Here is a 72,089-nt window from a genome sequence, read left to right on the forward strand (position 1 = left end):
TTATAAGATGATTAAAGACTTTAAGTTCTAGAGAATTTTTCTTCATCCTGTTCATTATTCAGATAGATTATCTATCTAAATATAAAATATTAGTAGGTAAGACAATCTGGTCTTGGCTGTCCCTGGTCTTTAAAAATAATTTGTATCAGTCAACTCTTCTTCGGAGTATTTTATCCTACAGAATCATTGAAAATTTATGCAAAGCAAGTTGTCTGGAATTTATCAGCTTCAGATGACTGACTGCTAGAATGTGTATCTCGACTGAAAGTTAATGGTTAATAGCCACAGTATATTATTTTTCCTGATGCATTACAGCTAGAGTCTCTACTTTTGCAACCTGGAAATAAGATGTCCGAAGTTATTTTAGCACTATTTCTACCTTTTGACAAAACAAAGGCAAGTTTCTGGATAGAACAAGAAACAAAATTGTGAACTTAACAGATGGAGTGTAACGAGTCAGTGTTACTAAAATACAGGGAAGAAGATAGTGTTGCTACAGCCAATCATTGTTGGTTTATTCCCTGGTTTATTTAGAAAGATTGGCATGGAGGTTTGAACTAGCACATTGTGTGTGCCAGAGTCATCATGCTGTTTTGCTAGACAAGTGGTAGAGATCACATTTCTCTAATCAGCAGACTTTTTATTCTTACACTTAAGTTGCCTTTGCTTATCTTTCTCACGGCTTCTAATTTTCGCCTAATGAAATCGTAAGCTTTGGAGTCAAACAAACCGGAGGTTGAAGCCAAACTTTGAGAGTTATTGCTTATTTGGCCAAGTTAACCTCTCTCAGCCTTAGTTTATTCAGCTGTGAAATGGTGAAGTTATATGGGCCAATGGTGAAATGAGATACTGTGTGTGTGTTTGTGTGTGTGTAATTTAACAGAATGCCCGTCATAAAATATTCAATAAACTTAAGCTAGAATGTTTCTTATCTCATTATTAACTTTCTAGGACATCTTAATTTTATTTTAATAAGGTGGGGTTATACTTAAGTAAATAAATTAAAATACATGTATTTATTCAATTACTATTTCATAAGTACCTAATCTGCTGAACACGTTTTTTTGGCAAACAAGGATACAATAAAATAAGACCCTAGATTTCAAAGAACACATGGAGTCTATCCAGGGTGATACCTATGTGGATAGCTGACAAGAAGACAACCTAACAAGTGTGATAGTACAAAGATGACTAAAGGAGCAAGGAAACACAGAAGAGGGAATATTTTATCTTTTCCTTGGAGGATACTCAAGGGAGATTCTATAGAAGAGATAACTCCAAGTGTGACCTTGAAAAATGAGTAGGAATCTGCCATTTCAAGAAGGTGAAGGGAATTCCCAGCCAAAGAAATGAACAATGCTTCAGAGGTGTTCACATATGTCTGATGCCAGGGACTGTGATTCAGACCTGGCTAGACCACCTGATGACTTTAGCTTTACTAAGGAAATAATCTTTCCTGAAAATATCTCTATTGTTACCATTACCATTAATACTATTAAAATACACAATTCAGTTAGTTTTGATGTTTCTATTCACCAGCACTATGACCACCATTGCCAAATATTGCTCCCTTTGTTTCCAATAACGGATTTTGGAATACTTTACCACTATCCATTTCCCCTACCAATACATTAGCTAAGATGTATGGGTGGGGAAACAATTTTATTTACTGTCTTCTAATTATTCTATTCTCCTTGCAAAAAACATCAACAAGCTTAAAGGAGCTCATGATCCTATTGCTCTGCTAAGTATCAAAACAATCCAAATACTTCAGCATTTGATTTTGAGATTTGCTACCAACCTTCATAGACTTATTGTACTTCTCTTCTTTCTCATTATTCCAAACAGCTCCTCATTGACTCAGAATATTGATTTTACTAGGTTAGCACAAAAGTTTTTGCCAATAATGGCAAAACCCGCAATTACTTTTGCACCAACCTAATATTCAAACACAGCTTCAATGGGATGATTGATATAGTACATTCTGAAGCCTAATTTCTAGGGTTTCTAGCCTAAATTCCCCATTTGATAGCTATGTGGCTGCAGACGAGTGCCTTATCTTTAGTGTCCTTGCCTGTACAATGGTAATAGTTCCAGTACTTCCCTCGTAAGATTAAATGAGTCAGGAATAGGTGAGTTAATACTTGTAAAGTATCTAAACAGTGCCTAGCGCATGATCAGCACTCAGCAAGTTTTTAGCTAACATTACTATTTCCTGTTCAAAATATAAATACCCTATATTATCATTTCAAATTATTTTCAAAAGACCCATGATGATATTTTAAATAATATATGAATATATATTTGTTTTAAAAGAGGCAATCAATAGCTAACTAAGTACAGGAAGTACCACCAAAGCTCCCCCCTTAATTCCCACCACTCCTATTCCAAACCTCAGAGGTAACCTCTGGTTGCAGTGTAAAGGCTATCATCTGGTTCTTTATCTCTATGTTTAGTTCTTTGAATATGAATTGGAACTTGCCCATGAATTTGAATATGAATTATTCTAAAAATTACTTTTTTTACTTAATATGTCTCAGATGCCTTTTTATCACAATGCATTTTCATTTATTCACCAAACATTTCCTAAGCAGCTATAATGTGCCAGAACCTTTTTCTATTTTCTGGAGACAGATACATTAGCGAACAAAAATGCATGCCCATTTGAAGCTTGCACTCTCTTTGATGTATAGCTTATTATTTACTAATAACTAATATATACAGAGTATGAATATAACCTAACCTCTTTTACCAAACCCCTATTAAAATAAATTTAGGTGATTTTTAGTTTTTTGTGCTGCTATTAATACAATAATACTGATAGCCTTTGCACTCATGTTCCTATGGGGTTTAATTCTTAAGAGGAATTCCAAGAGGTGGACTTATTGATTTAGAGGTTTTTATGGACATCGCACCAATTTGCCCTCCAAAAAGTATTTGCCAATTCACCCTCTCACCTAGCGTTTTTGAAAATGGATATTCTGCCAACATCATTCAAATTGAAGTCAGCAAAACTATGTCTTCAAAAATGTTTACAGAAGCTTTACAAAGAAGATATTTTGCTCAGTTAAATTTGAGAAAACACTGGAGTTTTCTTTACTAAAGTTTGCATGTTTCCGTGCATTATAAATTTTTGATATGGGTGCATAATATGCAATGCTTTTACCATAGTTATATTAACAAATTAAAGAGCAATGTTCTATTTGTTTATGTGACAAATGATGTATGAATTGTTTAGAATTATGCCAGTGCTTTTTAGGCTCATACTATCAAGGAAATACATAGATATCAGAATGTAGAATGTGATGTAAGGTTTTTTTGTTATTTTTACCCATTGCATTTCTTTAGGTGAGAATATTCCTCAAAAGAGATAGTCCCGAAAAGATATAATGGGTCAGATATAATAGGCAGAGTAGATTTAGCATAATTCTTAAGGACTCTCGGGTTTGGGGGACCCTTTTAAGTTGAGCATTGGCTTCAACTTATAGTCACCAGCTTCATTAGCCCCTAACAAGCGAGTCAGCCTGTCTCTGGAGCTTTGAAGCTAGGCACTGACATCCTCTCTAGCTAGGAAAGTCCTAGATGGCATCTTCTTTCAAAAGAAGGCTGTTTCATCTACATGAAAAATGTGTTGTTTAGTGTAGCCATCCCATTAATTATCTTCGATCTTCTGGATAACTTGCTGCAGCTTCTCCACCAGCACTTGCTGCTTCACCTTGCACTTTTATGTTATGAAGACAGCTTCTTTCTTTAAACCTCATGAACAAATCTCTGCAAGTTTCCAACTTTTCTTCTGTAGCTTCCTCTCCTCTCTCAGTTTTCATAGAATTCAAGAAAGTTAGGGCCTTGAACTGGATTAGGCTTTGGATTAAGGGAATGTTGTGGCTGCTTTGATCTTCTAACCAGACCACTAAACCTTTCTTCATATCAGATATAGGACTGTTTCAGTTTCTTATCATTCATGTGTCCACTAGAGTAGCATTTTTCATTTCTTCAAGAACTTTTCACACCTTGGCTAACTGTCAAGCTTTTGGCCTAGCTTGGCTTTTGACATGCTTTCCTCACTAAGCTTAGTCATTTCTAGCTTTTGCTTTAAAGCGAGAGATGTGTGACATTTCCTTTCACTTGAACATATAGAGGCCATTTTAGGGATATTAATATGTCTAATTTCAATATTGTGTCTCAAAAAACAGAGAGGCCCAAGAAGAAAGAGAGAGAGACCAAGGAACAACCAGTGAGTAGAGTAGTCAGAACACATAGTATTTATGAATTAAGTTAGTGATCTTATATGGGCACCATTTTTGCTGCCTAAAACAATTACAATAGTAAGATAAATTATTATTAATCACAGATAACTATAACAGACATAATAATAATCAAGTTTGTAATATTTCTAGAACTACCCAATTTTGACACAGAGATATGAAATGAGCCCAAGCTATTGGAAAAAATGGTGCCAATAGACTTGCTTGATGTGAGCTTGCCATGAATCTTTATAATTTGCTGAAAATGCAGTATCTGGGCCGGGCGTGGTCACTCACACCTGTAATCCCAGCACTTTGGGAGGCCGAGGTGGGTGGATCACCAGAGATCAGGAGTTCAAGATGAGCCTGACCAACATGGTGAAACCCTACCTCTACTAAACATACAAAAATTAGCTGGGTGTGGTAGTGGGTGCCTGTAATCCTAGCTACTTGGGAGGCTGAGGCAGGAGAATCTCTTGAACCTATGAGGCAAAGGTTTCAGTGAGCCGAGATCGTGCCATTGCACTCCAGCCTGGGAGACAGAGTAAGACTCCATCAAAAAGAAAGAAAAGAAGGAAGGAAGGAAGGAAGGAAGGAAGGAAGGAAGGAAGGAAGGAAGGAAGGAAGGAAGGAAGGAAGGAGGGAGGGAGGGAGGGAGGGAGGGAGGGAGGGAGGGAGGGAGGGAAGAAGGAAGGAAGGAAGGAAGGAAGGAAGGAAGGAAGGAAGGAAGGAAGGAAGGAAGGAAGGAAGGAAGGAAATGAAATATCTGCAAAGTGTAATAAAGCAAAGTGCAGTAAAATGAGGTATGCCTGTACATGCCTGTACATGTAGATATTTCTGGATATCTGGTGTCTCTTCAACACATGGTGATTTAGGGATTCAGGCTTCTTACCTCATGTAGGAGACTTCACTGCCCCCTTAGGTCTCATTGTCATCAGCATGGAGTAGGCAAACCTTAGAATCCTCATTTTACGTTGAAACCATCATTTATTTACATTCCTTTGGCAAGAACTACACATATGGCCATATCTAACTATAAGACGATCTGAGAAATGAAACTTAACTCTGTATTCAGGAAAAAAAGCAAACAGTTATTGGCTAAAAGGCACCAGATTCTGACACATCGAACAGGTCCACAATAATATGGCTAACAACTCAAGCACTCATTATATGACAGGCTCAGTTCTAGACACTTTATTTGAATTAACTCACATAATATTCAAAACAGTCATATAAGGTTGGTGCTTCCATGTCATAAGTTAATAAGGTGAATCAAGATCACATAGCTTGTAGGTGGTAGAACCAGGAGAGAAATCCAAGCTGAGGGCCCGGCCTTCTTGCTGTGCCATGCTGCTGCTTCACCATTCAGTGTGCCCCATGGACAGGCCTGCTGGAGTCATTGTTCCCTCTAGTCTCATACACAGTTCTCCTTTGCCTTAGTTCCATCTGACTTTTTCAACAACTTTACCCTCACTCCCCACAAGGTCCTGCATCCATTTTGGAGAATAAATATTTAGTTCTTCATATCCTATAATTTCCTAAAAGGCACTAGCTCACCCAGATAATTCATAGTGATACAGCAAAAAGACAAACTTTCTTTTGCTAATGTTGGTTATGTCCTAGAATATAATTGTAATACTTGGTTATGGAAAAAAAAAAACTCTGTGTCCTTTTTTCCATTTTACTATTTGACCGTCTTCTATGAAGAATCAAAATCCCAGTTTTCCTTCTCTCTGGTTATTGTCTTTTCCTGCCTTTAATAGTTTCTCCTACTCTACCTAAATTTAGATATGAGTGCTGCTTGAAATTTACTTCATACGTCTTTCATTTCTCACTCTTTGGTAATAATCATATCTGCTCCCATGGCTTCAATTAAAATCTGTATCTGTTTTCCAACCCAGGGACTAGTAGGCCAGTGGTCAGGAAAGAAATAGGGGTTACATAACACCTAACAGAGGTCTGATGGTATATCAAATCATTGAGGGTGTCATTTCAAACTGGTTTTTTTTTGCCCTGCACCAAAATCCCTAATATACTCACTATATCAGTTGGCTACTGCTACAGGCTATTACTGAGCAACATACCACCCTAAAGCTCAGTGACTTGAGACAGTTATTCTCACACTGCAGTCTAAGAGTTGGCAGGATGGCTTTCCTTTAGGCTACAGGTACTTCTGGCTACTGGGAGAGGTTTATTCTATGTGCATCTCGATTTCCTGAAGCCAGCAGGATTTGTTCTTCTAGTAATGATGGCAGAGAGTAAAAGGGCAAACCCAGCCGTGACAACACATTTCATACCTCTGCTTGCAACACATCAGATAAAATCTCTTTGGTCAAAGCAAGTCACATGCTGAGCCCTAAGTCAAGAAGTAGAGAAGTACACTCTGTCTCCAGTGGGGAAAATGCAGTCACAAGTCACAGGGAATGGATACAAGGAGAAGAGAAGAATTGAGAAAGGTAACTGAATATGCTGCATTCCTATCTTGAAATTTACAGGTATGGATAAAAATGAAACATCCAATTGTAGATATGAATGACCTAATTAGATGGATAAGTCTGGAAGAGGACCAAGTTCATGGGAAAGATCAAAAATTCAGTTTTGAAGATGTTGATGAGAAGATGAGACAAAGCCGTATATAGATGTGGATGACCACATGTGAGTCTGGAGCTGAAAGGAAATGCCTTGACAAGAGAAGTAAATTTGAGGATCATCAGTACACAGAAGTACTTGAATCCATATGTTTAAATGGAATCACCCTAGGAAGAAATTTAGAGTGAGAACAGGACTGCATGAAAAGACATTAAAGAAGTTAAAGAAGAACTAACAAAGGCAGGAGAGAAGAAGCGAACGGAGAGGTAAGAGGGAAGCCAGTTATGTGCGATGGTACAGAAATTAAGGTACGATTATTTCAGGAACAAGATATTAATGATATTGAATACGACTGAAAGGCCAATCATGACGAGAATAGAAAAACTGCTGATTTCACTATTTGGCAGTGGGTTCACTGACTTCGTCATCTGCAATGACTTCTCTTGATCTCACCTCCACCATCTACTCTAAGGGCCACCTTAGATCTTATGATCTAATTCACTCCTGTGCCCAAATCACTTTTCTAAAACAATTTGTATTTTCAGATTGCATGTTCAACTCTTTTTAATGCAGCCATTGTAACATATAATTGTGATTGTCTGTTACATGTCCCTTTATTAGTATCTTCTGATTTTGTCCTGTTTTCTTCTAATTCCATGTATAACACTCCACCAGTATCCCACTCACCTCCGCTTTTGTTAAGCCCATATGACAAAATTTCACTCTACATTAGGTCAGGTATGCATTCTTTCTGTACTGTTCTGACTCAGCTGAGTACTACTGAAGGCTTAAGTCACAAAGCAGGGGAGACTGTACAAAACATTCTTGACCACCAACTTCATCTGAGACCTCAACAATGCCTGTCATTTTTACCATGCTTCTCTGGATAGTTCATTTTCCTACTTTATATAAAAGCGCACAGTAGGGGCACAATGAAATTCTTTTCATTAGCCAAATATCACATGTTCTCACTTATAAGTGAGAGCTAATTGATGAGAACACAAGGACACATAGAGAGGAACAACACACAATGAAGCCTAGAGGAGGGTAGAGAGCGGGAGGAGGGAGAAGATGAGGAAAATAACTAAAGGGTACTAGGCTTAATACCTGGGTGATGAAATAATCTGTACAATTAAAAAAAAACACCCATGACACAATATACCTGTATAACAAACCTGCACATGTACCCCTGAACTTAAAAAGAGGAAAACAAAATTTTTTTCATTAATGAAAGCTTTGCAACATTTCTTTGTTCTCCTAAAAATTACTACTGGCCAATGACTCTTTCTTTCTTAAAACACAATTCTGCCTCCTACTTCATTTCCATCAGATAACAATCAGTCCACTGCTTGCCAACAAACCTAGAAACCTTCCTCCATTGCACTCATCTTTCCTCTTTCCCTCTGGTTTCAACAGAGTAGGTGCCCTTCTGCAATCCAAGGCCAATGCTGCTGCATTGGCTTTTGATCTCATGTATTTTGTCCTTCATAAAACTCCATTGTATAATTTTTCTTTTGCTCTTTGTAATTTCAATTTTGGCCATTTTTATCAATAATTAAAATGATAAAACATCCACTATCTTAAAAAAAAAAAAGAAGAAGAAGAAGAAGAGGAAGAAGAAGCAGTCCCTTCTTTTCTGGTGGATGATATGACCAGTCACTGAGGTTGTTGTTTTCTGAACATAGGCATTTATTCTGCTAGTTAGTAGCTAGGAGTACTTACTGCTGATGGCTTACAGCTGAGTACCTCCCCAGGCATTGTTATAAGTAGCATATAAAAAGAATCTCCTCTCCTGCACATAGAGGAATAAAACTGCTAAGGATTTGGCCCAGAGCTTAGTTATAAGGGTAGTTAAACTTTAGGAAAGGTTGAATTTCAATTCTAGCAATTCTATTATGACAAGATCAGGGCCCTGATTGAGGAGTGGAACCTAACCTTTTGAGATGGAAACATCTGGATCTATTCATGCAGAATTTTAATCTCTAGGTTCTGCTGAACTACCCAGGCCTCCAGAAATGGCCTATTTTTTTCCTGCTAAGGGGTAGCACTAATCATCATTTGAAGACACGTCAAAGACTTCTGTCTTGCAAGACAATGCACCCCTCCTGGTCACCAGACCAATAAATAAGGTGAAGGTACAATATAACTTAGCTGAGGGTATGCTGCAGCTATAGAGGAAACAAAGAACCTATACCCCAAGGAAACTACAGAACTTAGCCAACATATATCCATAGAAGCCAGAGAAGTATGTATGGTGTCCAGAGAGTAGGTAGTAGACCATAAAGTTGAATAAGAGAGAGTTTATCAAGCCAGGCACAATGGTTCACACCTGTAATCTCAACACTTTGGGAGGCTGAGGTGAGCAGATCATCTGAGGTCAGGAGTTCAAGACTAGCCTGGCAAACATCATGAAACCCCATCTCTACTAAAAAATACAAAAGTTAGCCAAACATGGTGGTGGGCACCTGTAATCCCAGCTACTTGGGAGGCTGAGACAGGAGAATTGATTGAACCCAGGAGTCGGAGGTTGCAGTGAGCTGAGATCACATCATTACACTCCAACCTTGGCAACAGAGAAATACTCCATCTCAAAACAAAAACAAAAACAAAAACAAAACAAAACAAAAAACCAAAAAATAGAAATGCAGGAATTAGCATGAAAGGTGGTGGAAGAAGTGGCCAAAAGGTCAGAAGAATGCATATGGTAGGAGTTATACTCTTAAGGATGGAAATACTACTTGCCAATTATATTCCACAGAGAGTCTCCAAAGACACTCCATTTATCAAAACCGTAAGGAATATTCCAGGAATCTCAGTGATAGCTGTCTAGACCAGAACTGACCATAGAATATGTTATACTGAATAGGGCTTCATGATAATAATGGAGATTACAGGACTAAAATAATAATGATAATAGAGGTAGATGGAAATGTTTAACTATCAGAGCAATGCGTACAGTTATCTTAATGAGCAGCAAATTGAAGTGACAGTAGGTAGGAGGCAGCGCTGACTTACAGAAAACTATGGAGATGATTACAAAACATAGTATATGCAAGGGCAATGAAGATGAGCAACTAACAAGGGTGTTCTCAATCTAAATAATTAAAAGAAGTCAAGATTGCATGCTTATAAGGCTGAGGGAAGCTGCTATAATAAAAAGTCATGATCTTTTGCCTAGTTTCTGGATTTACCAGTATTCAAATCCAGCACCCATTAAGAGGACAGGCTGGTTTCCCAGGTGGAAGTACCCTGCAACATTATGAAAATGGTGAAAGTTCACCAGAACTTCTCCAGAGCTACTGGGATGACTTCCTTAAGTAACCATATACTGTGAAAATGGAGATATACAGGTATTTAGAGACTGTTAGACGCAAGGTTCTAGTTGACAATGATCCTCGGTGATCCAGATTATTCCCTTTGTTAGGATGCAGGCATATGGATATGGGAGCCTGGTAATAAATAGATACTTAGCCCAGGACCACTTGACAGTAGGTCCACATTTTCCACAGACAAACCTAGTGGTCAGTTTCCAAACATTCAAGTTAGAAGTGGAATAGAAACATTTTGCAGTAGGCAGAATACTTACATGGATTCTTAGGACTGTGAATTAATTATACCATAGTAGAGAGGACCCAGGGAAGCCTCTAAAACTGCCTCCATCCCCTCCTAAGCCAAAATAGAAGTTAAAAACAAGATAGCATTCTGGAGAAAATATCAGAGTTTAGTGTGATCCTTAGAACCTACAGGTTTCAGAGATGGTAGTCCCAATCATATCCCATTTAATTCATCACAATAACCACACAAAACCCAGATGAATCCTAGAGAATGACAATATATTAACACAAATTCAATCAAGTAATAGCCCCACTTGCAGCTGCTGTGTTAGTATCTTTGCTAGACTAGATTAGAATAGCCTTAGTTTTTATAGTATGTGACCAGTTTGCATTCATGTAGCCCCCAATACTGCAACAATATACATTTATGGTCTAACCCTGGACTTGTTACTTTCCCTTGTTCTGTCATAATATAGTTTTGGTATTTTTTTTTAGGGGGGCTAGCTGTTTGTTTTTTTCTTTTGAGACAGAGTCTCACTCTGTTACCCAGGGTGAAGTTCAGTGGCACCATCTCGGCTCACTGCAACCTCCACCCCAGGTTCATGCAATTATCCTGCCTCAGCCTCCCGAGTAGCTGGGACTACACACCCATGCCACCAAACCTGGATAATTTTTGTATTTTCAGCAGAGATGGGGTTTTGTCATGTTCACCAGCCTGTTTCTCTGGCCAAATTAACTGGGAAAAAAAGACTGCTCTGGCCTGAAAAATGTAGAGGAAATCCCTATTCCTCCATCCTCTTTGTTTTCTCAAAGTACTTTGCCTCAGTGGTAGATACATTTCTATGGAATCTTTCTTTCTTTCTCTCTCTTTCTTTCTTTCTTTTTTCTTTCTTTCTTTCTTTCTTTCTTTCTTTCTTTCTTTCTTTCTTTCTTTTCTTTCTTTTCTTTCTTTCTTTCTCTTTCTTTTTCTCTCTGTCTCTTACTCGTTCTCTTTCTTTCTTTCTCTCTCTCTTTCTCTCTTTCTTTCTTTTCTTTCTTTTTCTTCTTTTTTCAGGATCTCACTCTGTCATCCAGGCTGAGTACAGTGGTGCAACTTCAGCTCACTGCAACCTCTGCCTCCTGGGCTCAACTGATCCTCCCACCTCTGCATCCTAAGTAGCAGGGATTACAGGCGGGGCTACCATGCCTGGCTAATTTTTGTATTTTTAGTAGAGACATGGTTTTGCCATGTTTGCTAGGCTGATCTCTAACTCCTGACCTCAAGTGATCCACCTGCCTTGGCCTCCCAAAGTTCTTGGATTACAGGCATGAGCCACCACACCCAACCTCTGTCATAATATAGTTTGAAGGGATCTGACTATCTCTACTTTTCACAGAATGCCACAGTGGTTCACTTTACCATTGACATCAATTAAGTAGTTAAGCTAAGCAAGAATTAGTAAGTATACTGGAGGTCTTAATAGGACTCATAGTATATAGATCCTGAGAAATAAACTCTATTTAATAAGGAGCCCAGTGAAAATTATAAAGATTCAGTGGTCTGCAGTAGTTTGGGATATGTGGCCCTTCCTATCACTAAAAGCAAAATGAAATATCCAGGCAGATATCTTTTGGTTTCAGAGGCAGCATCTTCCATACTTGGGATCAATGGTGTGAACTGAGTGACATGGTAGGCCACCTTCTACCCTCTCTGTCTTTGCAAGTTATATGCCAGGCCACTCTGTAGTGCTGTTATCTGAATGCTTAATCCTTTCTCAACTCCATGCCTCTGTGATGGCTCATCTTTCTGCTTGGATCTCTTTCCCTTTACTCAGCTAACTTTCAACTCTTATCCTTCTGATCTCAACTTGGATGACATTCCCTCACGAAGTTTTATCTGATGCCCCTCTACAAACACGTACAGAGACAAGTCTGGGATGGGTGGCCCCTTTGGGTTTCCTGTACTTATCTTTATACTGTCATTTATCTGCAATGTCACAACCACGTATTAACTTACCTATATCCCTTCCTAAATGAAGAACTGCTTGAGTGGAAGACTATAATTTTTTCAGTGTTATATTTCCAGTTGCTTGGGTTCACATGATTTGTGACAGTTACCTAACAATATTTATGGAATGCGTTAGTGAATAATCAGAGAATATCACAACTATAGGGCATGTGATACATGGATTCAAAACCTAGGGGTACATTTAAATTCTTATCAGAGTACTCTGGGCCAGGTTTTAATTTTCATTTACATATTATATGTGAAATAAGGGAGCCAGGATATAGAATAATTAAGACCTCAAAGACAGACATATCTACAATTGAATCCTTTCTCTGCCACTTACTCTCTGTTTGACTTTAGGCAAATTATGAAATTTTTCTCCTTCTATTTTCTCTTTTGTATGATAGGAGAAATAACAGTGTCTTCCTCAAGGGGATCTTATGTGGATTAAATAAAATAATACATGAGGCCTTTGATAAATGCTCAAAAATTATATATACTTTTTTATTAGAAATAGCAGTATTAAGAGAATATTTTATTTATACAGGACAAATATAAACTTAATATTTGCCACTAATCAATCAGGAATAGTCTCTTTTTAGAAATATAAGTTCTCTCTCACTGACACATGGTGCAATGAAATTTAGTGACCAACTCACCAGTTGTTTCATCTCTTCCTTGGGTTCTTCTGCACAACTCATCTTTTATCTAATCTCTTTCAACTTTTGAACTGTGCTGCTTGATCTTTCAATTCTTGATCTGAAAAGAAGAATATATTTTTAATAATTCACCCTAAGAATCAGATCATGCCTATCACTCAGCCTCTTTCTCATGCCACCAACATAAAGCTTCTGGATTCGTTTCATCATAAATATTTCAATAAATCCATAGGTAGCTTTGGAGATTTATTTTTGAAAAAAAAAAAAAAGAACATCCTTAGATGTTTAAAAAAAGCCCCTTTAATACTTTTAAGGTTTAATAATTGGACCAAAGCTGATTCTTTATTTTATAAATCATGGATATTTGCATCTTAGTCAAGTATGTATTTTTTCATATTTTACTTAATTATATAATTATTTTTAAAAGCAGGCCAATAAGTTTTGAAAGACACATTTTCAAAGGTGCAAGGCAAATTCAAAAGAAGTAAAAAAGATAATCTTGTATAACTTGTCTTTTGCAGCTTTTGAGAGTAATTCTATGTGGAAAGAGAAGAAATGGAAGCCAAACATAGTCTTGTGCCAGAGGCGGAAACTGAAATAATGCAGTTTTTAATTTAAATAAAGGCTAATAAGGCTAAAACTTGCAAATTTAACTAACTTTATATTACTCCTCATGCTGTGCAGCTAATTTGCTGCTATCATCTGAAGAATGGTGGCTCTAGTTTAGTTACAGCATCAGTAAGTCATTTCACTTTAGACATACTTACTGAGTTCAAAATACATGTACAAAAGAGGCCCTCTACTAGACACCATCAGGCTACAAGTATTAATAAACTTGATTCCTTCACCTAAGAGGTTAGAATCTAATGGGAAAGATGTACAGCACACCATGGGTGCTGGTAAAAGGCAAACTACGGTAACATATTGCCATTCATTAGAGTTGGAAAGATTTGGTGGGAACAGTGGCATTTGGTCTGGCTCCTGACAGGAACACCCTTCCTCTAACAGATAGAAATGATGGTAAAGGAAAAGATAAGAAAAAGAAAAGCATGCAACCTCAGAGGCATAGGGCATGAAATGTAGTGCTGAGCAATCCAGTGAGGTGCAGTGTTAGAAGTAGTCATATGGCAGAATGAAAACTAAACCTACATTGCCTGGAGTCCCATTCTTTGAGTGCTTCCATATGATACTCAGGAGTTTAAATTTTAGTTTGAAAACAAGGAAAGACATCAAAGGTTGTTTATGAGTTTTGTTTGCTGGCCAGAGGAGTGATATAGTAATGTTTTATACTCGTGTTTGGAGAAAATTATTATCAAAGAACCTAAGTTCTACTGGCAGCCTTCTTTTTAGAGCAAGTTGATAGAAACTGAATCTGATTACTAACTTGCATTCTTTTTTTCACATCCTCCTTCCAATGTATTTAGCAGAGCCCCTTGGTTGTTGAAAGTCCTTGGTTTCAAGAAACCTACATTTAAAAACATGACTCTGCTATGCTAATGGACGAGATTGCTCCTTAGTGGTGTTTTAAACAAAGAACCAATACAATGCCAAGACGAAGACCTGATTCTGACTAGGAGCACAAGGTGGCAGAACTGTGAATAAGACTTTATGGAAGAGGATGTATTTATGCTGGATCTCAATTCATCGATAAAGAATTAAAGCAAACCAATATCCATGAAACTAAAACTTCTAGGAGAGAACATCAATGCCAAAGAGGAGTGTGGTCATTGAGATGAGGAAGAGAATCCTAAAATGAATGTTCATTAGTTTCCTGGAGTCAAAGAGCTGCCAGGTTTATGGAGATGGATTAGTGTAGGAGGGAATGTCCCTAGATGAGTTTGACCAACCCAGATCGTCCCCTTCTTGCTTTCAGTTCTCAAGCAGAATGCATTGAGAATGCAATACCCTAAGATAAGGAGGATATATCCAGAACATCCCAGACTATATTCTCATTTCTTCTAGAACAGTATGTTCTGCAACACTTGTGCCTAGCAATTAAAGTTATGCCCAGGGTATAAAATCCAGAGTGGAGCACTTCCGGGGTCTCTCAGCATCAGTGCAATACGGAGTATGGCCAGACAAGACTCCATACTCCCTCAGCAGCTTTCCTAAACATGGAGGGACTTGCTTGCCGTGGCTTCTAGGCTTCTGTTTATCCTCTGCCTATTTGTGAGGAGTAAATTTGCTTTGCCTGACTTGTGTGAGTGTTCTGTTTCACTGTACTAGACCTAAGAACACTTGCAATTAGAAGACGCATGAGTTTCTTCTATTATCTTGTGAAGAAGAATGTGAATCAGCCCAGTTCTGACAGAAAATATGTGGTACACTCAAGTTGCATAATTTATGAATAGTTTAGTAAAGGGACCATTTATAAAGATTTGAATAAGATGTAAGGGAAGCACAAAAGATACTGCAATACCTGGGTCTAGTAACAGTGGATAGTCTAAGTATTTATAGTTCTCCAGTAAAAAAAAAAAAAAAAAAAAAAAAAAAAAGAAAGAAAAAGAAAAAGACACTACAATAATGGAAATGGAGAGAGAGCGCTATGAGAAGAGGACTGCCTGGCTGGAGCTGATACTGCCCTTGGCAAAGCCGTCATGAGGAAGCCAGAGAAACTCGCTCTACTCCCTCTCTCTTTCTGATGCTCCTCATTTGCTTAACCAACCAGGAAACCAGAGGGTAAGAGAGTTCACGGATGCACACCACACAGGTAGTTTCACTGGGCACAGAACAGCATAGACAGCATATCTGGGAGAAAAATGGAAAATACTCTAAACAGTATGCAGACTCACACATGAAAGTTCTTGACAACTGAAGTACTTTCAATGAACACACTAAAACAAAACAAAATAACACATACCTACCTGGATTATCATGAGAAAACAGTATTATTTTATGATATAGTACCTTTTTCAATGTTCAATGAATATATGTTTGCATCTTTTTATTGTATACTGTCCATAATTGTATAAATATATAGGATATGAAGTGATGTTATAATTTATGAACACAAGATAGAGTAATTAAATCATGCTAGGTTAACATATCCATTGCTTCAAATACTTAACATACTTCATAGCGAGAATATTTAAAATTTACTCTCTTAGCAATTTTGAAATGTATAGTGGCATGTGCCTGTAATCCCAGCTACACAGGAGGCTGAGATATAAGAATTGCTTGAACCCAGGAGATGGAGGTTGCAGTGAGCCGAGGTTACGCCACCGCCCTCCAGCCTGGGTGACAAAGTGAGACTCCATCTTGGTGGAAAAAAAATGTTATTTCTCATGTTTGAAATTTTGTGCCCTTTGACCATCATTTTTTTATTTCCCCTACCTCTTCACCCTCTGTAACCATGATTCTACTTTTTGCTTCTATAAGTTCAACTGGTTTAGGTTCCACATATATGTGAGAACATGTATCTATCTTTCCATGCCTGATTTATTGCAATTAGCATAATGTTCTCCAATTTCACCCACGTTGTTGCACCTGACATAATTTCATTCTCTTTAAGGATTCCATTGTGTAGACGTACCACATTTTCTTTACGCATTTATCTGTTTTTGGACACTTAGGTTGATTCGATAATTTGGCTCTTGTGAAAACTGCTGCAGTGAACAAGGGAATGCAGTCATCTTTTGACAGCCTGAGTTTAAATCTTTTTGGTAAATACCCAGAAGTGGAATTGCTGGGTCATACAGTAATTCTATTTTTAGTTTATTGGGGAACTTCCATACTGTTCACAATGGCTGTACTAATTTACATTTCCACCAACACCATATAACGGTTCCCTTTACTCTGCATCCTTACCAACACTTACCTTTCATCTTGTTTATAAAAAAAACATTCTGACAGGTGTGAGATGATATCTCATTATGATTTTAATTTGCATATTCCTAATGATTAGTGATGTTGAACATTTTTTACATATATCTATTTGACATTTATATGTCTTCTTTTGAGAAATGTATGTTCAGGCCCCTTTCCCATTTTTAACTGGGTTGTTTTCTTGCCATTGTTTAAGCTCCTTACATATTTTAGATACTAACTCCTTATTGGATGTGTGACTTGCAAATATTGTCTCTCACTTTGTAGGTTGTTTCTGCACAACATTAATTGGTTTCTTTGCTGTGCAGAAACTTTTTAATTTGCTCAAATTACATTTGTCTATTCGCTTTCATTGCCTGTATTTTTGTGGTTAAATACAAAAAATAATTGTCCAGATCAATGCTATACAGTTTTTTTCTAGGTTTTCTTCTTTTAGTCTCAGAGTATCTGGTTTTATGTTCAATTCTTTAATCCATTTTGAGTTGATTTTTATATGGCATGCAATAAGAATCCAATTTACTTTTACTGCACTTGGAAGTCTGCTTTTCCCAACACCATTTATTGAGGAGACTGTCCTTTTTTCATTGTGTACTCTTAGCGCCTTTGTGAAAAATCAGCTGACTATATATATGTATGTTGACTTCTTGGCCCTCTATTCTGTTTCATTGGCCAATGTGTCTTTTCATTTGGCTAATACCACACTGTTTTAGTTATTATTGCTTTGTAATATACTTTAAAATCAGACAGTTTGATACCTCCAGCTTTGTTCTTTTTGTTCATAATTGCCTTAGCTATTTAGGATTTTTTGTGGTTTCATATGAATTTTAGTATTATTTTTTCTATTACTATGACATTGGATAACATTGATATTTTGATAGAGATTGCACTGAGTCTGTAGATTGCTTTGAGAAGTACGGATTACTATGAATTTGTATGGCAGTGTGGATTTGGATAGTATGAAAGATTGATATTATTAATTTTTCCAACAAAATGAATTATTCTAATCCATGAACATGGGGTTTCTTCTGCTTTATTTGTGTTTTGTTCAATTTTGTTCATCAATGTTTCACAGTTTTCAGTGTACACTTCCTTCACTTTCCTGTTTAAATTTATTCCTAAGTATTTTATTTTTGTCATTATTATAAATGGAATTGTGCTTTCGATTTCTTTTTTTTTAATTTTTTAAATTTTTTTGTATTATACTTTAAGTTCTAAGGTACATGTGCACAATGTGCAGGTTTGTTACATATGTATACATGGGCCGTGTTGGTGTGCTGAACCCATTAATTCATCATTTACATTAGGTATATCTCCTAATGCTACCCCTCACCCCTCTCCCAACCCCACTACTGGTCCCAGTGTGTCGTGTTCCCCTTCCTGTGTCCAAGTGTTCTCATTATTCAATTCCCACCTATGAGTCAGAACATGAGGTGTTTGGTTTTCTGTCCTTTGCTCAGAATGATGGTTTCCAGCTTCATCCATGTCCCTGCAAAGGACATGAACTCATCCTTTTTTTATGGCTGCATAGTATTCGATGGTGTATATGTGCCACATTTTCTTAATCCAGTCTATCATTGATGGACATTTGGATTGGTTCCAAGTCTTTGCTATTGTGAATAGTACTGCAATAAACATACGTGTGCACATGTCTTTATAGCAGCATGATTTATAATCCTTTGGGTAAATACCCAGTAATGGGACGGCTCGGTCAAATGGTATTTCTAGTTCTAGATCCTTGAGGAATTGCCACACTGTCTTCCACAATGGTTGAACTAGTTTACAGTCCCACCAACAGTGTAAAAGGTGTTCCTATTTCTCCACATCCTCTCCAGCACCTGTTTTTTCCTGATTTTTTAATGATTGCCATTCTAACTGGTGTTGGAGATAGTATTTCATTGTGGTTTTGATTTGCATTTCTCTGATGACCAGTGATGTTGAGCATTTTTTCATGTGTCTGTTGGCTGCATAAATGTCTTCTTTTGAGAAGTGTCTGTTCATATCCTTCATCCACTTTTTGATGGGACTGTTTGTTTTTTTCTTGTAAATTTGTTTGAGTTCTTTGTAGGTTCTGGATATTAGCCCTTTGTCAGATGAGTAGATTGCAAAAATTTTTTTCCCATTCTGTAGGTTGCCTGTTCACTCTGATGGTAGTTTCTTTTGCCATGCAGAAGCTCTTTAGTTTAATTAGATCCCATTTGTCAATTTTGGCTTTCGTTGCCATTGCTTTGGTGTTTTAGACATGAAGTTCTTGCGCATGCCTATGTCCTGAATGGTATTGCCTAGGTTTTCTTCTAGGGTTTTTATGGTTTTAGGTCTAACATTTAAATCTTTAATCCATCTTGAATTAATTTTTGTATAAGGTGTAAGGACGGGATCCAGTTTCAGCTTTCTACATATGATTAGCCAGTTTTCCCAGCACCATTTATTAAATAGGGAATCCTTTCCCCATTTCTTGCCTTTGTCAGGTTTGTCAAAGATCAGATTGTTGTAGATGTGTGGTATTGTTTCTTTTTTTTTTTTTTTTTTTTTTTTTTGAGACGGAGTCTCGCTGTGTGGCCCAGACTGGAGTGCAGTGGCCCGATCTTGGCTCACTGCAAGCTCCACCTCCCAGGTTCACGCCATTCTCCCGCCTCAGCCTCCGAGTAGCTGGGACTACAGGTGCCGCCACCACGCCCGGCTAGTTTTTTTTTTGTATTTTTAGTAGAGACGGGGTTTCACCGTGTTAGCCAGGATGGTCTCGATCTCATGACCTCGTGATCCACCCACCTCGGCCTCCCAAAGTGCTGGGATTACAGGCTTGAGCCACCGCACCCGGCCTGTGTGTGGTATTGTTTCTGAGGGCTCTGCTCTGTTACATTGGTCTATATCTCTGTTTTGGTACCAGTGCCATGGTATTTTGGTTACTGTAGCCTTGTAGTATAGTTTGAAGTCAGGTAGCATGATGCCTCCAGCTTCGTTCTTTTGGCTTAGGATTGTCTCGGCAATGTGGGCTCTTTTTTGGTTCCAAATAAACTTTGAAGTAGTTTTTTCCAATTCTGTGAAGAAAGTCATTGGTAGCTTGATGGGAATGGCATTGAATCTGTAAATTATCTTGGGTAATATGGCCATTTTCACCATATTGATTCTTCCTATCCATGAGCATGGAATGTTCTTCTATTTGTGTTTGTCCTCTTTTATTTCATTGAGCAGTGGTGTGTAGTTCTCCTTGAAGAGGTCCTTCACATCCCTTGTAAGTTGGATGATTTCTTTTTCAGATAGTTTGTTTTTAGTGTATAGAATCAGTACTGATTTTTGTGTGTTGATTTATTAACCCACAACTTTATTGTATTCATTTATTAGCACTTACAAGTTTTTGGTGGAGTTTGTAGGGTTTTCTAAATATAAGATCATATCATTAGCAAACAGTGACAATTTCACTTCCTTCTTTCCTATTTAAATGCATTTTCTGGCTTTCTGTGGCCTACTTGGTCTGAGAAGGACTTCCAATACTATGTTGAATAGAAATGTAGCAGTGGGCATCCTCCTTGTTTTCCAGATCTTAAAGGAAGTCTCAACTTTTCACCACTGAGTGTAATATTAGCTGTGGGCTTCTCATAGATGTCCTTTATTGTGTTGAGATACATTCCTTCTATACCTAATTTGGTGAGAGTTTCTATCATGAAAAGATGTTTAATTTTGTCAAATGCTTTTTCTGCATCAAATGAGATGATCATATGGGCACATTATTGTCATTTGTTCTGCTAATGTACTGTATTACACGTATTGATTTGCCTATTTTGAGCCATACTTGTATCTCAGGGATAAATTGTACTTGATCATGGTGAATGATCCTTTTAATGTGTTGTAGAATTTTTTTTTTTTTTGTATTTTGTTGAAGATTTTTGCATCTATGTTCATCAAAAATATCAGACTGCAATTTTCTTTTCTTGTAATGTCCTTGTCCGGTTTTGATATCAGGGTAATTCTGGCCTTGTAAAAAGAGTTTGGAAATATTTCTTTCCTTTTTTTTTTTTTTTTTTGGAAGAGTTTGAAAAGGATAGATATTAGTTCTTAAAGATGTTTGATAGAATTCAGCTGTGAAGCCATTGGGTTCTGGGCTTTAATGGGAGAGATTTTATCACAGATTCAATCTTCTTATTCATTATTCTTTCGCTCAGATATTCTATTTCTTCATGATTCAGTTTTGGTAGGTTGCATTTGTCTGGGAATGTATCCATTTCTTCTAAGTTATTCAATTTGTTGGCAAATAGTTGTTCATGGTAGGCTCTTATGGTTCTTTGCATTCCTGTGGTATCAGTTGTAATGTCTCCTGTTTTATTTCTGATCTTATTTACTGAGGTTTTTCTTAGTCTAGCTAAAGGTTTGCCAGTTTTATTTAACTTTAAAAAAAAACAACTCTAGTTTTTTTGTTGTTTTTGTTTCATTGTATTGTTTTTCTAGTTTCTAATTCATTTGTTTCTGCTCTGGTCTTTATTTTCTTCCTCCTGTTAACTTTGGGCTTAGTTTCTTTTTTTCCAGTTATTTGAGATACGATATTAGGTTGTTTATTTGAGATACTTCTTCTTTTTTGATGTAGGCATTTATTGCTATAACTTTTGTTCTTAGAATTGCTTTTGTTGCATCCTGTAAGTTTGGATATGTTCTGTTTCCATTTTTGTTTGTCTCGGATATTTTAAAATATCTGTATTAATTTATTGACCCACTGTTCATTTAGGAGCATGTTGTTTGATTTTTATATATTTGTGAATTTTCTTTAATTCCTCTGTTGTCAGTTTCTTGTTTCATGCTATCGTGGTTGGAAAAGATACTTGATATAACTTCAATCTTCTTAAATTTGCTGAGTCTTGTTTTCTGCCCTAACATGTGATTTATCCTGAAGGATTATCTGTGTGTGCTTGAGAAGAATGTGTATTCTGTTGCTGCTGAATGGAATGTTCTGTAAATGTCAGGTACATTTGGTCTAGGGTGTTGTTCAAGTCCAATGTTTTCATATTAATATTTTGTCTCAGTCATCTGTTTATTGTTGAAAGACACTTACTATAGAGCAGTCCTCTTCTCCCTTCAGATTCTTTAATATTTGATTTTATATACGTAGGTGCTCTGATGTTGGGTACATACATATTTACAATTGTCATATCTTTTTGAAGAACTGATCCCTTTATAATGATATAATGTCTTTCTTTGTCATTTTTTATAGTTCTTGACTTAAAGTCTATTTTTGTCTGATATAAATATAGCTGCCTCTGCTCTCTTTCCCTTTTTATTTGTTTAGAATAGCTTTTTCCATCCCTTTCCTTTTAGTCTATGTGTCTTTCAAGCTGAGGCAAGTCTCTTCTAGGCTGCATATAGTGGGTCTTATTTTTTTTATCCCTTTAGTCACTCTATGATGTTTTATTAAATAATTTAATTTGTTTACATAGAAAGTAATTATTGATAGGTAAGGACTTACTACTACCAGTTTGTTAGTTGTTTTCTGTTTTTTGTTTGTTTCTTTTTCTTTTTCTTTTTTTTTTGTAGCTACTTCATATCTTTCTCTCTTGTTTGCTGTCTTCCTTTGTGGTTTGATGTTTCGGTGTAGTTATATGCTTTGAATCCCTTCATTTTTGCTTTGTACTTCTACTAAGGATTTTTCTTAGTGGATACCATAAGGCTTATGTAGAATTTCTTACACTATTTCAAGCTAATAATAACTTAACTTTTCATACAGCAACTCTACACTTTTATTCCTCTTTCGACATTTTATGTTTTTGACCTTAGAATTTGTCATTTTTCAGTGTGTATTTCTTGACAATTAATTACAGCTGTAGATATTATTCTTGTTCTTATTAGCTATAATATCTATAGCTAATCACATAGTTTTGTCTTTTGACCCTCATACTGGGGATAAAATTGCCTTACATATCATTATTTTAACGCTAGAGTATTCTGAATATAGCCCTGTTTTTTTATACCTTCAGTTTTGTACTTTTGTAGTTCCATGTTATTATTATATTTTTGTTTCAGCTTAAAGAACTCCCAATAGCAATTTCTATAAAGCAAGTATAGCAGTGATGAACTCCCTTAGCTTTTGTTTGTCTGGGAAAGCTTTCATTTCTACCTGATTTCAGAAAGACAGTTTTGCTGGGAAAACTATTATTGCTTAGCAAGATTTTTTTTGTGAGCACTTTGAATATATCATCCCTCTCTCCTGGCCTGTAGGGTTTCTGCTGAGAAATCCATTGACAATTGCATTGGTACACCTTTGTATGTGATGTGTTTCTTATCTTGTGATGCTGTCCAAATTTTTTCTTTGTTTTTGATTATGTTAGCTTGATTATTATGTGTCTTCATGGATTCCTCTTTGGTTTCAACTTTACTGGAGAGTTATATTATCCTTCCACCTGGTTGTTGGCATCTATCCACAGATTAGGGAAATTTTCAACCAGTCCTTCTTGGCCCTTTTCCCTTTTCTTCTTTGGAAACCTCTATTATGTGAAGGTATAATTGCATTATGATTTCCCATAATTCCTGTAAGCCCTCTTATAATATTTTCAAATGCCACTTTAACTCTTGAAGCATTCTGTTTGCTTGTTTATACTCACACCTAGACACACCAACTTAATACAGCATATAAAGTTTTATATTACATGTCCATTTTATTGTCCAAAACCTATTCAACTAAAAACTGGATTTTTTATTTACTAATGCAGATTAACAAGTAAATGTGCCCAAATTAGTAATATGACCTTTAAAGTGCAGTGTCTTACTTTTACCATTGTGGTCACACCTGATAGAAGATTCATTTCACCAAAAGAAAACATGGAAACTAATTTTTTCAGTATAAAGTACTTGAATCATTTTTCATCACATAAAATGTCATAGTATATAACATAATTTTTCTTGAACTCTCATACTTAAGCTGCAATTTAGGAATAAGAAAGATGACTGGATATAATTAACCCAGTCTTCATTTGGAATTTAGATTACACAACTTATTTATAAGTTATACATCAGAGGGTCAAATCAAAAAGGCATAAGCCTGTAAAGACCACACTTGACTATTCTGGGCCAAAAACTTCATAACAAAGCCTTCGGCTTGGCTAAAATCCGTGAGTCTGTATCCCCATAAGATTAGTTAGGCATTTTTATTGTAAAATATCCAAACCAAACAACAAAATGAAACCCAAAAACTTCTTGATTTTCCTTTAACAGACTTAAAAATCTATGAAAGATTACACAGTAAGAAAATATAAATGTTGTCATTCTAAAGAACAATGAACATTAATAAAATAATTAATTTATTCCAAAGTGAAAAAATTTTAAAAGAAGACTGTTTTTACCCTGAAATAACATCCTGTACACTATAAGCAAAGCATTAAAAGTTCAGTTTCCATTTCAAAACCCCTATTTTATTTTCGTTGTTCATAGTTGCTTTGATGTTCCTGCACTCTGACAGGGAGCACGGTTTCATTTGGGGAAAGGAATCAATTTCTCAATGTAAATTGTGATTTACACACTTCCCTTCCTGGCCTATTTTGAATTGATTTGATTCTAGAAGCATTAAGACATGTGAAAAACACTGTCTTGCTTGATTTAATAAACACTTGGAAAGTGGCTTGTTGGACATGCCCTAGACCAAAAGGTAGGAATTCGGAAAGAATGCATTTTTATTCCCATTATCGATGCCTTTCTTAGTGTTCATGACTCTACTCTTAAAATTAAGGTACAAAGGAGTTCTCAGGTCAAGAGGCAGTTAACATCACTACCTATGGTATACATCTACCTTATAATAACCTATTTTCATGAAGCACTCCAAAGTATGGTTTCTTAAAATTGCATGATAATGTTGAAATTGATAGAACTCAAGACTGAACCATTTAGATAGGCCAAAAGAGCAGAGCTAAATAGGTATTTTTAATAATCTTTACATGAAAGACAGTGCATGAGTTTCCCAAAAAGGAAAGTAATGATTCACGTGGTCTTATTAAAGAAATAATGAAGGATAATGGAGTGAATTTTTTTTTATCACATATACTTTGTGACAGGTACTCTGGTAAGCACTTCACTTATATCATATCTAATATTCCAAAGCAATCAATAGGTTTATTCCATAACAAGGAATATGAGGCAAAAGATTCTATTATCTTGAGCAACTTTCTGCTCATCAAGATTAGAACATAGACAAAATAACCATCTGGTAATCATCCATTGGAACTCTTGCTTTCTGTCTTAGCAGAAGTGGATTTGCCAGTGATTCTGAATCACTATAGCTCTTGGATACATCTTCCTGACTCAGGCTAACCTCACATGCAGTGGAAGATATTCACAGGAGGAACAAGTCTGAATGCTGACCAGAAAACTTGCCATACTGGTAATGTTCTTTTATGCAATATTCTGGAAATCCAAGGAAATTAGCTGTTAGTAGAAAAACCAGTCAATAGATATTGGTATGAAAACAACATCAAGCATTAGAAAAAGCCAAAGGGAGTCTGAGTATATATGATTCTGGAGTCCAGTGGTTTTTTTGTTTGTCTGTTTGTTTGTTTGTTTGTGGTTTTTTTGTTTTGTTTTTAGCAAAAATCAAGTCAGGTTCAGAGTGTCCTTATGGCAAATAAGGCCTAAAAAACTGATTTGGGAGCAGAATTTCAGAAAAACTCTTGAGTCAGAATATAAAGTGGGATTAGTAAAAGCAAGGTTGCTGGAAGATACGATGAAAAAAATAGTCTGAATATAATTAAACCAAATTGACATGTTTACATGTGATAATAAGTAATATGCATCATACATGCATATTGAGCAAAGACTTTCTATTTTTTCAAATATTTATATATTTTAAGGTGATTTTCTTTTTTCTCTCTGCTCTCGTCATTTTACCTGCAAAATTGAGCATCTATGATTTTAAAAAAGGGTGATAGTTAAAGCACTCATAACTGGGAACAAAAAGACATGAGTTTGCAAACCTGTTCCATCTCTTAATGATTCTGTGACTTTATCTCAAGTTACTCACATCTCTAGGCTTCATTTACCTCATTTATAAAATGGAGATAAGTATGTTATTGTAAGGATTACAAGTAATATAGTAGTTCTTGTAAAGTGATTAAGACAGTTTATGAAACATAGCAAAGGCAAAATAATTTTGGCTGTAATAATTATTATTATCATGTTAATTTTCATCAGAGCCACAACTATCATAAATTACTAAGTGAAAATGTTTTTTTAAATCTCCCAAATCTTTTAATTAAATAACAACATTTTGAACCTCATTACCAAGGTAGATTGTTTATTTTGTTCATAATATTGGTATAGAATCAGAAAATATTTCATAGTCAGACACTGAGCGTGACGAAGTCTTTCTCTAATTATCCAGAACAAATTTCTAGAAAGACACATCAATTAACTGCCATCGGGTTAACCTGGCAGTAACTCTGAATAAATGATCCAGAGGCCTGACATGACTGTGGAGACCCAGCTGTAGTGAGCCATGGTGAGGCTCAAAGGAGCTTGGCATAATCAAGGAGGATTTTCCATTGAAGAGTCAGAAGGCAAAGAAAACAATATTAAAATAAGAGGCATTTTTAGTTTAAAGAGAAATACTTGGAGATCCTTAAATGTCATATGTAGTCTTCTATCTCTGCGCCTGTATCTATATAGTCATCTTCACCTGAAATGCCCCAGGTGCACCTGACTATGTCCTGTATGTCCTTCAGGACTCATCTCAAGCACACTTTCCAATTTATCAGGGTTGGCATGCAAAGTGGATGCTATTTGCCACCTCAGATTTATAACCTGTCCTCAGATTATAAATGAAATGAGTACTGGGTTTGAATCAAAAGGCCAGATTTGAGGTGCTGGGCCCAGCACTTAAAATCTCTATATATAACCTTGAGCATCTCTTCTCTGATCAAGCTTCTCTAAGCCTAGATTTTCTCATCTGGAAATAAATAATTGTAATACTTTCTCTGCTTATCTCATAGAGTTGTTCTAAAGATCAAATGATAAAAGTAACAAAATAAATTTCCAAATTTTGAGCCCCATATAAATAAACATAAAGCAAACTTTTATTATTAATATAGTCACCTCAAAGGTAAAATTCTTCAAATAACCAGAAGGACACATTAATATGAAATTTTACCCTTTCTTAACTTTAACAGTATAATATCTGAATTCTTTTTCTGGGTCCTTTATGCTTCTTCCCATGGTGAAATAAAGGTATGCTTTTTTGAGAGCTAATATACTACAACCCTATGTTGGCAATTTTTCTCAAATTTGGAAAATTTGAAGTATATTCTGGAACTTAGTTTTAACAGATAGCAATCATCAATGTATCCAAATGTCATTTAATATTCAAATTAAATAAGGCCATTTATTTAAATGCACTTATTTAAAGATATCTTGTCGGGTAGTGTAACCAGTATTTTTTTCTTACAACAAGCACCGCCCTCTCTTGTTTTCTGCACCTGATATGAGGTCTGCCTGTTTCACATGGGTACTGTTGGGACTCTGCCATGAAAAAGAAGGAAATGAGAAAGTACAGAATTTAATGTTTATTTGTAAAAATGGTGATTCCACCTAACTCCTCTTCAATATGAGGTGGGTGGAGTGGGAGAAAGAATACAATAAGAGCTAAGGCAAGAACAATAACAGAAGAGTCACATAATATTCCCTCATGGATGAGTTTTCAATATCTTTTACATGCCATGGGAAAATATATCACTAAGGATATGACTATAAAGAAAAACCAGGGGTGCTAAGTAGGTGAGGGCATGGTCAAAGGTACAGTTTCTCTAAAGTATATTTTAAATATCTTTAGAATATATTAAGTATATCTTAAATATTATTGAAAGACTTTCTAAAAATATCAAATCTACACTTTCTCCCTTAAATTTTTTTCCCGTTTCTTCGTTCAAAGCTGTTAACAGGTTCTTGTTTCTTTGTTTGATTTAGGAAGTTTCCAAGATTGAAGAAGGAGGGAGAGAGGGCTATGGGGTCACAGGTTAGAGGTGGTATCCAGAGCTTGGAATAAACATTTGCCCTAGTGTTCATCAGGGAGTGAATGAGGCCTGGAAATCCAAGACTTGCCAAAGATTCTTCTGCCTGAAACAGGTCACAATACAGCAAAGGATATTAAGGGACACTACAGGATGGGACAATGGGTGCCTCCTTGTTAACTGACCTGGACGGATCATGGGTAACCAGATAATCTTCTCCATGTCATTTTTGATACTACCAAAAATTCTGGGATCTTGGCATCATAGCAAAACTCAGAGATAGAGAGAAACCCCACAGTTAGATGAAGTAAAATTTTCCACTTGAAGTTAAATTTCACTGAAGTGAAATCAGGTCACAGAGTTTAAAATTAAGTTAATCTAGGAAAACTGAAAAAAAGAGTATTCCACAGTTGAATTGTAGAAAGAAATTCATCTATGCTATAATAGTAATAGTTAAAATGTATTGAACTTTTACTATATGCCAAAAACTTTGATAATATGTTTACATTGACTAGTTCATTTAATTCTGACAGAACTTTTAAATATGCAGTTATGCATCGCTTAACAATGAAGACACATTCTGAGAAATGCACTTTTAGGTAATTGTGTCTTTGTGTGAACATCATACAGTATACATACACAAACCTAGATGATATTGATAGCAACAGGAAACAGACAAGGCAGACAGGGATGGGGTCCCGGTTGAAACTCAACCTTCAAGAAAGAACAGTCTAAAGCCTGAAAACCAAGCAACAGTTCCAGGTAGAATTCACAGACCAGAATGAGAACTTCTATTTCCATCTTACCTACTCTCTCTCTATTGGTTCTTTCTGAATGATGCTTTTTAACCAATCAAATGGTTCCTTTCCCAAGCCCACCCATAAACCAATCAGCATGCATTCCCCCCCATTCTAAGTTCATAAAACCCTGGATTCAGCCTCATATACGGCTACCCTCTTTGGGGTCCCCTCTTGCCGTTGAGAGCTTTTCTTTCATTCAACAAATTCTACTCTGCCTTGCCCACCCCACCACCCGCCCCCGTGTCCATGTACCTTATTACTCTTGGCTATGGGACGAGAACTCGTAACTCGTTGAATTGTGGGAGCAAAAGAGCTGTAACATTCCTGCTCACTGAGCCATGGACAGCAAGAGTAAAAGAGCTATAACACTCCTGCCCACCAAACTGTGAGAGTCAAAACACCACAACAATATAGCCTACTACACACCTAGGTTATATGTATAGCTTATTGCTCCTAGGTGACAAACTTATAAGCATGTTACTATACTGAATATTATAGGCAATTGTAACACAGTGTTTAATATCTGTTTATCTAACTATATCTAAACACAGAAGAGGTACAGTAAAAATATAATCTTATGGGACCACCACAGTGTATATGGCCCATTCTTACTCAGAATGTCATTATGCAATACCTGACTCTAGTTACCACTATAATTTCCATTTCACAAATGAGAAATATGAAGCATAGTTAAGATACATGCCCAAGATCTATCCGGTTAAAAAGTGGATGCAGACTAGAACCTAAGTCTGAGACCATGTTCATAGCTACTACTCAATATCATATTAAGAAATTAGTCTCTCAACCTTCTGGTTCTAGAGAGTCTGGGTGGTCTGGACATGGGATTTTCCCCCCATTGCAGTGCACTGGCTGTGCCAATGGCCACCCAGTGGTACCTGATCCCATTCCTCCTGACTGGATGAGACCTGTCAACAGAAGTCTCCAGACACCTCCTACAGGAGTATTTGGGTCAGCATCAGGTGAGTGTTCCCCCTCCCCCCACCAGGACAGAGCTCCCAGAGGAAAGCGCAGGCTGACATCTTTTCTGTTTCGGAGCCTTCATTGGTGATACCTCTAGGTAAGGGAAAAAACTGCAGCAGCTGTATAGAAAAGTGGCCTGACTATTAAAAAGAAAAACAAACAAAGAGAAAGCAACAACAAAAATATCAACAAAAAAAAAGACCCCACAAAAACCCCATTCAAAGGTCAGCAACTTAAAAGATTGAAGGTAGATAAGCCCACAAAGAGGAGAAAGAATCAATGCAAAAACGATGAAAACTCAAAAAGCCAGAATGCCTCTTCTCCTCCAAATTACCACAACACCTCTCCAGTAAGAGCACAGAACTGGTCTGAGGCTGAGATGGCTGAAATGACTAGGCTTCAGAAGGTGGGTGATAAAGAACATCACTGAGTTAAAGGAACAGGTTTTAACCCAATGCAAAGAAGCTAAGAATCATGATAAAACAATAAAGGAGCTGATAACTAGAATAGCCAATTTAGAGAGGAGCATAATTGATCTAATGTACCTGAAAAACAAAACACAAGATATTTCACAATGCAATCACAAGGATCAATAGCAGAATAGAGCAAACAGAGGAAAGAATATCAGAACTTGAAGGCTATCTTTCTGAAATATGATAGGCAGACAAGAATTGAGGAAAAATAATGAAAAGAAACAAATAAAACCTCCAAGAAATATGGGATTATGTAAAAAGACTGAACCTATGATTGGAGTACCTGAAAGAGACCAGGGAAATGGAATCAAGTTTGAAAACGTACTTCAGGATATCATCTAGGAGAACTTCCCTAACCTAGCAAGACAGGTCAACATTCAAACTCAGGAAATTCAGAAAACCCCAATAATATACTCCATGAGAAGATCAACTCCAAGACACATAATCATCAGATTCTCCAAGGTTGAAATGAAAAAAAAAATATATGTAAAGGGCAGGCAGAGAGAGAGAAAGGCCAGCTCGCCTACAAACAGAAGTCCATCAGATTGACAGTGGGCCTCTCAGTGGAAACCTGACAAGCCAGAAGAAATGGGGGATCAATATTTAACATTCTTAAAGGAAATAATTTCTATCCCAGAATTTCATATCTGGCCAAACTAAGCTTCATAAGTAAAGGAGAAGTAAGATCCTTTTCAGACAAGCAAATCCTGAGGTAATTCATCACCACCAGGCTTGCCTTGCAAGAGCCCCCGAAGGAAGCACTAAATACAGAAAGGAAAAACCGTTACCAGTCACTATAAAAATACACTGACTAATGACACTGTGAAGCAACCATGCAAACAAGTCTGCAAAATAATGAGGTAGCATCATGATGACAGAATAAATTCCACATAACAATATTAACCTTAAATGTAAATGGGCTAAATGCCCCAATTAAAAGACACAGAATGGCAAGATGGATAGAATCAAGACCCATTGATATGCTATCTTCAAGAGACCCATTTCACATGCAAAGACACATACAGGCTCAAAATAAAGAGATGGAGGAATATTTACCAGGCAAATGGAAAACAAAATAAACACAGGGTTTGCAATCCTAATTTTCGACGAAACAGACTTTAAACCAACAAAAAGCAAAAAAAAAAAAAAAAAAAAAAAAGATAAAGAAGGGCATTACGTAATGATAAAGAGTTCAATTCGACAAGAAGAGCTAACTATCCTAAATATATATGCACCAAACACAGGAGCACCCAGATCCATAAAGCAAGTTTTTAGAGACCTACAAAGAGACTTAGGTTTTCACATAATAATACTAGGAGATTTTAACACCCTATTGACAATATTAGACAGATCATCAAGACAGAAGATTAACAAAGATATTCAGGACCTGAACTCAGCTCTGGATTAAGTGAACCTGAGAGATACATCTGCAAAACTCTCCACCCAAAAACAATAAAGCATACATTCTTCTCATGACCACACAGCACTTATTCTAAAATTGATCACATATTCAGAAGTAAGACATTCCTCAGCAAATACAAAAGAACTGAAATTATAACAAACAATCTCTCAGACCACGGTGCAATCAAATTAGAACTCAAGACTTAAAAACTCACTCAAATCCACACAACTACTGGAAACTGAACAACCTGCTCCTGAATGACTACTGGATGAATACCAAAATCAATGCAGAAATCAAGAAGTTCTTTGAGACTAATGAGAACAAAGAGACACCATAGCAGAATCTCTGGGATACAGATAAGGCAGTGTTAAGAAGGAAATTTATAGCACGAAATGCCCACATCAAAAAATTACAAAGATCTCAAATCAACAACATAACATCACAACTAAAAGAACTAGAGAACCAAGAGCAAGCAAACAAAGCTAGCAGAAGACAAGCAATAACTAGGATCAGAGTGGCAGTAAAGAAGATAGAGACATAAAAAACCCTTAAAAAAAATCAATGAGTCCAGGAGCTGTTTTATTGAAAAAAATTAATAAAATATATAGACCTCTAGCTAGACTAATAATGAAGAAAAGAGGGAAGAGTCAAAGAGACACAATCAGAAATGATAAAGGAAATATCACCACTGAGCCTACAGAAATACAACCAACCATTAGAAAGTACTATAAACACCTACAGGCACATAAACTAGAAAATCTAGAAAAACTTGATAAATCCCTGAATGCATATAGCCTCTCAAGACCGAACAAGGAAGAAATTAAATCCCTAAATAGACCAAAAATGAGTTATGAAGTTGAGGCAGTAATAAACAGCCTACCAACCAAAAAAGCCCCAGGGCCAGATGGATTTACAGCTGAATTCTACCAGAAGTGCAAAGAAGAACTTGTACCATTTCTATTGAAACTATTCCAAACAAGTGAAAAGGAGGGACTCCCTCCCTAACTCATTCTATGAGGCCACCATTATCATGCTACCCAAACCTGGCAGACGTACAACAAAGAAAACTTCAGGCCAATATCCCTGATGAACATTGATGCAAAAATCCTCAATAAAATATTGGCAAAACAAATCCAGCAGCACATCAAAAAGTTTATCCACCATCAAGTTGGCCTCATCCCTAGGATGCCAGGTTGATTCAACATATGTAAATCAATAAATGTAATCCATCACATAAACAGTACTAAAGACAAAAACCACAAGATGATCTCAACAGCCACAGAAAAGGCCTTTGGTAAAATTCAACATCCCCTCATGTTAAAAACTCTCAATAAACTAGGTATTGAAGGAACATACTGCAAAATAATAAGAGCCATACATGAGTAACTCACAACCAATATCATACTGAATGGGCAAAATAGTACTCCCCTTGGAAGCATTCCCCTTCAAAATGGGCACAAGACAAGGATGCCCTCTCTCACCGCTCCTACTCAAAGTAGTATTGGAAATTCTGGCCAGGGCAATCAGTCAAGAGAAAGAAATAAAGTACATTCAAATAGGAAGAGAGGAAATCAAATTGTCTTTTTTTTTGCAGATGACATGACCCTTTATCTAGAAAACCCCATCATCTCACCCCAAAAGCTTCTTCAGCTGGCAAACAACTTCAGCAAAGTGTCAGGATACAAAATCAATGTGCAAAAGCCATGAGCATTCCTATACACCAGCAACAGACAAGCAGCGAGTCAAATCATGAATGAATTCCCATTCACAGTTGCTACAAACAGGAAAAAAAACACCTAGGAATACAGCTCATAAGGGAAGTGCAGGACCTCTTCAAGGAGAACTACAAACCACTGCTCAAGGAAATCAGAGAAGACACAGACAAATGGAACAACATTTCATGCTCATTTATAGGATGAATCAATATCATGGAAATAGCCATACCACCAAAAGTAATTTGTAGATTCAATGCTATTTCCATTAAACTTCATTGACGTTCTTCACAGATGGAAAAAACTATTTTAAAATTTATATGGAACCAAGTAAGAGTCCAAATAGCCAAGTCAATCCTAAGCAAAAGGAGGAAAACTGGAGACATCAGGTTATATGACTTCAAACTATACTACAAGACTACAGTAATCAAAAGAGCATAGTACTGGTACAAAAACAAACACAAAAACCAATGTAAAAGAATAGAGATTTCAAAAATAAGACCGCACACCTACAACCATCAGATCTGCAAGAAACCTGACAAAAGCAAGCAATGGGGAAAAGATTCCCTGTTTCATAAATAGTGCTGGAAAAACTGGCTAGCCATATGCAGAAAATTGAAACTGGACCCCTTACTTACGGCATATACAAAAAATTAACTCAAGATTAATTAAAGACTTAAATGCAAAACCCAAAACTGTAAAAACCCTAGAAGAAAATCTAGGCAATTCCATTCAGGACATAGGCAAAGGCAAAGCTTTCATGACAGACATGCCAAAATCAATTGCAACAAAAGCAACAATTGACAGATGGGATTTAATTAAACTAAAGAGCTTTGCAGAGAAAAAGAAACTGTCACCAGAGTGAATGGACAACCTACAGAACGGGAGAAAATTTTTGCAACCTATCCATCTGAAAAAGGTCTAATATCTAGAGTCTACAAAAAACTTAAACAAATTTAGATGTAAAAAACAACCTTTTAAAAAGTGGGCAGAGGGCATGAACAGATACTTCTTTAAAGAAGACATTCATGTTGCCAACAAACATATGAAAAAAGCTCAGCATTACTGATCATTAAATAAATGCACATCAAAACGAAAAACGACAATGAGATAGCGTTTCACACCAGTCAGAATGACACTTATTAAAAAGTGAATAAACAACAGAGGTTGGTTGGCAAGGTTGCACAGAAAAAGGAACACTTTTACGCTGTTGGTGGAAGTGTAAATCAGCTCAACCATTGTGGCAGATAATGTGGCAATTCCTCAAAGATCTAGAAGCAGAAATATAATTTAATATTTCATTGATATTCCAGCAATCTCATTACTGGGTATATATCCAAAGGGACTATAAATCATTATTATAAAGATACATGCACGTGTATGTTTATCAAAGCACTATTCACAACAATAAATACATAGAATCAACCCAAATGCCAATCAATGGTAGAATGGATAAACAAAATGTGGCACATATACACCATGAAATACTATACAGCCATAAAAGGGAATGAGATCATGTCCTTTGCAGGGACATGGAAGGAACTGGAAGCCGTTATCCTCAGCAATGTAGCACAGGGACAGAAAACCAAACACTGCATGCTCTCCCTTGTAAGTGGGGGCTGAACAATGAAAACACATGGACACACGGAGAACAAAAACACACACTGGGATCTGTCAGAGGAGGTGGGGTGGGGGGCAAAGGGCATCAGGAAGAATAGCTAATGAATGCTAGACTTAATACCTAGGTGATGGGTTGATCTGTGCTGCAAACCACCATGGCACATGTTTACCTATGTAACAAACCTGCACATCTTACACATGTACCCTGGAACTTAAAATAAAAGTTGAAGAAAAAAAATAAAAGAAATGCATAATTAAACTTCTCCGAAAAAGAAAGAAATTAATCTCTTTATTATTTGGACTATATATTGAATATTAATGTTTATTATAAAGTCAAAATTTAATACATTTAATATAAACATAAAAGTTCTAATAATTTCATATAATTAAACTTACTGTTAATTGAGAGGCATTTATAGTAGAATGTTTTTGCATTTTTTCAGAAAAAAAAACATCTGTATATAAATGCTGTTTTATAGTTAAAGTAAGATGAAGCTAAAACACAAGAAGGCCATAACATATTTTAAAGATAAAAATTGTACTTATCTTCAATTGATTCAGATTGCCTGGCAATTTGGAAGAAAGTTTGTTGACTTCTATTTAAATAAAATAAAAATGTAATGTGTCTAGTTAAGGCCCATGTTTATCCTGTAGATGAATTCAGAAATAAAAATATCTTGGAGTCCTCCAATTAATGTGAATATCTGTACCCATGCAAAGCTTTCCAGCAGTAGGTAATTTCACCTCACAATTACTCTAAACAAAAATTGTGGGGCAGTTGAGTAACTAAATTTAAAAAAAATTTCCAGAAGTTATTGGGGTACAGAAGGTATTTGGTTACATGAGTCAGTTCTTTAGTGGTGATTTGTGAGATTCTGGTGTATCCATCACCCAAGCAGTATACACTGCACCATACTTGTAGTCTTTTATCCCTCACCCCCCTCCCACTCGTGCCCCCAAGTCCCCAGTGTCCACTGTAGCATTCTTATGCCTTTGAGTCCTCATAGCTTAGCTCCCACATATCAGTGAGAACATGGAATGTTTGGTTGTCCATTCCTGAGTTACTTCACTTAGAATAATAGTCTCCAATCTTATCCAGGGTGCTGCAAATGCTGTTAATGTGATATATATATTATATACATATATATGATATATATATATATATGATACCTATATATCACAGTTTCTTTATCCACTCAATTGATGGGTATTTGGGTTGGTTCCACGATTTTGCAATTGTGAATTGTGCTACTATAAACATGCTTATGCGAGTATCTTTTTCGTATAACGATTTCTTTTCCTCTGGGTAGATACCCAGTAGTGGGAGTGCTGGATCAAATGATAGTTCTACTTTTAGTTCTTTAAAAAATGCATTTCATGCAAATGGACACCAAAAGTGAGCAGGAGTAACTATTCTTATATCAGACAAACCAAACATTAAAGCAACAACAATTAAAAGAGACAAAGAGGACATTACATAATGGTAAAAGGTCTTGTCCAACAGGAAAATATCACAATCCTAAACATGAATGTACCTAACACTGGAGCTCCCAAATTTATAAAACAATTACTAATACACCTAAGAAATGAGATAGCAACACAATGATAGTGGGGAACTTCAATACTCTACTGACAGCACTAGACAGTTCATCAAGACAGAAGTCAACAAAGAAACAATGGATTTAAACTATACCCTGGAACAGACTTAACATATATACAGAACATTTAATTCCTACCTGCTAAGGAAAACCAGAAGCCCTTTCAGTTTCGTTTGTTTGTTTTTTGAGACAGGGTCTCACTCTGTCGCCAGGCTGTAGTGCAGTGGTGCAATCTCGATTCACTGCAAACTTCGCCTCCTGGGTTCAAGTGATTCCCCTGACTGAGCCTCCCGAGTAGCTGAGATTACAGGCGCGTGACACCACGCCCGGCTAATTTTTTTATAGTTTTAGTAAAGACGAGGTTTCAACATGTTAGCCAGGATGGTCTTGATCTTCTGACCTTGGGATCTGCCCGCCTCGGCCTCCCAAAGTGCTGAGATTATAGGCAAGAGTCACCACACCTGGCCTAGAAGCCCTTTCTTACATTGAAAAATGATTGGATTTGTGGATCATATTCTCTTCCATAAATTTGGAGAACACATTTATTTACTGAGAATATCAGTTTTCAACTTTGGAAATTGGGTCAATCAAAGCTGATTATTTCTAGCTTAGAATGATGACTTTTAATAACTTAGCAGAATAAATGAACACTTATAATCAAACTGTGTTCAACGGTTTGCCTTTCCAACTAGGACCATCCTAGCTGAATCGCTTTCTACTTATACATGGGACCTTTTGCATTTTAAGTCTTCCCTGCTTCTTCTAAAAAATACAGCCAGGATTCATGCCACAGAATACAGCTTTTTTTCTTCTCCTAGAATTCCACCTTAATCAACTAAGAAGAATTTGATTTCTGAGTTTATTAAAATAATAGTCACCACTGGTCCAGATATGATGTAACCTCACAAAATGACCATTCAAGTGATAACTTCAATATAATGGCCTTTCAAATTACCCATTTTGGATGCTATAACTTTTTACACACATACACACAGAATAAACATGTTATAAAAACTGATGACTTGACATTTGAGGTCAAAGACACATTCACCAATTTACCAGAAAGAGCAATTTTCAGTTAAAGGAAAATATATTTGAATAATGTATTATCTTTGGATGAACTCATATTATATTGCTTAGTCTATTTTATGGTTAGTTACTGTGTGTGTGCTGTTTTAATGTTTCAAAGTTTTATCATACACAGTCTTATTTTTAGTTTCACCTAAAAATATTTATCTGTGCTACGATTTTATTTTGAAGCACATAACTATGGGCCCCATAAAGTTGAAATAATTGTGGCTGAAGATACTGCTGAAAAAAGAAAAAATATAATTAACCATCACTATGTTGTATGAATGGAAGGAATGTACTTTCAAATTTTGTTATTATTTGTTTTAATTGTTCAATTGACATGTTTTCTATCTGTAAAAATTGGGTATTTTGTGCCTAATTATGGTGTATGGTGAATACACCATAATTTTCCTCATTAAATGAGTAATTTTTAAAGAATGTACTGGTGGGCAGGACTCTGGCTTATGCCTGTAAACCCAGAACTTCGGGAGGGTGAGGGGGGAGAATCACTTGAGGCCAGGAGTTGGAGACCAACCTGGTGAAGATAGTGAGACCTCATCTCTACAGAATTTTTTTTAATTAAAAAAAAATTTTTGTGGCCTTTTATTGAGGGACAGAGTTTTCAAAAACTTAAAGATGTTAAGTGAGGGAAATACACACACACACACACACACACACACATACACATTTATATAAAATCCTGGTTATTCACAACAGTGATAAAAAGCTTCCTGGACATGATCGCTTTTGTGATGTTTAGAATAGAATAAAATGAAATATATACACACATACTTCCTATATGATATAAAATATATTATTTTTATTACATTTACACACTTAGAACAACATCTAGTGACTTTCACATAGCTGTAACTCACAAGCTGGTTAAAGATTCAGAAATTTGGTGCTCAATGTTCTTTCCTCTGTCTTCCAACCAGTGAAATTTTTAATTTGAGGAAAGCTAAGTCACCTCTTTCATCTGGCTTCTTTAACTATAAAATGAAGATGACGATAAATGCCACTCATTTCATTCCATACTTCATAGCAATGTTAAAAGAATTAATAAGATAATATAAAGTAGTTCTAACTCCTTAGAGATACTGTGCTGCATAAATCAAAGGTACTATTATAGTATTACTTCAGTAATATAAGAGGTGATAGCAGAAGAATAGCATTTATATATAGAAGGTTTCCATATGTAAATAGGCTAGATAATATAAATCTTACAGTCAGTTTAGATGGTTGACATTATTGAGATAATTAATTCTTTTAAAATATTCTAAGAGGGAAAGAAATTCAAAAGTTAATGATTGCACATGCCCAGAATTCTCTCTTAAGCTATGTTTCCTTAGTGCAATGGCTCTATTAGAAAGCCATACCATGGCTTTACTCCATATCATATAAGATACATATACACAATAAATTCAATGAGTTAAACTAATTTTAAACTATGTTAATTCAATTTAGTTTAATTAGGAGTTTTGTCAAACATCTAAATAAACCAATACTGTAGAACAACACAGAAAAATAAATGTTCAGTCACATACATTATGTTGTACATCAAGAATAAGTGAAATGGTTAAAACTAAACTGGGGCAAGTCATCAAGTTTTTTTTATTTTTATTTTGCTGTACAATACTACATTAAAAAAACATTTGAAAGGAATGCTAAGAAATCCACAGATGTAGTTGTGTAATGTAAGAAAAGCAGCATTTTTTCATTGGATACAACAAATACCAACATGTTTTCAAAATGCAGTGACTAAATAAAATCAGAATGGTTTTAAGAAATTCTTAGTATATCATATGAAGTAACCAGATTAAGGAAGGCAAATTCAAATAAAATAAAAATAAAGGCAGAAAAACTACTATAAAGTAATATAAGGATAATGAGATTGTGTTGATGGTTGATGAACATCTCCATATCGATTTGAAAATCTGTAGAGACTTGATAGGAGTAATAGCCATTACAAATGATTGGTTCCTTCACAATATTAAGGAATATTAAGTTCAGATAAAGATATGGTTTTCACTGGAACTCAGTCAATTATCAGCATCACTAAATCAGATATGGGCAAATTCAAAACTATTAAATATAACACAGATCCTGTGTAATAACATCTTACTACTATTGAAATTCAACCAATTATCTTTGTAAAGAAGGAAGTGATTTTCAGAAGTTCTTTGAAGTAAATACAGGGAAGCAATTAAGTGATGCAAAATTACCTGGTCAAATAAGTAAAATAAAGGATGAAGAGACAGTGGTAACTGTAAAACTTAAAACAGAAAACAAATAGACAGCATTGCCCTGAGTAAGACTGAGTAGTTGCCCACAAATTATCCCATTGATAGTGTCTCAGTGACATCACCATATGCCTAGGTCACCTCCTCAATCCTTCAGACTTAGAAGTCTTTTTATTCCTCTTCAGTATACTACGAATGGGTAAACCCCTCAAAGACAGGTCCATATTAATGAAGCTTGTAAGACTGACATATAAAGCTAGAATTACATTTTCATGATTTTCCAATGACATACACAACCGTCAAGGGAACTGGCACTTACATTTTCCAGCCACTACTAGTTTTCTCCTTGTAATCGCCCTATGTGGGCACATAAATTGTTTACCAAAAAAGCAATCTGAATCTCTGCAGTAGACCATGTCAGAGAAAACTGTGGTACAGACAAAAAAAAAAAAAACATATTTCACATGGTGCCTGGTGACAAAAACGCCAGCACTTGCTGGGGAGTTTGGGTATAGATGAGGGGAAGAGATGAATCAAGGAAGTTGAAGAAGCCAAGTCAACACCATAGAGACTACTTCCTAGAAATTCGACTATCAAAGGGGACAGAGAAATAATGCTGCCAGAAAGGTGCCAGAAAAACACAGAAGTTTGTTTTATTTGGCAGTATAGATTGTTATATCACGTATATCATAAATTATATGATAGCCATCATGTTATATCATAGATAACACCTGGGAAACTACAACTGAGGGCTTGTAATGAGTATCCACTGTGGCAACAGAACCAACGACTCTACGGTTAACTTTCCAACAATATAACAGCTAGAATCCTGACCCGGTCACTTCTCACCAGCTTGCCACAGCACTCCCTTATTCTTCAATATCTAGGAGACATCTCATATTTCAGGCAGACAGTCCATACTGCTACTGTTAGTACTGTTGATGACTGCACCCCTACCTCTAGCCATTGGGTCTCATCCTCACTGCCTCCAGTACAACTGGCTTGCCCAGGTGGCTTCAGTTCTTGCATTGTAGTCTGGGCCTACACTACGGCAGTTTTTTTTGGGAAAACTCATTCCTCATGTATCAGTGATGAACCAATTCTCTCCCTCTTCTAGGGACATTAATGCGGACATTCCCTTCACTTCGTAACAAGTGAAGACTGTTCACTTACAACTGGCTTGTTGACTTCGCTTGGAACAACTATGAATTCAGAAATCCATGTGATCCAGCCTCAGAGCAGAATTACTATCAAATACATTCAGCTCCATTAACCACTTTTTTTCAAAGTGTTTTAATGGTATTTGACACACTACAAAGGGGAAAGCTAGCCCATAACCATACTTTTAAAATACTAATGTTTCTCTCCATCCATATCCAACACAGTTATAGAAGATCAGTTTCTTCTCTACTGTAAATTTCCAAAACAAATTCTGGTAAAATTCCTCTCACAGTTTTTATCCATATTTAGAATCTTTTATTCCCACTTCTGGCCTCCCTTTTCTTGATTTTGCATCTTGGAGGTGCCACAGGTGGAACTTCCTTGAGCAGATCACAGACAGGCTGTAAAGAATCACTTGTTAATTTTGATCTCCCCACACCTTAACAGCCAGAGAAAGTGTGACTTCTTTTTTTCACCCAATCCCTTATTGCATGGCTTTGGGGAAAATTCCTTAATCACATTAGTATCCATGTTTGATGTTTTTGCTAAAGAAGAGTATTAACTTATTCTCCTCCCATAGAGGAAATCTGAGGAAACAAAATATGAGAATAGATGTAAAAATAGATATGACTTGGGAGAGGAAAATGGAGGAAAGAGAGGCACTGTTATTTATACTATACGCTTTACTACTATGATAATTCTACTGTTAATAAATGAGGATGGTGAGGAATCTGATATACTTTATAAAATGCATCACTTCTCTGTTAGCATGCACAGTCCTTCTTATCCTAAAGAAAAGAAGACCAAGATAAAAGAAAATATTAACAAGAGATTTATGAAATGAAGCAGGTGAAAAACAAGTACTTATGAGGGAAACAAGGAAAAACAGTTCCTTGGAAAAATTTTTAAATTGTTGGGCAGACTTGTAAGTGAAAAATACAAGATTAGACTGGATGCTAAGGGAGCTGAAACCTATCAGACATTTGGGAGGAAATTTACAGATCATAAACAAAAAAATCAACTCCCTGCTATGACTGCAACTCAGAAAACAGTCTCCAAGGGCCCCGAGGATGCCTCTTTTATTCTACTGTAAAATAATTCTTATGATTGGAAGACTGGAAAGTGCTCCACTAAGACTAGAGAATAGTAACTACAGGACTGACAACAATTTCTGAGCGTCTCATAAAAGTAAGTAATTTTTTGGAAAGGAGAGAAAAGTATTGGAATGTTATACATCAGTGGAAATGGGCAAATGGAAGATGAGCATATTAAATTGCTAACTTATTGTTTCAAATGAAACACTTTGGGGCCCTAATTCCTGGAATCCGATGCAAATGCTATAGAGAGAGAGGCAGAGAACTGAGTTTTCCATAGTTTCTCATTGTACAGAGCAGAGATTTTCTAGTTGTAGTAGGAAGCTTGTAAAAACTACAGACTTTAGGGAACTAGCCCCAGAAATTCTGATTCAGAAAGTGTAGGATGGAGTATGGGAATCTGAATTTTTAACAAGCATCCCACATGGTCTTAATGCAGGCATCCCATGAGCCACATTTTGAGACACTACTCTAAAAAAATCAAGTCTGAATTTTTTAGTAGGGGATTCAACACCTGCAACATTCCAAGTATTAATTATCTTTTCCATCCTGCCTCTCAATATATCCCTCCACAGCCTTTCTCTCCAGCCATCCAGCCTACTGACCATCAATCATTCTACGCCTTCAGGCTGGCTCACCTGTTGGACTCAGCTTAAAAGATTTCCCCCATTCCAATGCATCAAGATTCTACTTAAAGGATGTCTTCCACATTTTAACATTTTCTCTATTTAATTACACTATCTTTCATTTAAAGATATATTCTACACTTTGAATTTTGAAATATTTTGTTGTTATTTACTACTTCATCTTGCCTTCACTTGATCTTGTATTATAGATCATAGCGAGTTGGCTCTGTATCTGCTTCTTCTAGTGGTTTTTAAGCTCTTTGAGAAAAACACATACAAACATTTCAAAAAATATTTGTTTGGTTGAATTAATACTGCATTTATACATGGTTCACATTTGGCACCTCAAAATCTTCCCATTATTATAACCAAGGAAGGAAACAAAATCTTAGTTAGCATAAGTCAAATTTGAATGTCTGATCAAAAGTAATCTCGAAGTTCCCAAAATGATATTTAATTGCTTAAACCTCTGAGTAGACTCTGTGTTGTACTCTGCTCATCCAGAAAGGTGAGAGGTCCGTGGAGAATTATTTCCCTGTGCTCGGCTCTTAGTGAATTCCCTAGGCTGAAGAGAGCTGCCTTGTCCAAAAGGGTCACATTTTCTTTATTGGGTTACCTGCATCAAATGACTGACCTACAGGAGGAAATAAAGGCCTAGCCCTCGTCCCCTAATGCACAACAGCTCTGAAGGTTCATTGCACCTTTAGATCTCCCTTCAGGGAGGGCAGCTGAATTTCCCATTGAGGCTTCATCATGGCCTGACTTCTCCCTCTGCTCACACCTGCATCCCTCTCCTCTCTTCTACAGGCTTCTTAATAGTACTCACTAATGCAATTTTTGCACACTAATTTCTTTCTCAGCGACTGGTTCCTGGAGAACCCAAATTGTACCACTGCTTAAAAGCTTATATCTGCTGTCTTTGTGCCTAGAATCCTCTTCACTCTTACATAACTAGCATGAACATTATGAGAAAAAAAAAATCAACAAAGTTTCTTTGGTGTCAGCTCTGCACCCACTTTTTTTTGTTTGGTTTTTTTTTTTTTACAGAACTCTCTCTGTTGCCCAGGTTGGAGTGCAGTGGCATGATTTCAGCTCACTGCAACCTCCGTTCCCTGGGTTCAAGCAATTCTCACACCTCAGCCTCCTGAGTACCTGAGATTACAGGTATGCACCACAACACCTGGCTAATTTTTTGTATTTTTGGTAGAGAAAGGGTTTCACTATGTTGGCCAGGCTGGTCTTAAACTCCTGACCTCAAGTGATCCATGCGCCTCGGCCTCCCAAAGTGCTGGGATTACAGCCGTAAGCCACCAGGCGCGGCCTGCGCCTGTTCTTATATGTACATTCCTCATGTTAATCTTTCAAACATCCCAAACTTGGAGGTGCCACTGGCATATCCTTGCCTTCAGAGCTCAGTCCCAGTGTTGAACCCTTGGCCCCTCTCCCTGACTACCCTATCAGAAACACTGCCCTCTCCACTTCCCCAACAGGGTTTCCTTATTGCCTCAGTCTGGTTTATGCTGCTATAACAGAATACCTGGGACTAGGTAATTTATAATAAATGGACATTTATTTTCTTACCATTATGGAGCCTGGAAAGTCCACGATTAAGGTGCCAGCATCTGGCAAAGACATCCTTGCAATGTCGTCGCATGGTGAGTAGCAGAAGGGCAAGAGTACAAACCCACTCTCTCAAGCTCTTTCTATGATGACATTAATCTATTCATTAGGGCAGAGCCCCCATGACCCAAACACCTCCCAACAGGCCCCACCTCCTAACGCTGTCTCATTGGGGATCAAGTTTCCAACACATGAATTTTGGGAGACACATTCACACCATAGCATATATTTTGCTTTTATTTTAATTTATAGCATCTATGACTACCTGAAATTATTTGTCTTGTTTATTTGCAGACTTAAGGTTTGTCTCTAGTAGAATGCAAGCTATAGAAAGGCAAGGAATTTGTCTTGTTCACTGTTTTAGCACCAGTGCCTGCAACAGACACTGTGAGATTCTCAAAATTTAACAGTTGAATAAGAAAATCTTAATATTCAATGGATGAAATATTTTTATAAATAGATCGCTTGCATATAAACTACATTTTTAGAATCTGTTTTCTCAAGACATCACTTACTTCTCAGTATGAAATAATTTAAAGTGACTAATACCTAAGTTGGGCTAAAGCAAGGACTGTGTTTGAGTTTCACACAGAAGTTCTGCAAGCAGAAAGCTGACAAATTCTCAGAAAGAAGAAAATGAGAGAAAGTTCATTCTGATAAGTGAAATCATCTCTAGCCAAATTAGCAACTTTGCAACAAATGGTGAGGGAAGAGTGTGATGGATAACAATATACTATAATTTAGGACATTTAACAGTGTACTACAACACTACATTCTTGAGGGGGAGCTTTTTGAAAAATCAGTGCGAAGACTCCCACTGTTGAGGCTGCAGCTGTTCTGTGGAGTGGCAGAGAGATGTTCACCAGAATTTTGAACTCTGTCTAACAAGCCCCTCCAAGCTTGTGAACTCCCTGCCGTTTGCCTGTTAGCCTCCTGTCTGGCAGAAAGACTGCGGCCGCTGTGCTGACATTCATCACTGAGAGTTCTGGCCCGGTGCTGCCACTCCCAGGCCGACTTACTCACTCAATATCAGCATGTCAGAGCACTAGACAGAAGTTGTCTCTGGGGTGGCCAGCAGTTGAGGGGAGGAAGCCAGGCTATCAGGAAAGGCGATTTTTCCCCCCAGTATGATCCCGTTCTAGCTTAAAACCATAGAAAGCATTTCAAGGTGGTCTCCCAAATAACCCTTGCAAAAGAACGGATTTAAAAGTCTCAGTATGATAGAAAAAGAGGAGAAAGCTATTTGGGTCTTGCATTATCAGTGAATGCGATATTTTCTTGAAAGAAAGTGGAGAACTGAGAAATAATCACTTCCAAGATATGTAGATGCCCACTGGCAAAATTATTCTTAAGTTTAGATTTAATACAGTAACACACCATGCAACTAAAATACAAAGGAGAGGATATCTTTAAATGTCACTCCTTAAGTTGGGGAAAAATTAAAGTGAGTGGAAAATATCTCTCACAAAACCATACAAAAACCTCCAAAGGTAGTCAGGTGAATTACAGCAAGAAAGAGAAAAGAGTCAGCTAGGGTTCTATACCCAGTCTTACGCTTACATTTCTCAAGTTAATTTTCCAAATCTGCCTTGGAGGAATGTATTGTCTTAGCATCCATATGTGGAAACTGAGGATCAGAGAAGTCAGGTGGGTCAGCGTAAGGTATGAAAAGCCCTGGATGACGGAGCGGTGCGGGCCTTAGCAATCCACTTTCTACTGGCTTTGCCCTTTAACACACTAAGCGTCCATGCCCAGTCTTCTCTCTGCCTCTGAAAAACAATGAGTCATTCTGTATATTTACAATTTTTCAATCCAAAACTTCATATATTTGGAATATTATTTTCTCTTCCTTCTTTATGTTCTACTTGCCATTCATGCCTTAGGGTGTGTCGTTTTAAATGTTTCTTCCTCAGGGAGGCCTTTCCTGACACCCCTTAGGACTAAAGATCAGCACTCCCTACCTGGCACTGGTACATTTAGGGAAAAAGATATAAATATATTTTCACTTATATGTATAAATGTGTGTGTGTGTGCATATATATATGTGTGCATGTATATATGTGTGTGTGTATATATATTTTATTTAGTAAAAGCATTTCCCATGCAGTATTCTGAACATATTTACACTAAAAATCATTTGTTAACAATTGTGATTTCAGGTGTTACTGGACATTCTGAAATTTATCAGGCAACCCTTGCCTCCATCCCCCAGAATTGTGTCTATCTTAGGTCTCTTTATAGTTGCTCGTCCTTGAAATCATTACTCATATTTAAATTATAAATTATTTGTGGAATTATTTTGTTTAATGTATATCTTCCTCACTAAACAGTGTCTCAGTGCTCATCCTTGTAATTTTGATAGCTGGAACAGTGCCTGACTAATAGTAAGTGCTCAGCAAGTCTGTCCTGAATAAATGGTGACATAAAGCCACGATCAAAACGCCAGTATATGTGCCAAAGTCCATGGTTTTTTTTCACCCCTCCAGATGGTGATATATGAAAGGTAGATATTTGTCACAACATGTAACATAGACATTTATAAACATTGAAAAGCCAATTCCGTTGATCACAGTGATGAAAAAGGAAAATATTACTAGGTCAAAATCTCTTTTCTAATTTTGATGATGTTAATTGCTCATTCTTCATCCCAGATATTTTCACAGTAAAATTGCTGAAACTGTCAACATTCTATTTTATTTGATAGAGACTTAAATATTGGTCCCTGCAGGATCTGGACATGGCAATTTCCTTTAATGGAATGCAGTCTTGATGCTGAAACTATGGCACACAGTGTTGTTATTGGTTCTGTTCATGTACAAGAATTTCTAAGCCATGCAAGGATGATTTATAGATCCTATGTCCTTGCCAAAGGCTTAACATTTCCAAATAGACTTTTGCACAATGAGGTGTAAAGTTCATGGGCTGCTGTTGCAATGAGCTTTACATAAGCAACCTCCAGAAACTGATTCAATAGCCAGCTCTAAACTTTTGGATAGCCAAGACCCACTGTGCTGCTGTCAACTTTGGTTAAGCTGGTTGTATTCTTTTAGTAGAGCAAAGCAGAGAATACTCTGGATAAACATGCTTGATATTTTCTTCTGAAAAATTTTACGACAGTAATGTTCTTTTTAAAGTTTTAGTAAAGCATCATTTATACACGACAAATTGCACATATTTAATGCAATATTTTGATGAGCTTAGAGCCATGTACCACAATGAAGGTACTAAATATATTCACCACATCCAAAACTGTCCTCTTGTTTTTTGTTTGTATTTTGTGTTGGGGACAGAGGCAATAAGAACACTTAACATAAGATCTATCCTTTTAACATATTTTGAAGTGCACAATAATGTATCCTTTAATATAAGGATAATAGTATATTTATAGCTATTCAAAAGAGAAAGTACATCTCTTATGGTGAAACCACTATTTGAAGACAGATTAGTCACATACAAATATCTAGTCCACCAATATTGTCACCAAGAAAATTCCCAGACTTTTCTTGTGTATGTATAAAAATGAGTAGCTTCATATATCATGGTTCCTGGCATAATAACCTTTGGTGCCTCCTCGATAACTATTGGACTTCCCTTGTTTGTGGAAATTCCCCCAAGGTCTCATGTTCTTCAACTCTTACGTTATTTTCTCTGTACACTTCAACTGCACCACTTCTGTAAGAAAACTGATTCTAAAACCCAGGCTAATTTCAGCTGGAAGTAGTGCTGAGGATCCAAGACTGAAGGTCTGCAGATCAAAAGATGCCCCACTTCCTGCTTTGCTCTGAGCAATTATTCATATGCAGTATGTTTACTTCTCCCCATCACACAAACAACAAAAGTAATATTTGTTCTATTTACTTCTCGCTCCTTTTTGGGAAAATGAAATGAGTTAATAAGCGTGAAAGCGTATTTAAGAAAGTTGAAAGCGCTAGACAGCCATATGATACTTACAATTCTTTCTGAACATGATGCTAACTTGTATTATAAGACCTCTATTTAGAAATACAAGAACAAATATAAATCTATGCATTCCAAGACAAGCAAACCAATAGAACTTTAAAAGTCATTTATTCTTTTTGAAAAGATAAACCTATTTGGAGGTTACATATTATATGATTTGTTTTCAAATCTGAAACAATCATCCATAACATTGCCTCTGGCCAAAATTAGTATTAGAAACATAAGTCATTTATCAAACACATGCTGGCTAAATTATTAAGAATATTTCAGAAGATATTACATCCAAAACTTTTCCACTTAAAGAACAAAGTAAAAGTCGGGCTTGTAAAATATAGAGAGATAGTGTGTAGTTAAATTCAGTTTTTCTTAAGCTTATAGCAAAGTCTCTACTGATAATTTTACCCTTATTATCTTCAATCTTGATATAATAATGGAGTTTGAGAAGAACACATATAATCTTATGTATGCAGTTGAAGAGACTGAGGATCAAGGGGGTAAAACCTACTTTCTAGCAGATCAGCGATCCCAACCTAAGTTTCTCTGGCTAATCCCTTGTTCATGCTTCACTGTATTTGGGTGTTGGAATATCTTCAGAGTTCAATAAAGATTATAGTCAATATTTACAAATTACTCCAGATATGTTGAATTAAATAAACTAACTGGAATATCGAATAAGCACAATAAGGATTGAAAATTAAATGAAGAAAGTATATTGTGTTGTGGGATAAAAGTAGGGGGATTTGGTTTGAGAGTTAAGAAGGGAAAGTGGTGTTATGTGATACTTTTTAATTAGATTTTTTAATTAAATTGAATTAACATTTAATAAAAATCCTCATGTAACACTGAGTTATAGCCATAGAAATATTCATAGTATATCTATATATACACACTCACAAACACTTCCCATATATGTGTGTGTGTGTGTGTGTGTGATCCATTGATTTGCTCAGCAACTATTAATTGATCCCTTATTATATTCCACCCAAGCATTGGGTATGCCTTTGAGCATATATAAATGAAAGATACAGCATTTCTCAAGGGGCCTGTAGTCAAGTGGAATGATTGAAGTATGCATCAATTAACATAAAATCCAATTTCTGAGTAGTTCTTTGAAAATTATTGATACTTTTGCAGAACATTATACAGGAAGAACAAGCTCAGGGCTTTCAAAAGTTAAAATATTAGAATAAGACATACATACTAAACTACATCATAAAGCACTAACTGAAATATGGATTACTTACAGTTTCTTTGGAAAAATGTATGCAAGGGAGATGTGAAAAAAATCATTTCTACTGCATCTTTTAGTCTCAAGAAATCAGAACTAATGTTAAGATGTCTTATTTCTTTTTAAAGCTAGAGTTTTTAAAACGTTAGCACCAGGTACTTTTCATGAGTTAAAAATGATTAACAATGATATAAAAGCCAATATGACATGAAAAGAAGCTAATGGAAAATTGACATTTTTAGAAGAAAATATATTTCTTCTATCAAATGTCATCACTTGGTCTCATTTTAAAAAGTTTAGTCATATTATCTGAAGCCATGAATTCTTTACTTTTTTAAAAATATAAATTCAACAACGTGTTCATTACTTTTTCACACAAAATATTAAATTAAATTACTCCTCTCAAAGACTGGACAAATTCAGCTCATAAAGTTATGTCTATGTACTAGTGTTGCCAATTTTATCACTTACTTTCAATTGTTTGAATTAAAAATGTTTTAAAAGTTGTATCTTAGTTTCAAATAACATTTGAACCAGATAGTTATGCTTGTCTTTTAAAGTAAAACCAGTCAAGATGAGACTTATGTTACAAATGATTTACCAATAAATATCAAAAAATACATTTTTTCTAACAAGAAAAGGCAGAAATTATAGCAAGTGACATTTTTTTCCTCTCTGTATTTTCTACAGAAGACATCTGCTGTTAACAAATTCATAATATCTACTCAGTCATTTTTGTTTGAAATAGAGGAAAACGCCCACTATTTTACTGAAAGATTCTTGATTATTATTAACAAATTCTAATTTACTCTAATTGTTTTCTCCCTTCATTCCACTGATTTCTCCTTTAGATGCTGGTAATGGCTGTCCTTTCCTTGAAATATTTTTATCAATGGTTTTCAGAGCAGCCACCAGTTTTTCTCTCTCTAAAATTTCTTATACTTTTATTTCCTCTTAGTATCTTTTAATTGTGCACATTCTGTAAGATTCAGCCGTAATATCTTGCTTTTCTTTCCTTCACATACATCTCTACCCAACACAGAGGTGTATGTCACATACCTTGTCTATCCAGAAAAGAGGAGAGCTCTTTTCTCCTCAGGGTTCTGACTTTTATGTTTATACTAATAAGTAGAACTAAGATTGTCACTTCTGCTTTCTAGGCTCATTTCTAGGTTCATGTTTCAAATACCTTTGAGATATTTACACTTGAAAATCCCACCCAAATCTCAAACTCAATATGTCCACGTTGAACTTATTATCTATATATCCAAATCAACTCTACTTCCCTACTGTTCTACCTTTGTCAGAGAAACCATACTTAAATTATTAGAGTTCTACATCTTGAACCTTCTTTGATTATTTTCTGGATCAGATAATGTCCCAATTCCAGAAGTTCTATATTGAATTTTTATTTTAATAAATCTTACACAATTTTTAAAAAGAAGTCAAATTTAAAGAAGATATTAGCCGGTAATCAATTAGCTAAGAGAAAAACAATTTGCAATTTAACTGGTTAAAAGGACTCTGCTGTGTATTCTCAATGATAAAATAAAAGTGTCTTAATTGCCTTGAGATTTCAGAAACAGAAATTATAAGCATCAGAGGAAGCAGAAAAATTTTTAAAAATATTTTGAATCACTGTCTCTTAAATAAATGTTAAAAATTTAACATGAATTTAAGACTATAGGTTTTCTTTATTCTTTCAGCTATCTAATCATTTCCAATCCTTTTAGACTCTCATTGAACAAACCCTACTTCTGAAAGTGCTGGAGATTTTAAGGAACAATATATATTTTCTATTATTCTGTATGGAATAATAATATATTAGCCAGAAACCATAACTACAAATAAGAGAGTGTTCTCTGTGAAAATTCATGTAGTGAACTAACATCAGCTCCAAATTAAACCAGCTAGATTCCAGAAAAGTGTGTTACAGATGGTAGTAACATAAGGTTTATAAAAACACAAAATGCAGTATTTTTAACAAACATGCTTGCTTCCAATTTTTTTAAATAAATAAGTTTTGTATGGCTTAGTGTTTCTCCACCAAAGTTTCTTTCAGCACACAGCTTTTCCTCTTCAGGCATCTCCCAAACCTAGAATTAAGTATCTGAAATGTACACTGTAGAACCACCAAGATTTCTGTAATCGTTACAGCTTCTAGTATAACTCTAATGTGTAACCTTTCCTGAAGTATTTTTTTTCCAAAATTCTTATTAGTCCTTTACCACTTCTATTTATTCTCTTAACAGCTCATTTGGTGGGAGAGAGGGATGTTGTTCAATAGCATCACAGCTGGTTTTCTCTAGTTGGTAACTACCTGCATATTACACTGGATTACACTTTTATTGCAAATACAACAAATAGCCTTGAGCCACTCTGCTGTTTCAAGGATTTTAAAAAGTTCTCCCTCATCAAGTACTGACTTTTCGCAACTTTTGCCACCAGGTGCAAATTGTATTTCAATTGCATGCTGATCTCCAGGAGAGGTTTGTTTATGCAGTCATTCTCCAGGGACACTGGATGTACAATGCTTTTTGTTCAAGAGTAGCTGATGCTTTGTAGACCTTTATGGAGACTTACAAGTCAATAGCTGGCTCTAGGGACTCACAAAAATCATGTAGTCCTCTATGAAAAGTGGACCTGATATTATACCACACTCAATGGGAAACTGAAGGTGTGCAATAGAAGAGAAGTCACCCAGACTAGAGTTGGATGGTAGTCTATAAAAATAAGATCCTCCTTTTCAAGACGTTCTTATCCTGCTCGAGCCCCAGTCTTAATCACACAATTATCACAGTGTAAGTAAACACAAAAGCCTATCTTTTAAGTCTTCTATCTGTCTTTAGATTTTAAGAATAAAAGACCTTTCATAATATGTATTTTCATTGTCATAAGTTTTAACAAAGTCCCTATTCTCTTCGGGTAATGATAGAAATGAAAATGAAACGCAAACATCCTATACTGAAGCTACTTTGGAAATGAACAAGAACAAGCAGTGACAGTTGTGAGATCTTACAAAGTTTTGAACTCATTTTTTTTTAAGACAGTGCCTCATTCTGTCGCCCAGGCTGGAGTGTAGCGGCATGAAAACAGCTCACTGCAGCCTCTACTTTCCGGGCTCACACTCAGGTGATCCTCCCACCTCAGCCTCCCAAGTAGCTGGGACCACAGGCAGATGCCACCATGCCTGACTATTTTTCTATTTTTTTTGTAGAGTTGGGGTTTCCCCATCTTGTTGAGGCTGGTCTCGAATTCCTGGGCTCAAACCATCTGCCTGCCTTGGCTTCCCAAAGTGCTGGGCTTACAGGCATGAGCCACTGCGCCTGGCCCAATGTATTTTAAAAATACTAAAATACACATATTTAATAAAGTTTGTAGAACTAGACCACTCTATGCTAAAAAGACTGTCATATTTAAAACGTTCTCCCAGAAGTGTATATAAATTTGGAGGGCATTCTAATCCCAAGCTCCATGTCTATGCTCATTGTTGGGAAATTTTGAAAAACAAAACAAAAATAATAAATTCTAAAAATTAAAACTTATTCTACATCAATTCAACATACCTGATGTTTTTGAGTACTCATTCTAGTCCAGGCATTCTGCTAGGCATTGGGATACTACGTGAATAGGACAGCTCCTGCCCTTGAACTAGCTCCTGCCCTTGAGTTTGGTGAGAGAGAGAGAGAGAGGGATGTGAATATGTCATTCCAACAGAATATGGTGACTACTAATATAGAAGGAAGCCCAGGATAGTCAAACCTTGGTTTTTTTTTTTTTTTTTTTTTTTTTTTTTTTTTTTTTTGAGACGGAGTCTCGCTCTGTCACCCAGGCTGGAGTGCAGTGGCCGGATCTCAGCTCACTGCAAGCTCCGCCTCCCGGGTTTATGCCATTCTCCAGCCTCAGCCTCCCGAGTAGCTGGGACTACAGGCGCCCGCCACCTCGCCTGGCTAGTTTTTTGTATTTCTTAATAGAGACGGGGTTTCACCGTGTTAGCCAGGATGGTTTCGATCTCCTGACCTCGTGATCCGCCCGTCTCGGCCTCCCAAAGTGCTGGGATTACAGGCTTGAGCCACCGCGCCCGGCCCAAACCTTGGTTTTAAGACAAGTTTCTTTTAGAAGATGGTGTCTAGATGGCAATTTCATGTGATTCAACGTAACAGATTTTTTTGGCCTAAGGAAGGAGAATGGATTTTAAGAAGGTAAGAGTAGCAGAGAGAAGGTAGAAGACGCTTGCAGTAACATATGGGTTAGAGACTGGGATAGTGGGATGGAAACACCCAGAAAGGAAGGCCACATTTAGATGATTGCAGAATGAGTCCGTTTCTCTCTGTCACAGTTTCCCATCTTTCTCAGCTTTCACAGTTGATTATATGTCATTATCTCCTTGCTCACTCATACAGACTTTGCTAAGTATTTGTAGGAATTCAAATGAAATCTTTCAAAGTTCACCTTGACTCTATTTTGAGTGGCTTTTTTTTCTGAGTTTACTAAAAAACAGTTTGACCCTGTATTTCTAGCCACTGTTGGCTCAGGCGTCGTTTTCTAAGGTAAAGATTTTAGGAATCTCGATGTGACTATGTTGCTTTGGGAACAGAGTAGAAAGAAATAAACTCAAACTGTGATTTTACTTTACTGTGGTTATCTGAAGAATGGCTTATTATTTGAAATTGCTTTCCTACGTATCAATTAGCACACAAAAGAATTTGAAATAACTGAGATATTCACATAAAGAAGTATACTATAAATTTCTGCAACATCTTTGATACAGGCAAATTAAGAGAATTTGAACCTAACCAGGGCTTTAGAATGACAACTATTTTATCTCTTTTATTAAAGACCACCAGGAGAACTAATAATTGAAATGTTATTTGTAACAGCCTCTGTTTTGGATCTAAATCTCATAAACTTTGTATTATTAGCATTGACCATTAATTTGCACTGCATCAATTGAATTTCTAGCAGCTTGGCAATAGAATTAAACTACCCCTAGGCAGGACTTATAAATAGACAATTATGTACACTTCATGTACATAATTGATGTTCCGTATGTGATAGCAAAATATTATATTATTGATTTAGAACTAACGTACTTCATTCTGAATGATCACCTCTGATTAATGTAAGTTTGTTTTATCTTCATCTTCCTAATTTTTTATAATCTCTGACATTACTGAGCATTATCAATATAAGATAATTTCCACACTAATTGTAAAGAGTGCAGCATTTGAAAACTGAAAATGAATAGCTACCATTATCCCCACTTATATACCCTAGGCACCTCTAGAGGGAATGGGGTATGGGAAGCTAAGAAACTTTCATCTTCTCTATAACTTTGTGCAATGTAAACCCCCTTTACTAGCATTAAAGTTCTTTCAAAAAGGGGAGAATTTTGATTTGGGAGTAGTAATCGAACATATTAAAGACAATGGGAGTTCTAAAGTAAATGTCTGAATGCTCTGGGGTAATCCAATTAAAGCAACAAATGTTTATTGAACATCCACTGTTACTTGGACACTATTTTAGGTCAAGATAATATTTCTAATTCTATGGGTCTCACATTGTAATAAAATTGAGAATACATAAGTAATTACTTATTAGTTACAGTGATAAATTATGTATACATAATGAATCAGTAAAATGTGTGGTAAATGTCTGCAAGTGATATTTTACACAGAATGGTCAGAGATGGCATCCCTGTGCAAGGTGACATTTGGACTCCTTGACTAATGAGAATGAGTAAGCCATAGAAAGATCTGGGAGAAGAGGGGTTTGTTGTAGAGAACAGCAAATGAGCCAGTTCCAAGGCCTTGGATTGAGAATGGGCTTGGATGCTATAAGGACAAAAAAGAAAGGCTATGTATTTGAAGTTTTGTGAGCATCTTGAAGAATGAATGGAGATTATGTCTAAAGAGTTGGAAAGCTCAAATTCAATATGACTCTACTGGCAAAAAGAAGGTGATTAGATTTGGAATTTTCCATATGCAATCCAACAGCAAATTTTCTATTTCCTCCGTCTTCAAAATATATCCAGAATCTGACCACTTCTTATAGATTCTACCACTGTAGTCCTGTTCAAGTAATCATAGCTTTTCATCTGAAATTTTATAATAATCTCATAAATTACACCCCTTCTTCCATCCTTGCACTCTGTTCTTAACATGTCATCCAGTGATCCTCTTAAAACAAAACCATTGGCCGGGTGTGGTGGCTCACACCTGTAATCCCAGCACTTTGGGAGGCCGAGGTGGGTGGATCATGAGGTCAGGAGATTGAGACCATTCTGACTAACATGGTGAAACCCCATCTCTACTAAAAATACCAAAAATTAGCCAGGTGTTGTGGCATGCACCTGTAGTCCCAGTTACTCAGGAGGTTGAGGCAGGAGAATCACTTGGACCCGGGAGTCGGAGGTTGCAGTGAGCCGAGATCTCACCACTGCACACCAGCCTGGGTGACAGAGTGAGACTCCGTCTCAAAAACAAAACAAAACAAACAAACAAACAAAAAACACATCTATATGGCCCATGAACTGTACTTTTCAGTAAATTAGAAAAAGATATTCACTATGGGCAGATGTGTTTGAAAAAGGAGCCCCATCTGGACAGAAGAATCAGAAAAATTACCTTCGTGGGATTTCAACCCCTTTCGTCACTTCTGCCATGCTTCTATGCAGTGCACCAAGCATACATCTGCAGAAGACGACTAGCCAGATAGTCCCTACACTCCTTTCCTGTTTTATATTGTTCCATAGTTCTTAGCTTCCAAAACATGACTTGACTAATGTTTTCATTGCCTTACTTCACCTTCTGCTCCTACTAGAACGTCAGTTCCACGAAGGCATAAATTTTAGTTGTTTTATTGACTTCTTCGGCAACTCCCAGTGTAATCCTGGCACATAACAGGTTCTCAATAAATATTAGGTAAGTGAATGATGAACATGACTGTAGCATTTTAACCACTCTGGTTGCTACTGGAGAATGGATCTTAAAGCACCAACTATTGATAACAGGAAAATTATTCAGGAAGCAATACAGGAATCTGAGAGATGGTCATTTGCATCAGGGTGATGGCAAGATAAATGGGAAGAAATAGAGATATGGAGGCCAATGAAGGAATGGAAATGGACTTGGAATCTATTTTCACTGGTAAAGTGGACAATATTTGTTGACAGTTTGTATACGGAAAAACGGAAAAGGGGAGAGTCAAGGATAATTTGTATGTATTTGATTTGAGTAACTAGGTGGATGAAGATGCAATTTACTTTATTTAGAAATGAAAAAAAAAGGGATTTGAGTGCAGGTGAATGTAGTGGCATGGAAAGCAGAACATATATCACTTACTGATTATTTTTATTTTCCTCTTATTCTTCTACTACTTCTCCTCCTCCTTCTTTGTAATAAACCAAACATATACAAATAAATAAATCTTTACGCTCTCTTTTTTTTGGTCTTTTGGGTTTATGCTCAGAAAAACCTTTCTTACTCTGAAGTAGTTATTTATATATATTTTTAGTTATTTTAAGATTTCATGTTTTTATATTCAAATTGTCGAATTATTTGGAATTTATTTGGACATGTAACATTGAGTCCTAACTTAATTTTTCCCAAACATTTAACCAATTATCTCAGAAACTTTTGTTCATTTATTGAATTACTGTTTTATCCCACACTTGGAATTTTTCTTTTTTCATATACCATCTTTTTATATATGCTTGAATATGTTTCTGGGACTTCTTTTTGTTCTGTTAGTGTGGCTATTCTTTCCAAAATATCATGACATTTTTATTAATGGAGTTATATCTTCCTCATTTTTCTTATTTTCAAAGTTGAATTGTTTCTTCTTAATCATTTATTCTCTCTAATAAATCCTCCTAGGATTCTGATCCATTTTATACATCCCAATCAAATTATCTCAATTAAATAATGTGGTCTCTACTTCTCTTTCAAGTTCCCTCTTCTTCTTCTCTCAAGTTTTCTCAATGGTCCGGTCATAAAGGGCTATGTGGGGTTTTTATCTTTTTGCCTTAAACTTGCTATTTATCCTCTTAAAATACTTTTCTCTCTGCCTAGGGAACCTCTTATTCCTTCTTCCAGACTCAAATTAGGGGCCAGTGCCCCTAGTTTAGTGGCTCCATTACTGATGCTTTTATGGTAGTGTAGACATCTCACTGTATTATAATTTCTCATTCTTGTGTCTTTGTCCTTCACTAAACTGTATCTTCAGTTTTTGTCCATGTTTGTATCTCCAGTACCTCTCACATTTTTAGTCATTTTGTAACTGTTGAAAACATATTTGTTTATTGAATTAATGAATAAATGTGTGAAGATTGCTGTTTTGACATCCACCAATCTTCACTTTTCCAGACTAAAAACTCCTGGTTACTTTAAATAGTTTTAATGTGACACTTCACAATTCTGGCAATTCCAATGTGTAACTATTTCTTAAGTGACCTAACCGATAAAATGTCAAAATGGAATATGCAACTCCAAATATTAACTAAGCCCTAGAAAAGCACAATTGGCCTTTATTTTCTTGGAGTAGACATTATACTACTGTTAAATACAGCTTTAAAATTGTCTTAGCTTTTTAAATAGATATGTCACGCTATGGGTTCATATGAAGTTTGTAGTCAACTGAACCCACAGGAATTTTTCATTGAATTATTGTTTACTATGCCCATCCATCCTTATTTAAACACCATTAAAATGCAAAACTTTACTATATGTGGGTTCAAATTTACCTTTTTTATTCATTCTAGACTATAGAGATATTTATAAATTATGATTTAATCACCAAACATAATATGTAGTCTACTAAATCTGCAAATTTGCTAATCATGTTTTCTCTTTTTTGACTCCAACCAGTTACAATAATTTTGGATATCCCAGAGTCCTGTGACACAGGACTGGAGATCTCTGCATTTCAATGATATTCCCTCAAACTATCTTTTTCCACAGGATGTATAGGTTTTATGAGAGACTTTGCTAAAAACCTTGCTGAAACCTATAACATCCTCTTCATCTATCTCCTTAGTAATCAGTCTTAAAATCCTTTTTGAGACTTGGCTTAATAGAGAATAGAAATGACAAATCCCAGATCTGAATGGTATTTTCGATACATTTTATCATAGTAAAAACTGTAGTAAGAAATAACTCTGGCACTATGTCCATGTAATTTTTTGTTTCTGCCCTTTCCATTCTGCTTGCTTAATCTGCAGGATGGCTTTACTTGTGATAGTAAAATGGCTACAGCAGTTTAGGCTTCTGAAATCCACACTATTCAGAAAGATAGCATTTCCCAGTGCCAAATTCCTGGACAAAGTATTGGACTTTAGGCTGATTGAACCACCCTATCCTATTCTTCTATACTAGGGAAAGTCATGCCACAGCTGTTCAGGCTTGAGTTATCTGAACCAATCAACATCCATGCACATGAGACTGCATTAGTGGATTGGGTCAATTCTTGTCAAAATCCATTGTTCCTACATGGTATAAGTGGAATATAGTGGAAGTTGAGAAAGGATTAGCAATGTCTCCAGCAGACACTGGCAAGATAAAGGCAAACCCATAAGAAGGATATGAGAAGTTAGTTTTGAGACAGTTGTAGGTTTCTGGCTGGGGTAATTCATCAGGGCATTATATATATGGTCATACATTGGAATTTACAAAGTTGAAAATATATTCTTATATGAGACAATAGAAAGAACATTCCAAGAAAAAGAAATGTTATTGGGTCATTTTCAACTTTTATTGGCCAGTAGCAAACATCTTTGTTTCAGTTTCTTGAGGCAGTCCTATTTTTATAGTTTGTGGGAGAAATGTATTGAGAAAGGGTGGATCTGTGACCATGTTTTCTTTTCTTTTACCATAAAAGCCCTCAGGGGCTGTGTGTTTGTCTGAGCAAGCTGTCAGCCAATTAGAGTTTACTGCTAGGGAAAAAGCTGAGAAAGTTAATCCGCTCCTTCAAGGCATAGTTAGAAAGGAAATATCAATCTTAAGTAGTGCATGTTATTTCATCAACTGAGAACCAAGAGAGAGACTAGTTAGGCAGATAGAGGAGAGGACAATTTTAATGGGCTCATTTAAAGAAGAAAACCACAGCATACCCAGAAGAAGTCATTTTTTCTCTTGGCCTAGAATTGAGGGAAGGGAAAAGCATTAATGAGTTGATACTGACATTTAAAGCCCCCTTCTTCCGTATTGTTTCACTGATAAGAACTGTTATAATTTAAAGATCATTGCACTAGAAATCAGGAGCTCTGTATCCTCATCCAATGCTAATGGCCTTTCACAAGTCCCTTACCTTCTCTAGCTTTCTGAGTCCTCCTATGTAAAAGAAGGGTAATGATGACTGCTTTGAATTCCTTAAAGCAGTAATGAAGTTTCTGTTGAGAAATAAAATCTCCTTGTGCAACATAATAATGCATTTATTCACTATCTAGTCAATTTGATGTCATTCACTTCCGGGTCTCAGTCTTTAGACCTAAGAAGCCATCACAAATTACTTGGTTATGTGTTTTCCAGGGTCTTTATAAGGTCCTTTGGAACAAAATATAAAAGCTTAAATACAACAGAAGTGTCATTTAAAGGATGAATTTTATATATTTTTATATATATATATATTTATGTGTGTATATATATATATATGTGAATAGATATACTTCTGAAATCTAATTTGGTTTGTCTAGAATGAAAACAGAGCACCTACGTTTTTAAAAATGTCTCCTTAGATTATTCTGATTTTCAGATTTAGTAACTATTGATCTCATCTAACTCTTGTATCTGGAAAATAAGAAAATTGGCTTTAATTTGAAAAAACTGAGTAAATTCTCACCAACTAACCAATTATCTGGAAGCATTAATCCATAAAAGATGCTAAGAAGTTATGTGGGTGCTAAAATATTATTGAAAATCTTAACAAATGAAAAAAATTCTATGAAAACTTTTCTTTGGGTTGTAGTAGGGATATAAAAAAAATTAGCACTAAATTGCCTGTAATGCTTAGGAGTGGGGAAAGGAAAAGATGAAGACCACCAAGTGGTGTTAGTAACTACTCAGGACGTCTAAACTTTCCATTACGGAGACTAGTCTCCTTATTTCAAAGAAGACTGGCAGATCTGCACACTGAGCAGTCACAACAGTGATTCTCCCTCTCTTCAGTTACTCCTGAGCAGAACTTAGTTGCTCCTGTAAATAAATGGAACCAGAGATTTCTAGAGGATTAATTGGAAAGGGCTGCCCAGCATGCCCTCTTGTCTCTGCCCAGCCTTGTAAAGTGACTTCCCAAAAGCTGTGCAACTAATCTGGGGCAGATTTGAGACTACACTCTGTCTTTCTCCTCAAGTCCAGTCTTATTTCAGCACCTCACACCATCTCACATCCATTGATTTTTAAAAAGACCTTAACAATGTTGCTTTCAGCTAATGAATGGCTAAGGCCTCACAGTAACAGATTTTGACTCTTTCCATTAGCTTTTAGTAAAGCTGTCCATGTGGGTTTGTACCTTTGGGGCAATGTATGTGCTGTTAGAGCCCTGTACTCAGGGCTGCTTAGCCTAGAGCTACGTCAGCCTCATGGAGCTGCAGAGCAAAACCAGAGGAAAGTCAAGAAAAGAGGAAAAGAAAAAAAAATCCATATTCTAGTGAAAAGTATTAACAGGCTACATCCTAAAAATTATGTGTGTGTGTGTGTGTATTCATGTCTGTGCAGTTGTATGTTTATTACTATAGAATGATTGTAGTCATTTACTACTAATCACTTAGCTTTTATAAAGTTGAACATAATAAAAGTAACATGATTCCTTGAACTCTTAAAATTATATACAGATATTTTCTACTTTAAGAAATTTGAGAAATAAAAATTTAGGGTTATAGGCCATAAGTCAAAGGATGATTATGTACATTTAGAAGTTAAAATTCTCGCTTTAAATGGCACTTCTTCTGTTGTATTTAAGCTTTCATGTTTTGTTCAAAATGACCTGATAGAGAACCTAGAGGACACATAACCTAAAGCTAAAATCAGAAGTTTCTGTGACTAGAAGATCTACCAAAATTTAAAATAATAATTGTCATGAGGTCATAGAAATTAAAAACTTTTTTGGCGAGGAGAATCTAGTCTTCATAGACATCACATATGGAGAGAAAGTGTTCTGGGAAATAAATTTTTAAAATACTACATACTTTTGAAGACTTTCAAAGTATATTAGCATAATTAAGGCCCTGAAAAGGCTTGCAGCATATAAACTGTTTAATTTCCATTTTCCCCAAGTTTACAAGGCCACAGAACAATTGTTTTTAGCACAAGACTTAACATACCCTGATACAACTATTGTAGATACAAATCAAATAGAAATCAGATTTGCTTTTTTAGCTTTCATGACAATAATATGTATCATTTTAACTTTAAGCTTCTCAAGGGCTGGGTTTATACATTGCATTCCCTGAAAGATCTAATGCAGCATTGGTTCTAAAATAAGTGCCTAGTAAGTAATTTCCAAATAAATCACTGAGCAATCAGTCTCTGCCATATACTTCCTATCAGAAAGAAGAAACAATTATTTTTGTCCATCTAGAAGCAAAGCTATTTTTATTATCTTCAGAGATATTAATCGTGATCATTGCTATTTTCATTTGTAGCCTGAAAATCAACTGATAATCCTTTGTTTAAGGAGGGAACTAAATGTGATAGATACGTCTTCTCACCTTAAGGGAACTATAAAATTGTAACTGGTCCACAGAGACTAGAACTTGTGTTGAGACAGTAACATATAATGGAAAGAGCTGAATTCCAGCTCTGCTCCCTAATAGGTGCTCTGTGTCTCAGGAAACTGATGTAGATGGGCTGCATCTTTAGACTCATTTATTTTCCTCAGACTTTAGCCAATAGAAGGCAGCAGATACTGAAGAGCAGGAGGAAAGTGGGGCCAGGGTGTTTGTTCCTTTACCTTCTTCCTGTTCAGATAACTATAAATTAGCTGTGGCCTTTTACTGAAGGCCATGTGGCCTATTAGATGACCCACTCATGGGGTTTAAGAACTGTTCTCTCACTCTCACCCTTTCAGGTTGAGAGATAGAAATGGTTCTGAGCCTCAATATATAGTGCACTTCCTTGTTATTTTTCCTAAACGTTTCCCACAACTTTTTAAATAGCTCCTTTATCAAACTCTCCCCAGTTACCCAGTTTGTGTGTGTGCGACCTCTATCCTGCAGGAAACCTAACTAATAAATTGATTATGTGGTGACTTTGAATAATTACTTAACTTTTTTAAATCTCAGTTTGTTTTTTGTTTTTGTTTTTGTTTGTTTGTTTTGTTTTGTTTTGTTTTATCTGTGAAATGTAATAGCAATCTATCCTTTCTACTTCATAGACCTGTGGGAGGATTTAATGAGTTGATGTTGGTTTTTATTTTCCTTCCCAAATATTTTTACTTGTTGGAAGTGACCAAGAGATATTGTGTGCAAATGTAAGTCCTACCCTTGCTTCAGATGAGAGAGATTCTCCTGTGGATCAGTTTCCCTGAGTCCTATGGTGGCCAAAAGCCAAGTACAACTCTTAGAGCAGTACGCATTGTATACTGTGTGCCCGCTGTGTGCATGTATAGAGAACTTGCAGAGGGAAGGGAGGTCTACATGGAAGAGACACCCAGCCAGACTGGAGACCTCTCACTGAGTAATAGCGATTTAAACAATCCTAGGACCCTTCCTTTTCTAACTAATACCAAAGATCAATCATACTTTTTCAGGTAAACAGTGTGGGTGATAAGCCGTTTTTAGGAAATCTGATAGTCACAAGTTGATAATAAATAATAATAATAAATAATAATAAAGCCACACATCCACACTTAGTAAAAATTGTTGAATCTTTCCATATATTAGCCTTCTCCTAAGTACCATAAAATATGATATTCGTTTATTTTAGGAAATACAGCTTGAAATTAAGAAAAAAATATTAGACATTGAGTTTCCCTTCTCAGCTAGTCTACAGTGCTTAGCTTTTGCACCAATGCAAACAATCAGGTGAAAAGAACTTTCACCCCCTTTCTTTAGAATAGAGACATCATATTTGATTTTATTTCCAAGACACTTCTTTCTGATATGCAGTTTTCTCACATTGTAATAGTAAATAGAACAGTGGAAATAAGGTTAATTTCATGCATCTGCTTCTCTCCATGAACTATTTTATTTGTGTCTTTCTCTAATTTTTGTGTATAGCCAAAAGGATGCTAACTACACAACGAAAAGCATCCTTGGTTGAAGGTAGAACAGTAACTGTAGTTTACAATATTATAGAACCATTAAGTGAGTGCCCCCATCAAGTATTTACTTGCTAACTGCTTTCAACAAAATCACAAATTAAGCAGATTGATCAGTAAAAGAAGACTTAAAGATATATAAACAGCAATATATGAGATCTATCTATATGTAATAAGATTGAACTGTTGAGTGTCAGAGAAAACAAACACTATATGCCACACACACACGTACACACACATGCATACACACACATTCACACCAATAAGCCCATTTGAAATATAGCAACTCTGTATTACTGTTTTAGCTAGGATAGGAAGAATTTACTCAGTTTTTACTATTATTCTTCCATGTTTATTCCATCATTTGTTTTTATGTTTTATTAAGTTGAATGGGGAAAGCCATGAATAAAACATTATTATTTATGGCAAATCTGTTGTGTGTGGCTCAATAAACTGGATCAAAATTTCTTAGGCAGGGCCCCAAATTCACTGAAACTAGATGATTTATTGAGATCTTCAAACACAGACTAGAAATAGTATATAAAATGGCTGTGGTCAACAGCCATATTAATCATTAAAGTGTTGACTTGCTGCAAGTATTAAATACATTCAACTTTTATAGGGTGTCTCACACAGTAATATCCTTTGGGAATAAAACACATTCCCTGTTAACCTTAGCCTCAACTTGAGCCGAGAAATGTGGCATAGACCAGTATAAATGCAAACTACAATTAAAAGTGAGCAACTTAATGCACATCTAAGTAAAAGCTATTTAGGATACATGCTAAGGAGACATTTCTTTGTTTTAAGAACCTCCATCTGCAGAACTGTACTCACCGAATTCCTTCTCTTAGAAGATTGAGAGTTGCTTTGGTTACTTTAAGGAAGCTGCGATTTTTCTGAGCAAATTGCAGACTAGTTTTCTGAATGACCTTTCATCTTTTCTTCATGAATATAGGAAAATGGAAAGTCTAAAATTGTCAACCATGCATATATAGATTGTAAACTCCTACACATTCTCCTCTATTCTCCAGCTGAAATGTATAATTTTCTTTTTTTTTTTTTTTTCTGGAACTTCTAAGTTCTCTCTCATCAGTGATAAAGCAGAAAGGTGATAGAAATGATACCAAATGTGCCTTTGCACTTTTTAGAACTGTCTGTTGACAGTCAAAATAACTAAACCCTAACTAATTACTAAAATCAACCATAGAAACTGATACATCAAATATAAAACCCTTACTTATACAAAGCCCAGACCTAGCTACTTGCTCTATGTGAGGTATGATTAGGAAAAAAGAAGAGGACACAGAACTTTACTGCATTTGTCCAATGGCTGTAGCAAAACTTTCTGAGTTTGGGACCAAGAGTTTCCTAACTCTTAAGATGGGAATAAGTATTTACCTTGTCTATCTCATGAGATAAAACTCCAGTAAAACACAAAAGAGATAATTTTATGACCAAAGTGCTTTGAGTACTGCAGAGTGCTTTTAAAAAAATGTCTCTCCCTTTCCTCCTCAAAAGTTCAAAGTGACAGCTGGAGTCCAGGCAGTGACCAGAATTCAGTAAAAGGTAGGGGGGATTAAGTGGAAGAGTATGGGAAGGAGGCCCATACGGTCACCTGCTCTACACTTCCATGCTTGTACATTGATATGATTTGGCTCTGTGTCCCCACATAAATCTCATATTGTATTTCCCAATGTTGCAGTAGGGCCTGGCGAGAGGTGACTGGATCACGGAGGTGGAGGTTCCCTTTGCTGTTCTTATGACAGTGAGGGGGTTCTCACAAGAACTGATGGTTTAAAAGTATGCAGCACTTCCACCTTCATTCTCTTTTTCTCCTGCCCCGCCATGTGAAGAAGGTGCTTACTTCTCCTTTGCTCTTCCATCACAATTGTAAATTTCTTGAGGCCTCCCCAACCATGTTTCCTGTACAGCCTGTGGAACTGTGAGTCAATTAAACCTCTTTTCTTCATAAATTAACCAGTCTTATATAGTTCTTTCTAGCAATGTGAGAATGAACTAATATAGAAAACTGGTACCAAAGAAATGGGGTATTGTTATAAAGATGCCTGAAATTGTGGAAGCAGCTTTGGTAATGGGCAGACGTTGGAACAGTTTGGAGGACTCAGAAAAAGACAGCAAGATGAGGGAAAGTTTGGAACTTCCTAGAGACTTGTTGAGTGGCTGTGACCAAAATGCTGATAGTGATGTGGACAATGAAGTTGCCACTGTGGTAGTCTCAGATGGAGATGAAGAACTTATTGGGAACTAGAGTAAAGGCTACTCTTGCTATGTTTTAGCAAAGAGACTGGCAGCATTGTGCCCCTGCTCTAGATATCTGTGGAACTTTTAACTCCAGAGAGGTGATTTAGGGTATCTGGCAGAAGAAATCTCTAAGCAGCAAAGAATTCAAGATGTGGCCTGTCTGCTTCTAAAAGCCTATGTTCATTTGCATAAACAAAGAAATAACCTGAATCTAGAACTTTAAAAGGGAAGCGGAGCATAAAAGTTTGGAAAATTTGCACGCTTACCATTTGGTAGAAAAGAAACACCCATTTTCTGGGCAGAAATTCAAACTGGCTGCAGATATTTGCATAAGTAAAGAGGAGCTGAATGATAATAGCAAAGAAATGGGAAAAATGCCTCAAAGGTATTTCAGAGACTGTGTGGCAGCCCCTTTTATGACATGAAGCCAAAGAAGAAAAAATGGTTTCATGGGCCAGATCCAGGGCCCTGCTGCTCTATCCTGCCTCAGGATATGAAGTCCTGCATAACAGTTACTCCAGCTCCAGCAAAGCTAAAAGGGGGAAAGGTATAGCTCAGGCCATTACTTCAGAGGGTGCAAGCCCCAAACTCTGGCAACTTCCATGTGGTGTTGGGCATGTGTGTGCCCAGAAGGCAAAAGTTGAGGCTTGAAAGCCTCTGCCTAGATTTCAGAGGATGTATGAAAATGCCTGGATGTCCAGGCAGAAGTCTACTGCAGGAGTGAAGCACTCATGGAGAATCTCCACTAGGGCAGTACAGAGGAGAATTGTGGGGATGGAGAAACCTCACAGTGTCCCCATGAAGGCACTGCCTAGTGGATCTGTGAGAAGATGGCCACCATCTTCCAGACCACAGAATGGTAGACCCACTGAAAGCTTGCACTGTGCACTTAGAAAAGCCACAGGCATTCAACACCAGCTTGTGAAAGCAGCTGTGGGTTGGTGTGTGGGGGGGTGCTGTGCCCTTCAGATCCACAGGGGTGGAGCTGTTCAAGGCCTTTGGAGTGTGCCCTGGATGTGAGACATGGAGTCAAAGGAGATTATTTGGAAGCTTTGAAATTTAATGACTACCCTGCTGAGTTTCGGACTTGCATGGGGCCTGTAGCTCCTTTGTATTGGCCAATTTCTCCCTTTTGGAATGGCAGCATTTACCCAATGCCTGTACCCCCATTGTATCTTGGAAATAACTAAATTGTCTTTGACTTTACAGGCTCATAAGTGGAAGGGACTTGTCTTGTATCAGATGAGACTTTAGACTTGCACTTTTGAGTTAATGCTGGAAGATAAGACTGAGGGGGACTGTTGGGAAGGCATGATTGTGTTTTGAAATGTAAGAAGGAAATAAGATTTGGGAGTGGCCGGGGGGAATTATATGGTTTGACTCTGTGTCCCCACCCAAATCTGATTTTGAATTGCAATTCCCAATGTTGGGGGAGGGATTTGGTGGGAGACGATTGGATCATGGGTCAGATTTGGCCCTTGCTATTCTTGTGTTAGTGAGTGAGTTTTCTTGAGGTCTGATGGTTTAAAAGTCTGTGGCACTTCTCCCTTTGCTCTCTTTCTCTCCCACTCTGCCATGTGAAAAAGAGACATGCTTTCCTTTCACCTTTTCACCATGATTGTAAGTTTCCTGAGGCCTCCCCCACCATGCTTACTGTACGGCCTGAAGAACTGTGAGTCAATTAAACCTCTTTTCTTCATAAATTACCCAGTCACAGGTAGTTCTTTATAGCAAGTGTGAAAACGAGCTAATGTATACGTCTTCAACAAGAATAAAAAAATAAGTGGATTGGTCTTATTCCAGGACTGTATGGCCATAGTTATTCATGAGAGGGTTCCAAGTGCACTGAAATACCACACATGGATGTGACTTGTTCTCTCTCACTGCTTTGTAAGGCTACAGCATTACAGGAGGTAGTCATGGTCATTTTACCTCTTTATCTCCTACATCTTAAATACTGATTCTGTCTCATTTTAGTGTCCCAAGATTCTATAAAGCCAGCCAGAATATGAAAACTCTCTAAGATTTAGGGTAAGATTTAATAGAGTCTCTTCTGGACTTGAAGATAGAACTTTGCATTCAGATTTGGACACAAGTCCAGATGACAACAAAGTGGTTGTATGATTCATGTGCCATTGACATTTTCAAGAATTCTTCTTTTGAGAGTATTGTGAGAATATGGGGTTATGGTCGATGGTGGGATTCAGGTGCCATGTTTTCTGTGGTCCAGTTATGAAAACCCTGCCTGGAGCACATAACAGTAAACATCCCTTACCATTAGTCATTCCCTCAGTAAGTATTTTGATTTAGACACAGGAGGCACAGAGGTCAACAAGGTAGATGAAGGCCTTGATTTTGGGAACATGTGTTCTATGGACAGGGTGTCATGATATGTTCTATATGGCTGGGAGTAGGGAAGAAGGGGGAGAAAGAAAGAGAGATAGGCTATATGACTACTTTATATTGGTTGGGTAGAGAAATTCTATCTAAGAAGGCCACATTAAGCTGGAGATGAGGGTGTAAAAAAAGAGAAGGTCCCAGGAGGCCAGTAGGTGAAGCAAGCAAAGGTGACTTAGAAGGAGCAATCAGTGAGGTGAGAAGAAAAAATAAGATTAGCCTATGGTTCAGGGTCTTTCTACTCAGGATTCATAAATCAGGATTTATACTTGCCATTAAACTTGGCAACATTTTGACTATTAAAGGGAAAGAATTGTGGAAGTTTTATAAAGTGTCTTACCAAAATCTTCTGTGAAAGAATCAATTTCATAGCTTTTGTCTGATCTGCCTAAGAGGTTATAACTGTTCATGATACAAGAATCATTGCAGGATTTCATGCAGAATTGGATAATTTTAAAATGGACTTGAATTCTTTACCCACATTTCTCAGCATGAACTACATCTAACCTGGAACAGATAGTATGATTTGAAATGAAGCAAATTCAAGTGTTTAAAGATCAAGTAATGACTTTAAAAAATCATATTGCAGTATCTCAATCTGTATCAATTCTAATAAAGGTAGCCCAACTATTTTAAAAGTAAACCCAGTCTTATTTTTGATGCAGCAAAATGTCTGCAGGTCATAATGTGGTTCTACGAAAGATGACAAGTGGGAAGAAGCAAATTTACACAGGAAATTTTGGAACAGTAAGAGATGAAGCTAAGGAGAATTGATGTGAGATTTTTGTGTAGTTAGAAGGTCAAATAGAAACCAGATGGCTAAAAGAATTGTAAAATATTTGCTTTACCATAGTGAGAGGAATAATGTGTGAGTATAGCCAGCATCTCATCCATCCTTCTCCTGGGGATGTATCTCAGAGGATTTCTCACATTGATCCCTAAGGGAACATGTGTGAGATTGTTCATCATGCCTGTTTTTACAGAAGAAGAAGGTTTGATGCAGCCTTGAAATCTATCAATACAAGAATGGTTAAAGGGGTAAATGAAATGTGGTAGATGAATTTTGTAGATACATAAAGATACATATAGCAAAATGCACGGAACTTACAAATGTAGTATAGAAAAAAAAAGAAGCAGAATAAAGTTTATAAAGCAATACCATATGTATATATTATATAGATAGATATAGATATAGATAGACATCTATATATTATATATGATATTAGATATACATATTAGATATATGTATATATAATATATAGATATATATCTGTGTATATTTATATTTTTATATATATATATGTATGTATGTGTGTGTGTGTATACATAATCTCAGCTCACTGCAACCTCTGCCTCCCAGGTTCAAGCAACTCTCCTGCCTCAGCCTTCCGAGTAGCTGGGATTACTAGCGCATGCCACCACACCCAGCTAATTTTTGTATGTTTAGTATAGATGGGGTTTCACCATGTTGGACAGGCTGGTCTTGAACTCCTGACCTCAAGTGATCCACTCACCTTGGCCTCCCAAAGTTCTGGGATTACAGGCATGAGCCACTGCACCCAGCCCATTTATATTTTTGAATGGCCAAATGACACTATTTTGTAAAGATGCATTCAAGTTGAAAGACCCAAATCAAACACATTAGTGTGGGTACCTGTGGGAAGGGAGTTGGATAAAAGTGGAAAGAGGTGATGGAGGAAAAAATAGAATAACTAATAGATAATAAAAAAAGAGAGAGGGCTTATGCTGACAATGTGCTATGAAATGAAGAGTATAAGTAAGTCATTTCTCTGCTTGTAAGGACAACAAAAAGGATTTTTAATAAACAACAGAACATTTCTTGGATTCACTCTCCAAATACCATCAGAAGCAAGGAAATACAAATCCTATTAAGTGAAATAATCAAAAATAGCATCATATCAGGGTAATGCAGCAAGATGTGGCCAGAGTGTGTTCCCTAACATTCCAGGCACATGAGGTCCAAACACCAGCTGAACTTTTAGACAGAAGCAAGGGCACAGCACTGAAGGAGTAGGCGAGTGGTAACATCTGCTTAGTGACCTTCAATTTAGAAAGTGTAACTCATCTCCACATATTAGTAGTCTGGAGTTGTGAATATTTGAGAAAAATGGGAGGATATCAAAACCGTGCCGTGTGTAAGAGAAAGGGAAGAAAAAAATGTGTTCTTCCCAATTCCCCTCCCCTTCCCCTGTTAGCTCTTGCAATGTCTACAAATGTTTTCCTTCTGACTCTCATCTTTGCTTCCTTCTGTGACCCTTCCCCTCTTACTGATTTTGTTTTTAACTTTCCTTGACTCTCAGTGTCAGCCTCCTGACTTCCTTGTAACTAACACCATATCCCTGTTGGCATGGCATCCACTTGAAGATTATTGCTTTGCACTGGCATCTGAGAACTTCCTCCTCTCCTGACCCTGACAGCCACCACTCAGTGCTGTATATTTGGAAAAGGGAGGAAGGGCAGAGGCTCCCACACAGAAACATCTGTGTTGGTGCCCATTTTCTCAGATCTATTTGGAGTATTCTTTTTCCATACTATACTGGCTATTAAGGTGGGTCTAATGTTGCTTTTTAACGAAAACCACCTTTAGATTTAGGGAAAATCATATTCATATTTATATAAAGCCTTTTTATGTGAGATCTGAATGTTTATACCCAAGTTCCCAAGAAGTCATAGGCCAAGAAGAAAACAAAAATGTGTATGCATTGAAAATTTGGGCAGTAAGCTAATAGGGATCCTTTACAATTTAGCACTGAACTGCCCTCCTTATATAACCAAGGGAGGAATTTTATTGGGATTGAGTATCTGTTTCCTCTTCTGATAATTAGCACCTGCTCCAAATTTGGATGAGAATGCCACGTGCAGGGCCAGCATCTGGTGTCCCAAGCCAAAATGAGCTTAGAAGACTCCATATGTGATCAGAAATGAGGAAAGTTTCTGGCTGAGGTTTTCATTAGCCAAATGAAAGCTTTAGGGTTTCATTTTACTTCAAAGACAAGATCCTCTGAGCAGTACATCCTGTTGCGCTGGTAGTGATGATATTATATTAGTAGCTATGAGGTACTGGAGCTAAAGAGTGCAATACAAGGCATCCTTTTCCTAGCTACAAAACATGAGTAGTTGGGCAGTGCCAGTGGTTTTTGTGAAATTTAGAAGCTGATTAAAATATTTCTCAAGTCCTCAAAAAGTTTCACCACAATATATTTACCACTCTATGATGGAGTAAGTCTTGAAAATATTTCAATAACCAGAGGCTAACTTAGCTATGTTGTATAAGCAGGACCAAGGGTCAGCTCAATCTTTATGAGCAGCCACTCTAACATAAATCTTTGACTTTTCATTTTATCTTGCTTTTCAACTAACTGGTGCCATCTGCATTCATTAAAACAGATTGACGTAACTGAGGAATGTCACATTTATTAAGTGTTTACTCTGTGGCAGATATGTTGTTAGATCAATTCACATGCCTGTGATTTGCCATTTGCCTGGCTCTGATCCTTTCTCTGCCTTTATTCTGCTGTGTTGTTTCATGTGGGACTACATTTCCAAGACATTTTCCTCTTACTTTCCTGTAGATTTGACCAATGGGAGGCATTGTGGGGAGACTAGTCTCCTTTCCTTGGCATTCCTGGCAGCATCTGAGTCTCCTCTGTGACTCCTGGTTTCATGAGCCATTCTCTGTCAGAGACCCAGCTACTGCTGAGCAGATCTTCCCTGGTTCCACCTTTTTTTCATGTTGCCC

The sequence above is a fragment of the Macaca mulatta genome, chromosome 1, assembly GCF_049350105.2.
Source record: "Macaca mulatta isolate MMU2019108-1 chromosome 1, T2T-MMU8v2.0, whole genome shotgun sequence".
Taxonomy (NCBI): domain Eukaryota; kingdom Metazoa; phylum Chordata; class Mammalia; order Primates; family Cercopithecidae; genus Macaca; species Macaca mulatta.